The sequence below is a fragment of the Mytilus edulis genome, chromosome 3, assembly GCF_963676685.1.
Source record: "Mytilus edulis chromosome 3, xbMytEdul2.2, whole genome shotgun sequence".
Classification (NCBI taxonomy): Eukaryota; Metazoa; Mollusca; class Bivalvia; order Mytilida; family Mytilidae; genus Mytilus; species Mytilus edulis.
The window spans coordinates 16,530,887-16,602,975 of record NC_092346.1 but is presented as its reverse complement, the minus strand read 5'-3'; the positions used below and the strand labels follow the sequence as shown (position 1 = coordinate 16,602,975).

The window sequence follows — 72,089 nt, the reverse complement described above, 5'->3', positions numbered from 1 at the left end:
ATTGTTAAGTAAATAACTAAAGAACAATCTATGCTTCAATATGAAAATATTTACTAGTGCGTATAAGCAATTAAGTATCTATATACTACACTGTTATATTAGTAAAACGCTTATCATTGAAGGCCACATTATGTTTTATATTAAAGCAGGTTAAAGTTCATGCAACTAAAATTGATCAACATAAGTTGGTCTTTGCCTTAAGGATGATATTTTTTTTATAAATAAAAGGGACCTTTGGGTGAATAAAATAGGTAAATATGGGACCTTTGGGCGAATTCAAAAATAAAAATAGTTTCTTCATCGGAATTATTTCTTTCCAATATTCTATTTAATTATTAGTATTGTATCAAAAAAGGACAATAATATTTTCTTAATTTGTCACTTGTTATTTAAGGTAACTTTGTGTCTTTATTTTTCGAACACCACTTTCATATGAACTTTCTTCTTAAAAGGGTACGGCGTAAGGCAAATATCTAGATTCATTGTTCCGCTTTCAAGATGGTGAGTTTTCCTTTATTAGCAAACTCTGCATGTCTTTCATTAGTGATTGGATATGCCTTCTTATCTAAATAAAAAAAATTTGTGTAAATAACTAAAGAACAATATATGCTTCAATATGAAAACATATGCTAGTGCGTATAAGCAATTAATTATCTGTTTACTACACAATTATATTAGTTAAATGCTTATCATTAATGGCAGCATTATGTTTTATATTTAAGCAGGTTAAAGTTCATGCAACTAAAATTGATAAACATAAGTTGGTCTTTGCCTTAAGGATGATATTTTTTTTATAAATAAAAGGGACCTTTGGGTGAATAAAATAAGTAAATATGGGACCTTTGGGCGAATTCAAAAATTAAAAATAGTTTCTTCATCGGAGTTATTTCTTTCCGATATTCTGTTTAATTATTAATGTTGTATCAAAAAAGGACAATAATATGTTCTTCATTTGTAACTTGTTATTTTAGGTAATTTTGTGTCTTTATTTTCCGAACACCACTTTCATATCAACTTTCTTCTTAAAAGGGTACAGCGTAAGGCAAATATCTTGATTTATTTTTCCGCTTTCAAGATAGTGAGTTTTCCTTTATTAGCAAACTCTGCATGTCTTTTATTACTGATTGGATATGCCTTGTTATTTAAATAAAACATTTTTGAGTAAATAACTAAAGAACAATCTATGCTTCAATATGAAAATATTTTCTAGTGCGTATAAGCAATTAAGTATATATATACTACACTGTTATATTAGTAAAATGCTTATCATTGAAGGCAGCATTATGTTTTATATTAAAGAAGGTTAGTTAAAATTATTGCAACTAAAATTGATCAACATAAGTTGGTCTTTGCCTTAAGGATGATATTTTTTTTATAAATAAAAGGGACCTTTGGGTGAATAAAATAGGTAAATATGGGACCTTTGGGCGAATTCAAAAATAAAAAATAGTTTCTTCATCGGAATTATTTCTTTCCAATATTCTATTTAATTATTAGTATTGTATCAAAAAAGGACAATAATATTTTCTTAATTTGTCACTTGTTATTTAAGGTAACTTTGTGTCTTTATTTTTCGAACACCACTTTCATATGAACTTTCTTCTTAAAAGGGTACGGCGTAAGGCAAATATCTAGATTCATTGTTCCGCTTTCAAGATGGTGAGTTTTGCTTTATTAGCAAACTCTGCATGTCTTTCATTAGTGATTGGATATGCCTTCTTTTTAAATAAAACATTTTTGTGTAAATAACTAAAGAACAATATATGCTTCAATATGAAAACATATGCTAGTGCGTATAAACAATTAATTATCTGTTTACTACACAATTATATTAGTAAAATGCTTATCATTGAAGGCAACATTATGTTTTATATTAAAGCAGGTTAAAGTTCATGCAACTAAAATTGATAAACATAAGTTGGTATTTGCCTTAAGGATGATAATTTGTTGATAAATAAACGGGACCTTTGGGTGAATAAGATAGGTAAATATGGGACCTTTGGGCGAATTCAAAAATAAAAAATAGTTTCTTCATCGGAATTTTTGTTTCCAATATTCTATTTAATTATTAGTATTTTATCAAAAAAGGACAGTAATATATTCTTCATTTGTCACTTGTTATTTAAGGTCACTTTGTGTCTTTATTTTTCGAAAACCACTTTCATATCAACTTTCTTCTTAAAAGGGTTCGGCGTAAGGCAAATATCCAGATTCGTTGTTCCGCTTTCAAGATGGTGAGTTTTCCTTTATTAGCAAACTTTGCATGTCTTTCATTACTGATTGGATATGCCTTCTTATTAAAATAAAACATTTTTGTGTAAATAACTAAAGAACAATCTATGCTTCAATATGAAAATATTTTCTAGTGCGTATAAGCAATTAATTATCTATTTACCACACAATTATATTAGTTAAATGCTAATCAGTAATGGCAGCATTCTGTTTTATATTAAAGAATGTTAAAGTTCATGCAACTAAAATTGATAAACATAAGTTGGTATTTGCCTTAAGGATGATATTTTTTTTTTAAATAAAAGGGACCTTTGGGTGAATAAAATAGGTAAATATGGGACCTTTGGGCGAATTCAAAAATAAAAAAATAGTTTCTTCATCGGAATTATTTCTTTCCAATATTCTATTTAATTATTAGTATTGTATCAAAAAAGGACAATAATATGTTCTACATTTATTACTTGTTATTTAATGTAACTTTGTGTCTTTATTTTCCGAACACCACTTTTATATCAACTTTCTTCTTAAAATGGTACAGCGTAAGGCAAATATCTTGATTCATTTTTCCGCTTTCAAGATAGTGAGTTTTCCTTTATTAGCAAACTCTGCATGTTTTTCATTACTGATTGGATATGCCTTGTTATTTAAATAAAACATTTTTGAGTAAATAACTAAAGAACAATCTATGCTTCAATATGAAAATATTTTCTAGTGCGTATAAGCAATTAAGTATCTATATACTACACTGTTATATTAGTAAAATGCTTATCATTGAAGGCAGCATTATGTTTTATATTAAAGAAGGTTAGTTAAAATTATTGCAACTAAAATTGATCAACATAAGTTGGTATTTGCCTTAAGGTTGATAATGTTTTGATCAATTAAAAGGACCTTTGGGTGAATAAAATAAGTAAATATGGGACCTTTGGGCGAATTCAAAAATAAAAAAAAAGTTTCTTCATCGGAATTATTTCTTTCCAATATTCTATTTAATTATTAGTATTGTATCAAAAAAGGACAATTAATATTTTCTTCATCTGTCACCTGTTATTTAAGGTAACTTTGTGTCTTTATTTTCCGAACACCACTTTCATTTCAACTTTCTTCTTAAAATGATACGGCGTAAGGCAAATATCTTGATTCATTTTTCCGCTTTCAAGATGGTTAGTTTTCCTTTATAAGCAAACTCTGCATGTCTTTCATTACTGATTGGGTATGCCTTTTTATTTAAAAAAAACATTTTTGTGTAAAAATAAAGAACAATCTATGCTTCAATATGAAAATATAATTATTCTAATGCGTATAAGCAAGTAATTATCTATGAACTTCACTACTATATTCGTAAAATGCTTATCATTAATGACAGCATTATGCTTTATATCAAAGAAGGTTAAATGTCATGCTACAAAAATTCATAAACGTAAGTTGGGCATTACCTTAAGGTTTGCAGTTTTTTTTATAAATAAAAGGGACCTTTGGGTGAATAAAATAAGTAAATATGGGACCTTTGGGCGAATTCAAAAATTAAAAATAGTTTCTTCATCGGAGTTATTTCTTTCCGATATTCTGTTTAATTATTAATGTTGTATCAAAAAAGGACAATAATATGTTCTTCATTTGTCACTTGTTATTTAAGGTAACTTTGTGTCTTTATTTTTCGAACACCACCTTCATATGTCCTTTCTTCTTAAAAGGGTAAGGCGTGAGGCAAATGTCTTGATTCATTGTTCCGCTTTCAAGATAGTGAGTTTTCCCTTATTAGCAAACTCCGCTTGTCTTTCATTACTGATTGGATATGCCTTGTTATTTAAATAAAACATTTTTGAGTAAATAACTAAAGAACAATCTATGCTTCAATACGAAAATATTTTCTAGTGCGTATAAGCAATTAAGTATCTATATACTACACTGTTATATTAGTAAAATGCTTATCATTGAAGGCAGCATTATGTTTTATATTAAAGAAGGTTAGTTCAAATTATTGCAACAAAAATTGATCAACATAAGTTGGTCTTTGCCTTAAGGATGATATTTTTTTTATAAATAAAAGGGACCTTTGGGTGAATAAAATAGGTAAATATGGGACCTTTGTGCGAATTCAAAAATAAAAAAAGGTTTCTTCATCGGAATTATTTCTTTCCAATATTCTATTTAATTATTAGTATTGTATCAAAAAAGGACAATAATATTTTCTTAATTTGTCACTTGTTATTTAAGGTAACTTTGTGTCTTTATTTTTCGAACACCACTTTCATATGAACTTTCTTCTTAAAAGGGTACGGCGTAAGGCAAATATCTAGATTCTTTGTTCCGCTTTCAAGATGGTGAGTTTTGCTTTGTTAACAAACTCTGCATGTCTTTCATTAGTGATTGGATATGCCTTCTTATTTAAATAAAACATTTTTGTGTAAATAACTAAAGAACAATATATGCTTCAATTTGAAAACATATGCTAGTGCGTATAAACAATTAATTATCTGTTTACTACACAATTATATTAGTAAAATGCTTATCATTGAAGGCAACATTATGTTTTATATTAAAGCAGGTTAAAGTTCATGCAACTAAAATTGATAAACATAAGTTGGTATTTGCCTTAAGGATGATAATTTGTTGATAAATAAACGGGACCTTTGGGTGAATAAGATAGGTAAATATGGGACCTTTGGGCGAATTCAAAAATAAAAAATAGTTTCTTCATCGGAATTTTTGTTTCCAATATTCTATTTAATTATTAGTATTTTATCAAAAAAGGACAGTAATATATTCTTCATTTGTCACTTGTTATTTAAGGTCACTTTGTGTCTTTATTTTTCGAAAACCACTTTCATATCAACTTTCTTCTTAAAAGGGTTCGGCGTAAGGCAAATATCCAGATTCGTTGTTCCGCTTTCAAGATGGTGAGTTTTCCTTTATTAGCAAACTTTGCATGTCTTTCATTACTGATTGGATATGCCTTCTTATTAAAATAAAACATTTTTGTGTAAATAACTAAAGAACAATCTATGCTTCAATATGAAAATATTTTCTAGTGCGTATAAGCAATTAATTATCTATTTACCACACAATTATATTAGTTAAATGCTAATCAGTAATGGCAGCATTCTGTTTTATATTAAAGAATGTTAAAGTTCATGCAACTAAAATTGATAAACATAAGTTGGTATTTGCCTTAAGGATGATATTTTTTTTTTAAATAAAAGGGACCTTTGGGTGAATAAAATAGGTAAATATGGGACCTTTGGGCGAATTCAAAAATAAAAAAATAGTTTCTTCATCGGAATTATTTCTTTCCAATATTCTATTTAATTATTAGTATTGTATCAAAAAAGGACAATAATATGTTCTACATTTATTACTTGTTATTTAATGTAACTTTGTGTCTTTATTTTCCGAACACCACTTTTATATCAACTTTCTTCTTAAAATGGTACAGCGTAAGGCAAATATCTTGATTCATTTTTCCGCTTTCAAGATAGTGAGTTTTCCTTTATTAGCAAACTCTGCATGTTTTTCATTACTGATTGGATATGCCTTGTTATTTAAATAAAACATTTTTGAGTAAATAACTAAAGAACAATCTATGCTTCAATATGAAAATATTTTCTAGTGCGTATAAGCAATTAAGTATCTATATACTACACTGTTATATTAGTAAAATGCTTATCATTGAAGGCAGCATTATGTTTTATATTAAAGAAGGTTAGTTAAAATTATTGCAACTAAAATTGATCAACATAAGTTGGTATTTGCCTTAAGGTTGATAATGTTTTGATCAATTAAAAGGACCTTTGGGTGAATAAAATAAGTAAATATGGGACCTTTGGGCGAATTCAAAAATAAAAAAAAAGTTTCTTCATCGGAATTATTTCTTTCCAATATTCTATTTAATTATTAGTATTGTATCAAAAAAGGACAATTAATATTTTCTTCATCTGTCACCTGTTATTTAAGGTAACTTTGTGTCTTTATTTTCCGAACACCACTTTCATTTCAACTTTCTTCTTAAAATGATACGGCGTAAGGCAAATATCTTGATTCATTTTTCCGCTTTCAAGATGGTTAGTTTTCCTTTATAAGCAAACTCTGCATGTCTTTCATTACTGATTGGGTATGCCTTTTTATTTAAAAAAAACATTTTTGTGTAAAAATAAAGAACAATCTATGCTTCAATATGAAAATATAATTATTCTAATGCGTATAAGCAAGTAATTATCTATGAACTTCACTACTATATTCGTAAAATGCTTATCATTAATGACAGCATTATGCTTTATATCAAAGAAGGTTAAATGTCATGCTACAAAAATTCATAAACGTAAGTTGGGCATTACCTTAAGGTTTGCAGTTTTTTTATAAATAAAAGGGACCTTTGGGTGAATAAAATAAGTAAATATGGGACCTTTGGGCGAATTCAAAAATTAAAAATAGTTTCTTCATCGGAGTTATTTCTTTCCGATATTCTGTTTAATTATTAATGTTGTATCAAAAAAGGACAATAATATGTTCTTCATTTGTCACTTGTTATTTAAGGTAACTTTGTGTCTTTATTTTTCGAACACCACCTTTATATGACCTTTCTTCTTAAAAGGGTAAGGCGTGAGGCAAATGTCTTGATTCATTGTTCCGCTTTCAAGATGGTGAGTTTTCCGTTATTAGCAAACTCCGCATGTCTTTTAATATGTTCTACATTTGTTACTTGTTATTTAAGGTAACTTTGTGTCTTTATTTTCCGAACACCACTTTCATATCACCTTTCTTCTTAAAAGGGTACAGCGTAAGGCAAATATCTTGATTCATTTTTCCGCTTTCAAGATAGTGAGTTTTCCTTTATTAGCAAACTTTGCATGTCTTTCATTACTGATTGGATATGCCTTCTTATTAAAATAAAACATTTTTGTGTAAATAACTAAAGAACAATCTATGCTTCAATATGAAAATATTTTCTAGTGCGTATAAGCAATTAATTATCTATTTACCACACAATTATATTAGTTAAATGCTAATCAGTAATGGCAGCATTCTGTTTTATATTAAAGAATGTTAAAGTTCATGCAACTAAAATTGATAAACATAAGTTGGTATTTGCCTTAAGGATGATATTTTTTTTTTAAATAAAAGGGACCTTTGGGTGAATAAAATAGGTAAATATGGGACCTTTGGGCGAATTCAAAAATAAAAAAATAGTTTCTTCATCGGAATTATTTCTTTCCAATATTCTATTTAATTATTAGTATTGTATCAAAAAAGGACAATAATATGTTCTACATTTATTACTTGTTATTTAATGTAACTTTGTGTCTTTATTTTCCGAACACCACTTTTATATCAACTTTCTTCTTAAAATGGTACAGCGTAAGGCAAATATCTTGATTCATTTTTCCGCTTTCAAGATAGTGAGTTTTCCTTTATTAGCAAACTCTGCATGTTTTTCATTACTGATTGGATATGCCTTGTTATTTAAATAAAACATTTTTGAGTAAATAACTAAAGAACAATCTATGCTTCAATATGAAAATATTTTCTAGTGCGTATAAGCAATTAAGTATCTATATACTACACTGTTATATTAGTAAAATGCTTATCATTGAAGGCAGCATTATGTTTTATATTAAAGAAGGTTAGTTAAAATTATTGCAACTAAAATTGATCAACATAAGTTGGTATTTGCCTTAAGGTTGATAATGTTTTGATCAATTAAAAGGACCGTTGGGTGAATAAAATAAGTAAATATGGGACCTTTGGGCGAATTCAAAAATAAAAAAAAAGTTTCTTCATCGGAATTATTTCTTTCCAATATTCTATTTAATTATTAGTATTGTATCAAAAAAGGACAATTAATATTTTCTTCATCTGTCACCTGTTATTTAAGGTAACTTTGTGTCTTTATTTTCCGAACACCACTTTCATTTCAACTTTCTTCTTAAAATGATACGGCGTAAGGCAAATATCTTGATTCATTTTTCCGCTTTCAAGATGGTTAGTTTTCCTTTATAAGCAAACTCTGCATGTCTTTCATTACTGATTGGGTATGCCTTTTTATTTAAAAAAAACATTTTTGTGTAAAAATAAAGAACAATCTATGCTTCAATATGAAAATATAATTATTCTAATGCGTATAAGCAAGTAATTATCTATGAACTTCACTACTATATTCGTAAAATGCTTATCATTAATGACAGCATTATGCTTTATATCAAAGAAGGTTAAATGTCATGCTACAAAAATTCATAAACGTAAGTTGGGCATTACCTTAAGGTTTGCAGTTTTTTTATAAATAAAAGGGACCTTTGGGTGAATAAAATAAGTAAATATGGGACCTTTGGGCGAATTCAAAAATTAAAAATAGTTTCTTCATCGGAGTTATTTCTTTCCGATATTCTGTTTAATTATTAATGTTGTATCAAAAAAGGACAATAATATGTTCTTCATTTGTCACTTGTTATTTAAGGTAACTTTGTGTCTTTATTTTTCGAACACCACCTTTATATGACCTTTCTTCTTAAAAGGGTAAGGCGTGAGGCAAATGTCTTGATTCATTGTTCCGCTTTCAAGATGGTGAGTTTTCCGTTATTAGCAAACTCCGCATGTCTTTTAATATGTTCTACATTTGTTACTTGTTATTTAAGGTAACTTTGTGTCTTTATTTTCCGAACACCACTTTCATATCACCTTTCTTCTTAAAAGGGTACAGCGTAAGGCAAATATCTTGATTCATTTTTCCGCTTTCAAGATAGTGAGTTTTCCTTTATTAGCAAACTCTGCATGTCTTTCATTATTGATTGGATACGTCTTGTTATTTAGATAAAACATTTTTGTGTAAATAACTAAAGAACAATTTATGCTTCAATATGAAAATATTTTCTAGTACGTATAAGCAATTAATTATCTATATACTACACTGTTATATTAGTTAAATGCTTACCATTAATGACAGCATTATGTTTTATATTAAAGTAAGTTAAAGTTCATGCAACTAAAATTGATAATCATAAATTGGTATTTGCCTTAAGGTTGATAATGTTTTGATCAATTAAAGGGACCTTTGGGTGAATAAAATAAGTAAAAATGGGACCTTTGGGCGAATTCAAAAATAAAAAAAAGTTTCTTCATCGTAATTATTTCTTTCCAATATTCTATTTAATTATTAGTATTGTATCAAAAAAGGACAATAATATTTTCTTAATTTGTCACTTGTTGTTTAAGGTTACTTTGTGTCTTTATTTTTCGAACACCACTTTCATATGAACTTTCTTCTTACAGTGAGTTGCTTATAGGTGTTACTGTAAAATTTTACCTATAGCTCAACCTGTTTTTAAAATTGTCAACACAATAGGGACATTTGAATTGACCAGTTGGTATTGTTAGATTTAAAATATACCTTGATTCTACCTGTACAGATTTTTATTCACCTAACCTAAAGTTTCAGCATGCTTTTTTCCTGAAAATTTTATTACCTAGGATTATTCTATTAAAAATTGATAGGGAAGAAAATAGTTTTGGTTTTCATTGTTTTAAATCCCTGATATATATGATTTATCTATTTTTTACCTAAAATTCTAAATCAGTAAAAGATTAAAATAAATATGTATTAATTTGTTTGAAAATTTAAACTGTTTTTACACCAAAATGCTTCTTTAAAATTCTAACCCTTATACATGTATAGTATTCTAACCCTTATACATGTATAGTATTGTCCAGCTGCCAGTGAAACAAGAAATAGCTGCTCAGGTGTTTACAGTTTAAATTTTCAGAGGGATATGTTGTTCTTTTCTTCACATGACCCTTCAAGATTCTCATTTTGGATTATTATTTGCAATATTTTAATCTTTTGGTGTCATTGTGTGTACAATATTGGATTTATTTTATTTGAATTCACTACTCAGACTTTTTATAGCAATTTTGCTTCTTAAAATGTGGTGTGTTTCTTTCAAGATTTTATTGTCATGAAGGACATCAAGGAGGAAATAATTCATTCAAACCGTTTTGTGGTGCTTACATATGATGTTGTACATATAAAATTCAAAATAATTTTGGAGTATACCTTGATGTGTTTTTTATTTGAATTCAATTATAATATAAGTGGGAGTTTTGAGCATAAAATGCTGTGATCACTAAAGGAAATTCAATTTTTCATACGATGGGATTTAGTTATGTTAAAGATTTAAAAATTTCAAAACTGGAATTCAAGTAGGAGATATAGTGTGTGTTCATCCAACATGTTTCTGTGGCTTTAAATGTGATTTTTGAAATATTCATTATTAATTTTGGGATCTATTACAAATTTAAGATGATTCCCTATTTAAATGGGATCTTGGAAATGAAATAAAATGTTGAAGTAATGCAGTGGATATAGTCTAATCTAGTGATAAAGTGAAAAATGAAAGTAAAATATTCTAAAATACTCCTAACATGAGTCAATGTTTTAAGTGAATGTGAAATTGTTAATAGTCATTATAAAATTCTGAATCAAATATTGTTTGATTTGGAAATTTATTATAGGAAATGAAATAAAATGTTTACTGTGGATATATTAAAATCAGGTGATATACAGTAAAAATATAAATAAAATTTTACAAAATATAAGTGAGGATAACTATTTGGAATAAAGTAATGGAAATGATTCTGAATTATGTATAAATTCTGCACCTGTTAAATTAGGATGTATATCATTGGAAGTTAATCAGAATTCATACTATGGATTTAGAAAAAAATCTTGTGAAGTAGTGAAAAATGAATAAAATTGGGAATTATTTAAAATCTTTGGAATTCTGGATGAGATGTCAAATATTAGTGTAAAAAAATAAAGGAAATTGTTTATTCAAATATGATTTTGAGGTTTCATTATAGTGAGTGAAATATTACGACTGGATTATTTGGGGTATTAAACACTGCTAGTAGTGGCTATGCAAACATTTAGATGAAATGTAGTGCATTTTAGGTCATGCAATTTTGAATTAACTGCAAGAAAATAAAATATATGATAAAGTCATTCTTGTTTGGCTTGATCACTCATAAGATTTTGAATGACAGTAAAATAAAAATCTCTCAATAGAATAATCCTAGGTAAAAAAAAGTTCAGGAAAAAAGCATGCTGAAACTTTTGGTTAGGTGAATAAATATTTTTACAGGTAGCATCAAGGTAGATTTAAATTTAACAATACCAACTGGTCAATTTAAATGTCCCTATTGTGTTGACAATTTTAAAAACAGGTTGAGCTATAGGTAAAATTTTACAGTAACACCTATAAGCAACTCACTATAAAAGGGTACGGCGTAAGGCAAATATCTAGATTCATTTTTCCGCTTTCAAGATGGTGAGTTTTCCTATATTAGCAAACTCTGCATGTCTTTCATTATTGATTGGGTATGCCTTTTTATTTAAATAAAACATTTTTGTGTAAATAAATAAAGAACAAGCTATGCTTCTATATGAAAATATATTCTAATGCGTATAAGCAAGTAATTATCTATGAACTTCACTATTATATTCGTAAAATGCTTATCATTAATGACAGCATTATGCTTTATATCAAAGAAGGTTAAATGTCATGCTACAAAAATTCATAAACGTAAGTTGGGCATTACCTTAAGGTTTGCATTTTTTTTTTAAATAAAAGGGACCTTTGCGTGAATAAAATAAGTAAATATGGGACCTTTGGGCGAATTCAAAAATAAAAAAAGTTTCTTCATCGGAATTATTTCTTTCCGATATTCTGTTTAATTATTAATGTTGCATCAAAAAAGGACAATAATATGTTCTTCATTTGTCACTTGTTATTTAAGGTAACTTTGTGTCTTTATTTTTCCAACACCACCTTCATATGACCTTTCTTCTTAAAAGGGTAAGGCGTGAGGCAAATGTCTTGATTCATTGTTCCGTTTTCAAGAATGTGAGTTTTCCTTCATTAGCAAACTCTGCATGTCTTTCATTACTGATTGGATATGCCTTGTTATTTAAATAAAACATTTTTGTGTAAATAACTAAAGAACAATTTATGCTTCAATATGAAAATATTTTCTAGTACGGATAAGCAATTAATTATCTATATACTACACTGTTATATTAGTTAAATGCTTACCATTAATGACAGCATTATGTTTTATATTAAAGAAGGTTAAAGTTCATGCAACTAAAATTGATAAACATAAGTTGGTATTTGCCTTAAGGTTGATACTTTTTTGTTCAATTAAAGGGACCGTTGGGTGAATAAAATAAGTAAATATAGGACCTTTGGGCGAATTCAAAAATTAAAAAAAGTTTCTTCATCGGAATTATTTCTTTCCAATATTCTATTCAATTATTAGTTTTGTATCAAAAAAGGACAATAACATGTTCTTCATTTGTCACTTGATATTTAAGGTAACTTTGTGTCTTTATTTTTCGAACACCACCTTCATATGACCCTTCTTCTTGAAAGGGTGTGGCGTGAGGCAAATATTTTGATTCATTGTTCCGCTTTCAAGATGGTCAGTTTTCCTTAATTAGCAAACTCTCCATGTTTTCGATTTCTAATCGGATATGACTTTGTATTTAAATACAACATTTTTGTGTAAATAACTTAAGAACAATCTATGCTTCAATATGAAAACATATTTTAGTGCGTATAAGCAATTAATTATCTTTATACTACACTATTATATTAGAAAAATGCTTATCATAAATGTCAGCATTATGCTTTATATTAAAGAAAGTTAAATGTCATGCTACAAAAATTCATAAACATAAGTTGGTCTTTACCTTAAGGTTTGTAGTTTTTTGATAAATAAAAGGTCTTTCACTACTGATTGGATATGCCTTGTTATTTAAATAAAGCATTTTTGAGTAAATAACTAAAGAACAATATATGCTTCAATATGAAAATATTTTCTAGTGCGTATAAGCAATTAATTATCTATATACTACACTGTTATATTAGTAAAATGATTATCATTGAAGGCAGCATTATGTTTTATATTAAAAAAGGTTTAAGTTATTGCAACTAAAATTGATCAACATAAGTTGGTATTTGCCTTAAGGTTGATAATGTTTTGATCAATTAAAGGGACCTTTGGGTGAATAAAATAAGTAAATGTGGGACCTTTGGGCGAATTCAAAAATAAAAAATAGTTTCTTCATCGGAATTATTTCTTTCCAATATTCTATTTAATTATTAGTATTGTATAAAAAAAGTGACAATAATATGTTCTTCATTTGTCACTTGTTATTCAAGTTAACTTTGTGTCTTTTTTTTCCGAACACCACCTTCATATGACCTTTCTTCTTAAAAGGGTAAGGCGTGAGACAAATGTCTTGATTCATTGTTCCGCTTTTAAGATGGTGAGTTTTTCTTTATTAGCTAACTCTGCATGTCTTTCATTACTGATTGGATATGACTTGTTATTTAAATAAAACATTTTTGTGTAAATAACTAAAGAACAATCTATGCTTCAATATGAAAATATTTTCTAGTGCGTATAATTAATTAACTGTCTATATACTACACTGTTATATTAATAAAATGCTTATCATTGAAGGCAGCATTATGTTTTATATTAAAGATAGTTAAAGTTCATGCAACTAAAATTGATAAACATAAGTTGGTATTTGCCTTAAGGTTGATAATTTTTTGATAAATAAAAGGGACTTTCGGGTGAATAAAATAAATAAATATGGGACCTTTTGGCGAATTAAAAAATTAAAAATAGTTTCTTCATCGGAGTTATTTCTTTCCAATATTCTATTTAATTATTAGTATTGTATCAAAAAAGGGCAATAATATTTTCTTAATTTGTCACTTGTTATTTAAGGTAACTTTGTGTCTTTATTTTTCGAACACCACCTTCATAGGACCTTTCTTCTTAAAATGGTAAGGCGTGAGGCAAATGTCGAGATTCATTGTTCCGCTTTCAAGATGGTGAGTTTCCTTTATAAGCAAACTCTCCATGTTTTCCATTTATAATCGGGTATGCCTTTGTATTTAAATACAACATTTTTATGTAAATAACTTAAGAACAATATATGCTTCAATATGAAAATATATTCTAGTGCGTATAAGCAATTAATTATCTATATACTTCACTACTATATTAGTAAAATGCTTATCATTAATGGCAGCATTATGCTTTATATGAAAGAAGGTTAAAATTCATGCAACTAAGATTGATAAACATAAGTTGGTCTTTGCCTTAAGGTTGATAATTGTTTGATAAATAAAAGGGACCTTTGGGTGAATAAAATAAGTAAATATGGGACCTTTGGGCGAATTCAAAAATAAAAATAGTTTCTTCATCGTAGTTATTTCTTTCCAATATTCTATTCAATAATTAGTATTGTATCAAGAAAGGACAATAATATGTTCTTCATTTGTCACTTGTTATTTAAGGTAACGTTGTGTCTTTTTTTTTTTCGCACACAAACTTTATATGACCTTTCTTCTTAAAAGGGTAAGGCGTAAGACAAATTTCTTGATTAATTGTTCCGCTTTCAAGATGTTGAGTTTTCCTTAATTAGCAAAATGTCCATGTTTTCCATTTCTAATCGGATGTGCCTTTGTATTTAAATGCAACATTTTTGTGTAAATAACTTATGAACAATATATGCTTCAATATGAAAATATATTCTAGTGCGTATAAGCAATTAATTATCTATATAATACACTACTATATTAGATAAATGCTTATCATTAATGACAGCATTATGCTTTATATTAAAGAAGGTTAGATGTCATGCTTCAAAAATTCATAAACATAAGTTGGTCTTTACCTTAAGGTTGAAGTTTTTTTTATAAATAAAAGGTATCTTTGGTTGAAAAAAAATAAGTAAATATGGGACCTTTGGGCGAATTCAAAAAATAAAAAGTAGTTTCTTCATCGGAAATATTTCTTTCCAGTATTCTACTTAATTATTAGTATTGTATAATAAAAAATGACAATAATATGTTCTTCATTTGTCACTTGTTATTTAAGGTAACTTTATGTCTTTTGTGTCAGTTGCATGGATAACAACAATAAATTTGTTCAGAAAGTATATTTTTGTTTTAGATAATTATGTTACTTTTTAACAGCTACTAGTATGAATAATGCATAAGATCATGACCATATTAACATTTCCTTAGTAGTTATTTCCCAATGTTATATGAATATCAATTAACCTGAAGCAGTTAGATATGAATATTCATGAACTGAAAGCAGTTTTTTGTACCTAATTTAAATATTTCGTAAAAAAAAAATGCTAACGAACTGCCTAAAACAGCTAAGGAACTGCTTTGAACTGCCAGAATAACTGTGAAGGTTTAGAAAAACTGCTATTTTTTTATATGAAGTAACTGGTTAATTTTGAAAGGTTAACAACTACCAAGCATCAGAAACTGCTAAATTTCTGAACTGGGAAGGCTAAAAAACTGCCAAGAAACTGCCTTTAACTTTGACTTGGGATATGTTATTAGATTTTAAACATATACATGTAACACTTTGACATACGCTTGGTTCAAATAAGTGCAGCAATTTTGCAATTTCGAAATGAATTTAGTGAGTGGTTTAGTATTTTTTGATTGGAAGTATTTATGTAAATTTCTAATACCCCGTTTACACTTGTAAAAGAGATCAATCTTTCTTGAGATCGATCTTTTTTGAGACCGATTCTTAGTCTAATGTAAACGGGAAAGATCGATCTTTAATCGGACTTAAAAAGATTTGAATCGATCTTTCTTCAAGTGTAAACGCTAAGATCGATCGCAATCGATCGTGATCGAGCTTTCTTCAAGTGAATGTTCTATTTGGATATGAAAATAAATCTGTGCATGTTCGGTGGCAAAAACACACGTGTTTAAAAACGATGAATGGGAAATGATTCCGCCGTTTTTGGATCATTTTTCTGAACCGATAAATTCTAGTTCTTTGCTGCAAATCCTTATCTTCAAAGGCATTGACAGTTTGTTTTTAAGTGATAGTCGTCTCGCATTTCTTTGTTTAATAACTTGTGACTTGTGAACCAAAAAGATAATTGATAACTGCATACCACATTCCAATGATCCAACTATTTTCTCCATAATTTTGCAGTGTGTGATAGTCCGCGCGAAATGCGCTCGTTATTATTCAATTCTATTTTTACGATTATTTGTTTACGAAATGTAAAGTAATCAGATCAGACCGTTTCTGTTTATGATGCAGTGTAAACGCACTAGATTAAATAAGATCGATCTCGATCGATCTTGCTTTTGCAAATGTAAACGCGAACTGGTCTTTTTAAGATCGATTCAAATAAAGATCAGTTCAATTTCGTACAATTGTAAACGGGGTCTAATATTTTAAAGAAGACGTGTTTCGTGTAGTATGTGTTCCGTGACACAAATTCAATGTTGAATCAAATGCTTATTATAAATATTATACTTGTTGCTTTCAAATTTAATCAATACTGAATGGTAATAACTGAGGACAATCAATAACAAGCTTTTATAGCCGACCATATGGTATGGTTTTTTTCTCATTGTTAAAGGCCGTACGGTTGTCTTTAATTGCTACATCCACTTCATTTGAACTTTGATGGATATTTTTTTTCGTTGGCAATCATACCACATCTCCTTATTTTTATTTTGTTTTGTATCCATATTGTTTTAAAATAAAACATGAAGTTGTTAATTCTTTTTTGCTTGTTTTGCTTATTTTCATTTTAATTTTTCGTTTAATCATTTTGACTTTTCTTTTTCGTCTTGTTTTTTTTTTTTACTTTTGGAAAAAGGGGGAATAGTTTATTTTTTCAAATTATTTTTACAAAACGTGGACTGTTTGAATTCAATTATAATAATATATTTTTTCTTTAAAGGAAAGTATTAATTGGTTGAGTAAATAAATTATTTATACTTAACTCTTACTATTGCATTACAGTTTTTATTAAGTTATGTGAATTCAAGTGTACAGAATATTCTGCAAAGTAACCCAAACTATTTTTTATAAACAAAGGGAATTAACCTTTATATGACAATATTTCATGAAGTTAGTTTTCGAGCGTTCTTTGTCGTATTTGTGCATGGAAGTAAATATGTATTCGAATTTATAATCTGATTAATTGACAACAATGGATCGTGAATAACGCAACCATTACGTTCGTCAGTGTATTTTTTTTTTAGCAGAAATTGAAAGTTTAACTAACTGCATGATGATGTGAACAGTGAATAAATCTAACGTTACGGCGCTTTTTGGTTCTTTTAATGCTGGACCTTGCCGCCTTTGACGCACTGGCGCCTCGTCAATTCGTAACACATTTACCTAAACTGGCCATTGTTGTAAAGATGATATGTTGTAGATTGCGTGGAGCGATGGATCTGTAACGTGTAACCAGGCGTTAATATCCCAAACGTCCGTTCCAGTCAATACTTGGATCCAAGTTGTCCACAAACAATACGGTAATGCTAAAAACTACAACTATCTAAATTATGCACAATGAACTAAAATATACACATTGACTCTTTGTCGATATAAAGTAACAATGGACAATTATATATATACAAATATAATACAATAAACCAGCCTGTCCTCAAGATGGGACGATGTGTCACTGATAGACAGTTTGGCTGGTACAGCTTGTCCTCCGGATGGGACAGTCTGTCAATACAAGCAAGCGGTCTGGTACAACTTGTCCTCCCAGTGGGACAACCTGTCACTACCAGACAGTGCGGGCTGGAACAACTTGTCCTCCGAATGGGACAACCTGTCACTACCAGACAGTGCGGGCTGGAACAACCTGTCACTACCAGACAAGGCGGGCTGGTACAGCCTGTCCTCCGAGTTGGACAGTCTGCCTTGTCAATCCTGTCAATGTGTACGTTCACTTTGTACTTGGTACAAAGTGTCCTTTATATATTAAGGCTCTTACTAGCGCTTAATATAATCAACGTACGCTCTGTTGACTTGAGACGGCTCATCGACAGCCAACCGACAGCCTCGAGTGCCGTTTCTCACTCTGTTATATACCCCAGGGCGACTATACTATTTCCTTGATAGGGGTGTTCTCTAAATGTTACCCTTACGGACAGCCAACCGACAGCCTCGAGTGCCGTTTCTCACTCTGTTATATACCCCAGGGCGACTATACTATTTCCTTGATAGGGGTGTTCTCTAAATGTTACCCTTACGGAGCATAGCAAGTCCTTTACGATCACCCCTATAACTTTCGACCCTGCCACTAATTTCCCCGCCAAACGTCTAAATCTGCGTAACTCTTTCTCGAGCGTAAACCATACATTGTTACACTAAGATTCTACTTGATTTATAACCATAACGACCAATAAACATTACATAACCCACGCCTCAATCTACATGCGTCCCGCATGATACATTCAAAATTACAAAATATAATTCAACAAAATTTAGACACAATATGAATTTCACTTATTTACATTATCAGCCATACATGCTGGTCTCTTACTCTCATGACGACCATTACCCTCCTCTAATCTTATTGAGACACGCTTCCTTTTCATTTGGCGTTTTCTCTTATAACACTTAGCACAACTAGCGACATATGCCCTAACGTCGGACTGTATACCAGGCCAATAGTAAGACTGACATATCTTCTCTCGAGTCGTACGCGTACCTAAGTGACCAGCATAGTCTGTGTCATGACAGTATTCTAATACTTGCTTGCGCTCCGACATTGGAATTACCGCTTGTAATTTCACAATGTTCCGCTCCCGATCGTCGTGACGTCTAACTACTACATCACGAAGGACTTCTAAACAACCAAACTGACTCCATAATGACCTTAGAGAATATCCCTTACTTGATACCTCATTGCACTGTGGCCTTTGACCTTCTGTCAGCCACCGCTTAACAAGTGTAAGGTCCGAGTCATTTGATTGCAACTCTATTAAAGTCAAGTCTTTACTTTTGTCGGGCATCTGACTTTTAACTGTATTCACCTGACTTTGTTCTCTCTTAGAACAATCAGAAACCGTTATTGACTGTCTGTCTGATGTTAACCGACATTGTTTTCTCTGAACATCAGCATTTCTATTTTGGGTACCTTGAACACATAGGGGGACCTTGACGTTATCGATGTGTAATACGTTAGCAGACACGTCAATCAAACACTTATTTTTCTTCATAAAGTCTAAACCTTGAATTCCTTCGACTTGTAGGTCAGCTACAACAGCCTCTGAAGTAAGCTTCTCTTGACCAAAATCAAGTGTAAAATTACCTTTTCCCCGAGGGCTTAAATACTTGTCACTGACGGACTTTATCTGTGACCTAGTTTTACTCAAATGTGGCCTACATAAATCAGGAATTGAATCATATACTCTTGTAGAAACTAAAGTAAGTGTAGCTCCGGTATCAACCACAAATTTGACTGGTACACCTTGAATGCTCAGCTCAACAAACATTCCTGCATTCTCTGATGCTGTAACAACAACAGCGCCTTTGTCATTATACTTAACCTCAGACTTCAGTGTCTTGACCGTACCGTCCGTATATGTTCCGTTATTATCTGTTTCCCGAGTACTAAGTATCTGAATATTATTGGGACAATTTCTTGCAAAGTGTCCTATTTCTTCACAACTAAAACAAGGACCACCCATTTTACCTTTACTTTGTAAGTTATTTATCTTTCTCCGTGGTTGGAACTTTCTTTGGGACTTTAAATCTTTAATTTCTTTTGTTAAGGATTGTATACTATTTTCAATTGTCTGCATCCACGTCGTCATTTGTGTCATAGATACAGCCGTATCAGGACTAGTAGGTGCTTCTGTCCGTTCGTCACTAGTAGTCCGTCGTAAGTGACCTATACTTTCTATTGCTCTACTCTCAGGTTTGTTATATGCTTCAAGTTCAACTGCCAACCGTATAGCATCGTTAAGACCTTTTGGACGAGACTGTTTAATTCTCAATCTCATTTCAGAGTCTACTAACGCATCTATAAATTGTTCTTTGGCGAGCGTGTCTCTTAATTCTAACGGAGCAGTCGGGTATGCCAGATTAGAAAGTCTTCGAACTGACTGACCTAACCCCGGCAAAGTGTCACTTGCTTTTTGTCGATATTCCTTGAATTGTACACGATACAGTTCAGTTTGACAAGATGGAGCAAAGCGTTCCTCCAATGCATATACTAGGTCTGAAAATATTTGTCTCTTTTCCTTTGGTAAATCACCAAGGACTGCTTGAGCCTTTCCAACCAGTGACACGGCCAAGTACAAACCTTTCTGGTATTCAGACCACATATTAACAAGTGTACACATCTCAAAGTGTGCTAAGTAATCTATCCAAGGAGTATTGCCATCATATTTTGAAGGTTTGATTTTCAAATCATTCGAACCATAGCAAACAGTATGAGCAGTACTTTGATTTTTCGTTAATTCCTGCTTATGATTGAAATATCTATCTTTATCTTTAACAACCATTGGACGTACACCCTGCTCTTTAGGTGTAGATGATATAAAACCTTGTCCATGTTGTATTGTGCTTTCACTAAGAGACTGTATTTGTCTACTTATTTCTGCAATCTGATCGTCAATATTTGACATATTTATTACAGTACAGTGTAATCAAAATAATACAATTTTTATTAAATAATACACTCGTGTTACAACTCAGCCGTGACTAATAACTATGCCTCACGGTTGATCCGCTTTAATCTTTCAAATCAATACTGAAAACACATTAAATGACGACAAATCAATCCAAAAATTAATTGATAGACAACTTGAATCCCAACCGCTAGCCACCAAATATGTAACGTGTAACCAGGCGTTAATATCCCAAACGTCCGTTCCAGTCAATACTTGGATCCAAGTTGTCCACAAACAATACGGTAATGCTAAAAACTACAACTATCTAAATTATGCACAATGAACTAAAATATACACATTGACTCTTTGTCGATATAAAGTAACAATGGACAATTATATATATACAAATATAATACAATAAACCAGCCTGTCCTCAAGATGGGACGATGTGTCACTGATAGACAATATGGCTGGTACAGCTTGTCCTCCGGATGGGACAGTCTGTCAATACAAGACAGAGCGGCCTGGTACAACTTGTCCTCCCAGTGGGACAACCTGTCACTACCAGACAGTGCGGGCTGGAACAACTTGTCCTCCGAATGGGACAACCTGTCACTACCAGACAGTGCGGGCTGGAACAACCTGTCACTACCAGACAAGGCGGGCTGGTACAGCCTGTCCTCCGAGTTGGACAGTCTGCCTTGTCAATCCTGTCAATGTGTACGTTCACTTTGTACCCGGTACAAAGTGTCCTTTATATATTAAGGCTCTTACTAGCGCTTAATATAATCAACGTACGCTCTGTTGACTTGAGACGGCTCATCGACAGCCAACCGACAGCCTCGAGTGCCGTTTCTCACTCTGTTATATACCCCAGGGCGACTATACTATTTCCTTGATAGGGGTGTTCTCTAAATGTTACCCTTACGGAGCATAGCGAGTCCTTTACGATCACCCCTATAACTTTCGACCCTGCCACTAATTTCCCCGCCAAACGTCTAAATCTGCGTAACTCTTTCTCGAGCGTAAACCATACATTGTTACACTAAGATTCTACTTGATTTATAACCATAACGACCAATAAACATTACAGATCCTTGAAAAATATGTGAACAATGGGTATCTTTTCGGGGGAAAACTCAAAATTTTGTTGATTTTCTTCAAAATTAGACACCTTATTGACAACATTGGATTAGGATACCTACAAAACTTTACTGTTCTCAACTTCAGGATGATGCATGTAAAATTTTGATGTCTGTTTACGATTCTATAAATAGCGCTAGGTCCCGATAGCATATTAAATTGTTGCATATGATAGCGAAAAATAAACGTTGTGGATAATATTACCGATTTTCACATTGTTATGAATTACAGATACAAAAAGGTAAAATCTATAACTTTTAGCCTAGTTTGAAGAGCTAAAATTTAAGTTTCCTGTGATATTTAATTTTTAACGGACATCGAGTGAAAAAGTCTTTTTTTGTAATTTTTTACCAACGTCGATAACACCAATTATGCATTACGGCAGATATGAGTTTATTGACGTGACGTTCCCACAGAGTCCTTACTTATATGCCATTAAAGGTATGCTGATTTTTTTCAGTACATTAAGACACCATAAAGTGTTGCTTTGACATGCAATGATTGTCACTTTATTTGAACTTAAAACAAAAGAGCTGTGTCTGCTTGAAATTGAGGAATTAACATAGCAAGCAATGGGGCCATGAATTAGTGGTGTACTTCCTATTACAGAGAATCATCAGAAATTCAATTTTTAGAAGTTTTACCTATTCCAATGAAAATTGGTCATATTTGATGTCAGTAATCATGATTAATCAACTTTTGTGGATGAACAATTCTGTTTATGCCAAGTTTCAGCTCTTAAATTGACACAATAAGGTATTTTAGCCTTTTATGGTCATACAACATGCATGCAGTTAAGACTTGTCACCCCAAGTTCTTATTTTTGCATTATTTGGGATTTAAATCAATAAAACATGCATATTATGACTTGTTTATTTTTAAAAAAAAATAGCTCTTGGTCAAATAATCCAATGATTTTTCAAGTTTTATTGGTTTTATACACTCATATAAGAATTCCAAAATCTCACTGTACATGCAATTTTGAACCAGTTTTGCATGTTATCCAGCTGAGGGATATATAAATTGCTCTCAATAATCTGTATTGTACCACAGAAGTTTGGTTTGTACCAAAAATGTCCCTTTTCTAATTTGAAGAAAAAAGGGGGGACAATATTCTCAATTATGTCTTAGGTTTGGACTAATATATTTTTATTAAATGAACATCCTCTGACAAAAATATGACTATTGGTAAGCACATTGTTTTCCTAGTTTAAATTAACAAATAGAACCACGATATTGAGAATAAAAAAAATCATACTGGCCATTGGTAATATCCCTATATGCAGGTTTTTTTTGCATAACACATATGTTACTACCAGTCCAATTTGAGCTTAAAATCAGTAAAATAGTGTTTGGACTAAAGCTTTATATGTTTTTTATTGCTTAGAATATATCATAGAATGAAATTAAGAAATGCTGAAGTCAATATGGCAAGTTTGGTTTTGTTATAGGTGTAACAACACTAATTCGGGCCCGGCCGGAAAGCACATACCATTGCCAGAAAGTAGTACGTATTTAACACAAAATAGTTCCTACGCATGGGTGTAACTTTCAAAATATGTAGAATATTTAGGCAATTTTGATATCAAATGAAAGCTGAATGACTGGTGATCATTGTTGAACACTTTTTGACTTATAATTTTTAATAATAAAAAAAATTGCATGAAATTTAAAAAAGAGGGTACATTTTGCCTGTTTGTCAGATCTGAAGTACCTATTTTGGTACATCCGAAGTTTTGGGAACCAGTTCTTTCTTATATGCCATTAAAGGTATGCTGATTTTTTGTCAGTACAAGACACCATGAAGTGTTGCTTTGACATGCAATGATTGTCATTTTATTTGAACTTAAAACAAAAGAGCTGTGCCTGAGTGCTTGAAATTGAGGAATTTAACATAGAAAGCAATGGGGCCATATGAATTAGTGGTGTACTTCCATCATGACATCTATAGTTGTGCACCTTGCCATTTTAATTATTTATCTGGTCAAAATTGTGGTCAACATCCTGAGGATTTAATACCAATGTGGGAAAGTAGTTTTGTCATGGTCTTTACTGTTGTGAATTAAAGTAGTAGAGATAACAAGAAAAATAGTGTTTGGGGAGATAACTCTTACGAAGAAAGGCGTTCAGTTAAACTGGGTCAGTTTCAATAATGTATAATCTGCTTGATATCATATATAAAATAACTTGGAAACATCTTTTTAAAACAAGAAAACCTTGCAATTTAAAGAATAAGACGGGGGAAATTTTTTTTTTAAAAATTGTTCAGAGAATAATTGACTGAGGTCTAATTCCACCAAAATTCACTTAAGATAAAAAAAATAATTGATAAAGTATGACTGGTAGCAGAAGATACCTTATCTCATATTGATTTTAAAAATACAATGTTTAAAGGGTTTTAGCTACAAGAAATATAATAAAGCAAGATATAGTTATTTTTGGCCAAGTTCATTCATAGTCAAACAGTGAAATAATAATACGCTTTTAGTGGCAAGTTTGCTTCAATTTTGACAAAATAAGCTCAGAAACATTGCTGATGAACTATATTCACTTGCAAGTTTAGATACTCTTCATTACAGATTCTTGTGTTATTTGGAGGAAGGTTCAAACCCATTTTTCGGTGATTCAGTGTTGAACTAGTAAATTGGATACGTCTACAAAAAACCCAGAATGAACATTTTTGTCTGTTCTTTGAATAAATGTAGGTGAAAAACTGTTGAAATGGGTGCAATTTGACGTATTTACACTTGTATGCAAATTTGTCCGCCATTACGTAGAATCACACAGGTTCCCGTAAACTTTGACATAACAATTCACAATAAAAAAGTGATTATTGCTTGACGTCAAAGGGTTATTTGGAGGCGATCTAAGGTCATTTGGAGACAACATCCAGCCAAATACCAAAAGTGTAAAAACGTTTAAGATAAAGTACTGATAGTTAATTTCAAATAAAATAATACTTATTTCGTTTATCATACTTTTATCTTTTAGCAGTCCGAGTTTGTGATAGGCTGAGTCTGTTATAGACCAAGTTTGTGAAGCCGACTTTGTAATAGGCCGAGTTTGTTTTGGGCCGAGATATCTGGTAGTCCGAGTTGAGAACAATTATACTCGGCACAACCCACAACATGGCGTCATCCTCGAAACCTAAACGCAAACGGCACCGCTCAAATTCAAAAATTTCTAAACATGACAAGCAGACATCCTTAAAAAGATATATTTGATAAACCGATATATACGCCTCGTTAAAAGTTTTTTTTTCTAGCAATGAATCTCACGTGATGAAATACATCACATGTAATGTGAAGGACATTTGATTTTATGTACAATCTGTAGAAAATGAAAGTTATATATATTTTGAGATTTACACTATATATAATATTACGAGTTTATCAAGGTATGAGACTTCCAAATAGAATTTGGTTTGTCTGGACATCGGTGGACATGCAACTTTGCCAAACCACTCATTTACAAATGAAAATCAACATGTGTTGATGTGTGACGTCAGCGACGTAAGCTTTGTTAATGTAGCAAATCAAGTCACCGTCCCGCAAACCAGCTTTTCCAGCAACGCTCTTGGGAGATACCTATAATTAAAGATCTAATAATATAACGTATACAAGTATTAAACTATAATAGACTTTTGATATTAATACCATTAATACTCATCGTTGAAATTAAAGGGCGTCTCCGTATGGATGAATACATATAGATCAAATAATTTTTTTATTGATTACTGGGTACTTTTTACATAAGAGAAATATTCAGCTACAATAATTATGGGATATGACTATAACAACTATAATATAGGTCACAATTTATTTAAAAAAAGGAGCGACAAACACCTCGTTATCATTTAATCAGACCAAGGAGGTTATATGTCTCATATAACCTCCTTAATCACTGAGACAAACAAACGAAACTGATAATTATAATCTAAGACTACTGTGATTACAATATATATATATAATATATTATATTATGTTGTGTTTATTTGTGGTCATTCAGGTCACAATTGTTTGTCGGTATTTAGCTAACAAGTGCTGCGCATGACTTTTAAATGGTTCTGGGGACGTATTCCGGTGCTGCATTCGAACGGTTCTGTGACCGTACCGGCTGCCGTATACTGATGAGTTGAGAACAATTATCCTCGGCACAACATGGCGTCATCCTCGAAACCTAAACGCAAACGCCAACGGCACAGCTCAAATTCAGAAGATGATCCACTGTGGACAAATAGATTAGATGGCGATTATTATTCCGCATCAAGCGATAAGAAGAAGAAATTAACTGCACTGAGTAGTTACATTCCGCGTGAAACAAGTGATTGGACGATGAGCGAACTAGAAAATCTTCAGATTAATTGGAACTGGATCGACCCATCCACGAAGAGCATTGATGAATTTTTCGACATGTTTTCAAATATAAATGCAGGTTTGCCACCCCTCGATGCAGATTTAATCAAGATGATGGATTATTTGAATGCTAACTTGACATTTGACACAAGTGTCAAAGAACTTGAACAGGAAAATTATGTTAAAGTTAGAGAATATCTTGTTAAAAACTTTCTTCCCAAAGTTGATGCTGATTCAGATGAACACCATGATGATGAAGAGTTGATGAAAACTGTGGGTAGTAGTTCCAGGTAAAATTAAAATTACCATCTTTTCATTCACTACTGCAATGTCAGTCAGGTACTTCTCAAGTTCTTGTAGCTTTCATGTCAATCGGGCCCTTAGTCGATCCGCCCCAATATAAAAAAATATTTATAGGGAATAAAAATTAAGATACGATGCAGTCTTGTAACTCCGCCCATCTAAGGCTTTGATCGTGTATATTTCTTCTTTATTATATAAAAATTGCATCAAATTTGATTTGAATCTATTCACTGAAAACTCAATGTTACGTACATTTTTTACTATCTTATTTCCGCAATCATATATCTGAAAAGATTTGAAAATCAATCAGACAAATGGGTCACCTCTGTTTTCACAGAAGTGTGGTTGTCCGGTAAGTCCGTCCATGCGTAGTAAACATGTATGGATGACAGGTTTATCATCATGATCATATATTAACGAACTAGAACTTAAGGAAATGATGTTTTATCATGTTTATAAATGGACCACTAAGAAAGGAACTTTAGATGAACAAAATAAAAAAATTCAAGCCAATATGATAAAGAAATTGTTGAAATAGAAAAATAAACCAAAAATATAAAAAAAAACAGAAAATAAAGAAAAGTAAAAAATATGATTATAGATAAAGATAAGAATGTCAATAGCATGGTTAAAAGTATTTTCTTTAAAAAAATGCCCTCATTCAACATGTTCGGTATTCTGAATTGCAGTTACTTAGACACCATCATCCTTGTCAATGGGTTTAAAGTCTGTGCAGTATCATGAGTATATAGTGGTTTTAATATATAACCCAAAATTTTAATTTCAGAGTCAATATATTTTATTTTCAGTCTTTAAAATCGAAAAAAAAACCACCAAAAAAACAGAAAGCTTGTGTCAAACTTTTCCATACATCATTGTACATATTTATTAAAGATAATGGATCTTTAAGATTTTTTTTATTATTTTGCCTTATATTAAATGGCATTGTCTCCCTTTTTAGATCACCGGAGCCCAAAGGGCCCCATGTGAGCTTATGCCATCACTTGGCGTCCTTCGTCGTCTGTTGTCATAAAATATTTCAAAAATCTTCTTCTCTGAAACTCCGAAGATTTGATCCATGGTCAAACATGGCCACCATGGCTACAAATAGAACATAGGGGTCAAATGCAGTTTTTAGCTTATATCTTAAAAACTAAAGCTTTTAGAGCAAATCTGACATGGAGTTAAATTGTTCAATTTGTCAAGATCTATCGGCCCTGAAATTATCAGACAAATCGAGCAACCCATTGTTGGGTTTCTGCCACCAAATTGGTAGTTTTAACAAAATTTTGCAGTTTTTTGTTATTATCTTGAATATTATTATAGATAGATATAAGAAGAAGTCTTAAAAGCTGTACATGTATTTCATGCTTATCTTCGAAAAGCAGCAGGAAGAGTTGATATTCCTGCTGAGGTCCTGACAAACGTTATTAGAACTTCTAATAAAAGATCCAACTATAAAGACCTTGAATCAGGGCCGTAACTACAATGAGGCAGACGAGGCAATTGCTGGCAAAAAAAAATAATAAGGGAAAAAAAGAAAATGGAGAAAGTTAGGCATGCATGCAGAGGGTAGAACACATCCTTGCATTTTAACATCAAGAATTAAGTAATGCATACTTCGAATAGTAATTTATGTTGACGTGCAGCTTCTGTACTTTTATTTCAACGTAATATCTCTGTATCTGATTACCATCGCCAGTAAACCGGCATTTGGTTCTGTAATTATTTATTTCCCGTTAAAATGAATTATTGATAATGGATATTTCCAACATTATCAGTTCGCAAAGTAAATCAAAATTAAAATAGTTTGAATTCTTCACCTTGCTCAGTTAATATTATTAAAGAAGCATTCACAGATCACACATGAATACCTAAACACCCCACAATTTGTATGTAGTTCTCTTTCAAATAAAATGAAGATTTGAGGCATTTTCAAATGTTTTGCTACAAACCTGGCTGCTATTCGAAAACAAAACATTTATTTTGGATGGATGGAGGATTTGTTTGGTTTAACGGCAAATACATGAAGTAGGCTTTCTTTTAGCTATATATAGAGAGCAAGTTACAAAATGTATGTGATTATTCCATTCAAATGTTAAAAGGACAGGACAAGACCTTGGCAGAATGACAATTTGATTGCTTGATACTTTGAATTTCCATGGAGTATTGTGGGAATACTTTGGGCTTGTGAAATAAAGACGGTCGCACAATTAACCATGGTAAAGGTGACTAGAGAGTATTTAATTTTTATCATTATTGATTGGGTGTAATAAAATTGAGAATGGAAATGTGGAATGTGTCAAAGAGACAACAACCCGACCAAAGAGCAGAAAACAGCCGAAGGCCACCAATGGGTCTTCAGTACAGCGAGAAAATCCTGAATCCAGAGGTGTGCTTCAGCTGGCCTCTAAACAATAATGTGTACTACAGTACACACAGAGAGGATGTAATGTCATACTCCCTACACTGTAAAAACTTGGTGTCACACCAAGAAATTCCAGCAACTCTCTCCAAATCTTGGGAGGAAACTTGGACTAATTCCTCCCTAAAACTCCTTAATTGTTTATTACCTTGGTGTGGTTTCTCCCAACAACATGATTTTTATTGCTATGATTACCTTTGAAGTGTGCCATTAGTAGATGACTACAATAAACATTTCTTGTGTTTCCTGTCATTAAATGACAGTCACAAAAATGATGAAAAGTGTGAGATTTGTTAAATTTAATCAGAGACATATTATAATCTGATTTTATTAAAGAATCCTGTACAACTTTATTTATTATAATTATATTCAGCATTTGTTCTGACAGTGTTGGTTTTTCATACCTAAGAAACATACAAAAACAAACAAAACATCACCTGTAAGTGGAGTATTATTAATAGAAAATAAAGACATATATATTTTAATTGAATTTATTCAATCGTTTTTTCTAAATTTAAATGATAAGAAATAAAGGAAGATTATATAAATATAATATATATATGTAATTTATCTACATTATTTTATTTTATTCATTATTTTTTTTTTGTATCATTACTATTATTTTTTAAACCATGTATATGGACCATAATTTGCTATTGGGCTCCGTTTCCTATAACTATAGAAAAGTGATAAAATGTGAATTACTGTAAGAAAAGTTGCAACTACATCTAAAGATGCCATTATTTTTATCAACATACAAGTGTATGCTACTCTTCCCTAGAAAAAAAAATAAAATATACGAATATCAAAGATTCTACAACCGTATTTTTGTGTCGTTTCTCGCGACCAATAAGAATAGTGAGAAGAAAATGCCCAGAACTATAAGTATTTATGTAGCAGATGTAAGAACAGTGGCGTGATTTTTGTGTCGGATTTCGTAACGCAATTTTTAGATGATGTAATCTGCTTTGTTGTAATAGCATTCTTAAAAACAATATGCAAATATGAACTCTTGCGAGATGTTCAAACAGATAAATCCAAGATGATTTACATTCTTGTTTTGATCTTCGTAATAATTAAGTAAGAAAATTACTTTATCGTTATGCGTTACATTTCACAGGAAACAGAAGTCCAGTTATATATTAAAATTGTTTTTGTCCTAAAGTTCTAATCATTTCCAGTCATACGTGAAACATGTGACTAACATGTGATAACGCCATTACGGCCGGATGTACGAAATACTAGGTCTAAACATTGTTTTTGTTTCCAACGGGATGTTAGCAAACATAATCTGTAGACTTGTTTCGTCTTGTTTAAAAGAGGAAAATACAATTGTCAAAGAGATTGCGCCGGTGGTCTGTTATTTTTCCTATGTGCATAATGTTAAATACGATCCTGTGTGAAAATAAATGCACAATGACTTGACAAAATCGACTTCATATTTGACAGACGTTAGAACACACTTTGTTTCCCGATATTTTACCGTAAATATGAAACAAAAACAATAAATATGATACAAACAACGGAGGTAACAAGATATATTTCGAACCATAATGTTACAATTTTCGGCCAGGGGGCCTCAATCGGCGGCTCCCATTAAACCCCTGCCTCGTCTGTTCCCAAGGCCTAGTTACAGCCCTGTGAATTGTTTATTTAGAGCTAATTTCCTAATGCATGTAGAGCAAGACTTTCAGGTTAGCTTACTTACTTGCTTTGTTTGTATATTGTACAATTTTATTGGGATAACGTCCAATTAAATGTAAATATAATATATACAGGTTTAACTATGCCTATATATATTGTTTGAAGATGTCAAAGCTTGAGTTAAAAGTTTATACAAACAAAGCAAGCAAGCCACCAAAGTTTTACTCTACAAGAATTAGGAAATTAGCTCTTAGTAAATTTTAATAGCTATGATTTTAATTGAATTAAGTGATTACGACCAGCCTTACTTTGGTTCACGATCATCAGACAATTGTTGAATAAACAAACCAATTACAAATGTATCTATAGACTAATGATCATTATGGTAATTACATTATTATGTGTTCCAGTGGATTGTGAATATCTATTTATCTCTTCTATGTGTCGGAATTGAATATAAACTTTTCCCAATTGTATTCTGAGTTATCATGGAAAATAACTTCATATTCATATAGAGTGGGGTGCTCATTTTCGCCATATCTTTCCATGTTTTCTTCAGTTTATGTTCAGGTCTTTATGTTTTTGAAGTATACTGATATTTCTATATGAAGATAACTTCAAATGCAAAATATTCTTAGCTTGAAAGCGTGTTTGTTTTGAGTAAAATCATCTGCAGAGTTGGATTAAAGGGTGTTTGAAATTTCCTAACATTTTGTCGATGGGAGACACATATTCGCCGTTTTGACATATCTATTTAAAACCAAATAACTGCAGCTTTTAACTTTATTTATCAAATAAATTTCATTATAGACGAATAGCAGACATTTGAAAGATGTAAAAAACTGAAATTTAGGGCAATCAGTCAAACAATTATTTAGGAATGCTTCTTTGAAATCGTTTTTGTCATTCAGGAAATTGGCTGAAAATCGTTGTCCATTTTTCGGTCCTTTGCCGTAGGTGCCGAAGTTTAGTCACATTTTCTAAAATAATCATATTTGTTATAAAAATATGATTTAACAGCATATTTCTTCCATTTCAACCATCCTTTGAAGTTTTTACACCTCAAAATCATAAAACGGCGAAATTGTGTCCACGGCGAATATGAGCGCCCCACTCTACTAATATCGATGCTGCTTAACAAATTGTACAAATCATACTGATTACTCATTTTTGTATCGATTTAAAGTAATTCATCTGAATGTTTCTCTAAACATGCTAAAGGTAATATTAGGCATCCTTCACTTACCTGCTGTCACTATTCATCGATACTTTTTACAAATTCCATTTATACTGATTCAGATATGTCACAAAATCCGCCGAAGTTAATTATTCATTATTATTTTATTATAGGGCCGGATCAACTAAGGGTGGATAATAATAACTTGTACAAGTAGTACCCCTGACTGAATGTGTCAAGTTTGCAGCATTCTAGACACTTCAGCACCGAGACAAATCGTCACCAGCATGGTGACAGACATTATGTTCTCAACAACTTTGCTTTATATTTTAAAAATCACATTTTTCTAATACTGGATGTTGACTTGACAATGGTAAAACATGGACCAGAGACGGATATGTTAAATCTGTGTACGTTTTCAAAGCACGATTGCTTTTAAGAAGTTCTTCACAGTTATTTCTTCAGGAAAATACTCTAAATGAATGTAAGATAAAGGTATCAGTGATAATTTTAGCATTTTGGAAAATTTGTATGCATAATTAAACCTCACAGCTGTAAAACTGTCAGACAACTTCTTATGGGAGTTATTGCCCTTACACATGGAAATGACAAATGTTACCATTTTTTTTCCATTTTTATACGACTGCAAAAAAATTTTTGTGGTCGTATATTGGTATGAAGTCGGCGTCGTTGTCGTTGTCGTCAGAAGACACATTGGTTTTCGCACTCTAACTTTAATTTAAGTGAATAGATCTCTATGAAATTTTACCATAAGGTTCAATACCACAACAGAAAGGTTAAGATTGATTTTAGGGATAATGGTACCAACAGTTAAGGAATAAGGGGTCAAAAAGGGGACAAAAAAAACCTTCCAGACATAACTTGTGTGTTAGTGTATGGATCTCTCTGACATTGTACCACAAGGTTCCATATCACAAAGGGAATGCTGGGATTGATTATGGGGGTAATTGCCTTAAAATTTTAGGAATTAGGGGCCAAAAAAGGGGCAAAAAACAAGCATTTTTCTAGTTTCATGACAATAACTTGTGTGTAAGTGTATGGAATTTTCTGAAATTGTACTACAAGGGTCCATATTACAAAGGGAAAGCTGGAATTGAGTTTGGGGGTAATTGCCCAAAACGTTTAGGAATTTGGGGCCAAAAAGGGGCCTAAAAACAAGCATTTTTCTACTTTCAAGACAATAACTTGTGTGTAAGTGTATTGATCTTTCTGAAATTATACTACAAGGTTCCATATCACAAAGGGAAAGCTTGGTTTGAGGTTGGGGTAATTGCCCTGAACATTTAGGAATTTGGGGCCAAAAAGGGGCCTAAAAACAAGCATTTTTCTACTTTCAAGACAATAACTTGTGTTCAAGTGTATATATGGATCTCTCTGAAATTGTACTGCAATGTACCATACTATAAAGGGAAGGCTGGGATTGAGTTTGGGGGTAATGAATCATAAGGGCCACAGGTTCAAAAAATTTGGGGGAGGGATTTTTTTTTCCTTTTTTTTCCTTTTTTTTCTTTAAAATTTTCCATTTTAAATTGGTTATTTCTGATTTATATATAAAAGCAAATAATAATGATATGGTTTGAATAGGTAAATTAAAAATATCTTTAAGTTCTTAGACCACATTCATTCTGTGTCAGAAACCTATGCTGTGTCAAATATTTAACCACAATCCAAATTCAGTGCTGTATCAAGCTTGAATGTTGTGTCCATACTTGCCCCAACTGTTCAGGTTTCGACCTCTGTGGTCGTATCAAGCTGCACCCAGCGGAGCATTTTATTTACATTTATAAGTTTTCATTATTTACAGGCCCTCATTAAAATTCAAATATCTGTAATTGGGAGATATCTGTATTGTATTTTAAGCTTGGCCTTCGTGAAACGTAGATTTGACTGTCACAAATTGAGTTTACCTATATACTGAGCTAGCAACGAAATACAATACAGATATCTCCATTCTAATGCAACATATTAAAATAAATTCCATTTGATAAATATTTTGGCTTACTTCCCAAAGTTGGTTTCCGTCCTCTAACTTTAGTTTGCCTCAACCAAATGTTATAAAACTTCTACAAAAGGCTTATTACCACAAAACACAGATCAAGTTTAAATTTCAGTGGCGTCACTTAAACCGTTCTAGAGTTATGCCCCTTTACAAATGGAAAAATTGCTGAATTTTTCATTCCCGTTCTCTAGTTTAGGAGGGGCCTCAGTGGCCGAGTGGTCTAAGTAGTTACTACTGTAATCACTAGCCAGTCAACACTGAGGTTGTGAGTTCGAATCCCGCTTGTGCGGGTGCACTAGACTCCAATCTAAATTGACTAGGATTGTCAGTTTTCCTATCACAGGTCGGTGGTTTTCTCCTGGCACTCCGTCTCCCTCCACCAATAAAAATTGGCCCAAAAGCGGTGCTTAAAAGTGGCGTTAAAACACCAAAAATCAAATCAAATCTAGTTCAGGTTGCCTCAACCAAATGTTATGAAACTTATTCACAATGCTTATTACCATAAAACACAGATCAAGTTTGAGTTTTGGTAGTGTCACTTTTACTGTTCTAGAGTTATGCCCCTTTACAAATGGAAAAAATACTAGTTTTCCTTTCCATTCCCTAACTAAAGTTAGCCTCAACCAAATGTTATGAAACTTATACACAATGCTTAATACCACAAAATACAGACATGACAGATCAAGTTTGAATTTTGGTGGTGTCACTTTTACTGTTCTAGAGTTATGCCCCTTTACAAATGGAATAATTGCTGAATTTTTTGTTTCTGTTCTCTACCTTCAGTTTGCCTCAACGAAATGTTATAAAACTTATACACAATACATATAACCACAAAACTCAGATCAAGTACAAATTTGAGTAGCGTCACTTTTACTGTTCTTCAGTTATGTCCCTTTCAAGGTTACCGCTGGCGTTCTCCATTTTCGCATTTTGCAAAAAAATAAAAATTGTGGCCATTAAAATTCATCATTTGCGAAAGAATTTGGCGAAAGAAATATACATAATGATTTGATTTCATCCATCTTATTTATTTTTCGTTTTGGCGACGCACGTGTTTCAAGCATATTTTTACGTCTCAACTTTTTCATTTACGATGGTCCAGAAAAGAAAACTGTTGTTATGAAGAAATATATTCAACAGGTTGGGAACAACTCCTCAAATAAGTAACCCTTCAATGTAATAACTATCCCTTAAATCAGGGATCAATTTCAAGTGATAAAAAAAAAATGTTTTGTTGTAAAAACCACTTCTTAGTACAAAAGGGCACATATTCATATCATTTGAAGAAACTTTTCCCAAAGAACTATACAACTATCTGGTATTATATGGTCAAAACATGTCCAAGAATTTTGTAATATTCCTGGACTTATACATGTATCTTCTTTATTTTTAAAAATAAGTGGACCCCTCTTTAAGAAAAGTTGTTCCAAATATAATGAATTTTTCCCCTTTTAAGTTAAAAAAAAGCTAAATTTTTCTTTTTACTTTTCTACAACAGCAAAATGATCCCTTGTCTGAGGGACAGTCCCTTATTTAAGGGATATCCCACATTTGGAGGGTTGTTCCAAAACCTGTTGAAAAGTAAGAAAAGTCTCTGCCTTTAGTCTTTATCCTTCAACTGGAAGGGAAATGTATATCCGATAAACTTTTGAAGATGAATCTTGTGTCCCAGAAGTCAAAATTATGATGTCTATATTGCTATTTTTATAGTATCTTTTAAAAAGTAAATGGGGGGGGGGGGGGGGGGGGAGTTAGAAAGAAGGAACATTTTAAACGAAAAATATATTTATGTAAGTTGGTGAAAAAAATAATTGACTCGGGGAAAACCCTGCCCTTTATAACTTTATATGATATGCTAGCGGGGGCATCATCTGTGTCCCATAGACATATTCCCCATTTATTTGATTTTGCATATATATATATGTACAGGTACGACTCAAATAGACACCAAGTCTGACTTAATAATAGATTATAGAACAAGTTTCCAAATCGACAGCAGATTCTATGCACCTCTAAGCAGTGTCCAGTTCTTATATAAATAATTAGGATTTTTTTTTCAGAGTTTTGATACATCATATTGAAGCTGGAAGACATGACTTTCAAAATGACCTAAAAGAAATACTTTATGATTTGTTGTTGACTTCTAGAACAGTGGAAGAAATGAGGTTCACAACAATGCTGGAGAAGTTTTGCAGAATGTGTAACCTAAAGGGAAGGTAAATTCTTTAAAAAATATGGTGAAAATAAATTTTGACCATTACTATCATGACTATTGACAAGACTGTTTCTTTAACCACTTTGTGCTTAACCTTAACATACTGCAGAATGAGGACTGACTTTTCAGGGTTTTTTTTCACATTGCTGGACTATTGTGTTACAATACATGTACATACATGTAAAACCAGTAAGATCTTGTTTTTTTTAAATTGAGAATAGCAGTAAGATTCCTTACCAACATCTTGCTACAACAAGAATTGAAACAACATGAGCAAGCTTAATTAGTGGAATGAAAATGTTATTTCTTTATAATTTTGAAATTCAGACAGACATGATACAATGTATATGTAACACTTCCAAAAGTGTCAATCTCCCCAACAATGCCCAAACGTGTCCTCAAAATCCTAAATGATCCAAAGGTGTTCAATTATTATTATTTGCAAAGCGTGTCCACTTTAAAACACCAGAACATCTCAAAACTTTTAGCAATAATATGTCCTCAATAAAGGCAATAACTTTTATGGCAATTTAATTTTTGAAAACATGATTAAAGACGTCTGGTTTTGGTTGCAGGATTCTAAAACAGATCAAACAACATCTGCAGGAAATAAAGGTATTATGTTTGGTAAAGACGAATGCCCAAGACATGGAACATTATCCTGTCTATCCACAGTGAAAGATGATATCAATGACTTCTGCTTTCAAATAGACACCAGATAAGAATTAAAGAATGGCACAATAAAAATGCGTTTTGCTTGCAGTGGTTTTATTGTCGAGCCTGCGACTTTAGTTGCAGAAAGCTCGACTTAGGGATAGTGTTCCGGCGGCGGCTACGGCGGCGGCTACGGCGGCGGCTACGGCGGCGGCGGTGTTAGCTCACTTCTTAAAAGCTATATATTTTAGAAGGTGGAAGACCTAGATGCTTCATACTTTGTATATAGATGCCTCATGTTACGAAGTTTCTGTCAGTCACATGTCCAATGTCCTTGACCTCATTTTTATGGTTCAGTGACTACTTGAAAAAAAAGTTAAAATTTTTTGTATTGTTGAATTCTCTCTTATTCTAAGTAATAGGATAACTATATTTGGAATGTGTGTACCTTGCAAGGTCCTCATGCCAGTCATACAGTTTTCACTTTTAGCCCAAATTGTACCTTGTCCTATAAACATTTAGGAAGATCAAAATCAGTGACAAGAAAAGCATCAACAAAAAACCTCACAAAAATATTTAGCCCTTGACATATTTAAAATCCATGAAATATTGTAACCACCTTAAATAACTGATTAAAACAAGATCGCAATCGATTGACTCGACCTAAATCATCAAATCCTGGTACCCTGTATATGAAAATGATGAAAGGTTAATTTTGAAAATGGTTCTTTTTGTAGTATAGGATTGGTCGAGGAAACCATGATCAAGGATGTACGTGTTGTGGCAGTTCCAGACTTAACTTTCAGAATTTCATCAAATGAAATGCCTGATGTAATACAGATAATGACAGTTGCAGAGGTACTTCTTCATATATAAATAAAGTAAAAAAAATTCAGGCTTGTGTGTCAACAATTAATTTTCATTTCCAATTGTAAAACATATAACTCAAAAACTGTGAAAGTACTTATATTTTCGTGGTACATGTGGTATGAGCAAAAGCTACAATACATGTTCATGGATTTTAGTTTTTTGAAAAAAATCAGTGGAGAAATTTTAAGCCATCTGATATAAACCTTCGATATAAATTCTTTAAATATTTGGCAAAAATAGTACACAGGAGAGCACTTACAAGACTAGACTTAAGAAATCTGCATACAGAACTATGTATCAGATATCAGAATGCAATTTTTAGCTCAACTGGCCCAAAGGGCCAAGTGAGCTTTTCTCATCACTTGGCGTCCATCATCATCGTCGTCCCTTAACTTTTACAAAAATCATATCCTCTGAAACTACTGGTCCAAATTAAAGCAAACTTTGCCTAAATCATCCTTAGGGTATCTAGTTATAAAAAAACTATTCGATGACCCCGCCCATTAACCAAGATGGCCACCATGGCTAAAAATAGAACATGGGTGTAAAATGCAGTTTTTGGCTTATATCTCTGAAACTAAAGCATTTAGAGCAAATCTGACAGGGGTGAATATGTTCATCAGGCCAAGATCTATCTGCCCTGAAATTTTCAGATGCATCAGACAATCCGTTGTTGGGTTGCTGCCTCTGAATTTGTAATTTTAAGGAAATTTTGCAGTTTTTTGTTATTATCTTGAATATTATAATAGATCAGTCAGGGGCATTACTTAAACAAGTAACAATTAAAATTACCTATACAAGTAATGTTGAAAACGAGGCTAATTTAAATATAACTTATACAAGTTATTTTTCTAAATATTATTTTTATAGGTGTTTAAGAATACAGATTTTACTAGCTTTAAATAATTTTCACAGTTATCTGGTTATTTTTCCCTTGATATATAAAAACTAATTCTTCAGAAACACTAATTAACTTTCCCACACACTTATCTTACATACCAACGCTTCTGGGTCAAAGATTGGTCTCTTGGGACTATTAAATTATCATTTTCCTCTAAAATCTTGAAGGTAGACTGATATAAATAGATTGATACTTGTGAATTAATTAAGACCTGAAGTTATTTATAATTTGTAACCTAATTCAATTATGTGCCTTTAATAGGTAAGTGTAATTTCTATTTTTTTTCAAAAATGTTAAAAATAACTTATTCAAGTAATATTTTTGACATTATTTTCAAAGTAACCCTTTATCTCTATACTCCTCTCAAATCTGATAAATTCTTTATTTTATCATATAAAATGGTGTTTAAAATCATGAAAACTACATTTAGTCTATGAAGACCGATTGGTTTTCGCACTCTTAACTTTAGTTTAAGTGAATGGATCTCTATGAAATTTTACCATAAGGTTCGATACCACAAAAGGAAAGTTGGGATTGATTTTGGGGATTATGGTACAAACAGTTAAGGAATTAGGGGCCAAAAATAAGCATTTTTGTAACTTCCTGACATAACTTGTGTGTTAGTGTATGGATCTCTCTGACATTGTACCACAAGGTTCCATATCACAAAGGGAATGTTTGGATTGATTTTGGGGGTAATTGCCTTAAAATTTTAGGAATTAGGGGCTAAAAAAGGGGCAAAAAACAAGCATTTTTCTAGTTTCATGACAATAACTTGTGTGTAAGTGTATGGAATTTTCTGAAATTGTACTACAAGGGTCCATATTACAAAGGGAAAGCTGGAATTGAGTTTTGGGGGTAATTGCCCAAAACGTTTAGGAAAAAGGGGCCAAAAATAAGCATTTTTCTAGTTTCCAGACAATAACTTGTGCAAGTGTATGTATCTCTCTGAAATTGTACTGCAAGGTTCCATATCACAAAGGGAATGTTTGGATTGATTTTGGGGTAATTGCCTCAAAATTGTAGGAATTAGGGGCAAAAAAAGGGGCAAAAAACAAGCATTTTTCTAGAGTCATGACAATAACTTGTGTGTAAGTGTATGGATCTTTATGAAATTGTACTACAAGGTTCCATATCACAAAGGGAAAGCTGGGTTTGAGTTTGGGGGTAATTACTTTAAATGTTTAGGAATATGGGGCCAAAAAGAGGCCAAAAAACAGGCATTTTTATACGACCGCAAAATTTGAAAAAATTTTCGTCGTATATTGCTATCACGTTGGCGTCGTCGTCTGCGTCGTCGTCGTCGTCTGAATACTTTTAGTTTTTGCACTCGAACTTTAGTAAAAGTGAATAGAAATCTATGAAATTTTAACACAAGGTTTATGACCACAAAAGAAAGGTTGGTATTGATTTTGGGAGTTTTGGTCCCAATATTTTAGGAATTAGGGGCCAAAAAAGGCCCAAATAAGCATTTTCTTGGTTTTCGCACTATAACTATAGTTTAAGTTAATATAAATCTATGAAATTTTGACACAAGGTTTATGACGACAAAAGAAATCTTGGGATTGATTTTGGGAGTGTTGGTTTCAACATTTTAGGAATTAGGGTCCAAAAAAGGGCCCAAATAAGCATTGTTCTTGGTTTTCGCACAATAACTTTAGTTTAAGTAAATAGAAATCAATGAAATTTAAACACAATGTTTTTTTCCACAAAAGGAAGGTTGGTATAGATTGTGGGAGTTTAGGTCCCAACAGTTTAGGAATAAGGGGCCAAAAAGGGACCCAAAAAAGCATTTTTCTTGGTTTTTGCACCATAACGTTAGTATAAGTAAATAGAAATCTATGAAATTTAAACACAATGTTTTTTTCCTCAAAAGGAAGGTTGGTATTGATTTTGGGAGTTTAGGTCCCAACAGTTTAGGAATTAGGGGCCAAAAAGGGACCCAAAAAGGTATTTTTCTTGGTTTTTGCACCATAACGTTAGTATAAGTAAATAGAAATCTATGAAATTTAAACACAAGGTCTATGACCATAAAAGGAAGGTTGGTATTGATTTTCGGAGTTTTGGTCCCAACAGTTTAGGAATAAGGGGCCCAAAGGGTCCAAAATTAAACTTTGTTTGATTTTATCAAAATTGAATAATTGGGGTTCTTTGATATGCTGAATCTAACTGTGTATGTAGATTCTTAACTTTTGGTCTCGTTTTCAAATTGGTCTACATTAAGGTCCAAAGGGTCAAAAATTAAACTTAGTTTGATTTTGACAAAAAATGAATCGGTTGGGTTCTTTGATATGCTGAATCTAAAAATGTACTTAGATTCTTGATTATTGGCCCAGTTTTCAAGTTGGTCCAAATCGGGGTCCAAAATTAAACTTTGTTTGATTTCATCACAAATTGAATAAATGGGGTTCTTTGATATGCCAAATCTAACTGTGTATGTAGATTCTTCATTTTTGGTCTTGTTTTCAAATTGGTCTACATTGGTCCAAATCAGGATCTAAAATTTTTATATTAAGTATTGTGCAATAGCAAGTCTTTTCAATTGCACAGTATTGCGCAATGGCAAGAAATATCTAATTACACAATATTGGGAAATAGCAATTTTTTTTTTAATTAGAGTTATCTTTCTTTGTCCAGAATAGTAAGCAAGAAATATCTAATTGCACAATGTTGTGCAATAGCAAGAATTTTTTTTAATTGGAGTTATCTTTCTTTGTCCAGAATCAACTTAAATCTTTGTTATATACAATATACAATGTATATTCACTTTTTACTACCAACTAATAAATTAAAATAATCTTTACCATTCAGTGATAACAAGCAGTTTTGTTTACATCTTAATATTTTATGATGTATTTAAATGAGTAGTTATTGTTGCAAACTCCATTAGAAATTTTAATTGAGATTAGTTTTGGAATAAGGGAAAGGGGGATGTGATTAAAAAAATTAGGTTCCATTTTCTCATTTGAAATTTCATAAATAAAAAGAAAATTTCTTCAAACATTTTTTGAGAGGATTAATATTCAACAGCATAGTGAATTGCTGTAAGAGAAAACAAAAATTTTAAGTTCATTAGAACACATTCATTCTGTGTCAGAAACCTATGCTGTGTCAACTATTTAATCACAATCCAAATTTAGAGCTGAATCCAGCTTGAATGTTGTGTCCATACTTGCCCCAACCGTTCAGGGTTCAACCTCTGCGGTCGTATAAAGCTACGCCCTGTGGAGCATCTGGTTCTAGTTTCCAGACAATAACTTGTGTTCAGGTGTATAGATCTCTATGAAATTGTACTGCAAGGTACCATACCACAAAGGGAAGGCTGGTATTGAGTTTGGGGGTGATGAATCATAAGGGGGTTCACAAAATTAGGGGGGGGGGATTTTTTTTCCCTTTTTTCTTCTTTAAAATTTTCCATTTTAAATTGGTTATTTATGATTTATATATAAAAGCAAATGATAATGATATGGTTTGAATAGGTAAATTAAAAATTTTTTTAGTTCTTAGAGCACATTCATTCTGTGTCAGAAACCTATGCTATGTCAAATATTTAATCACAATCCAAATTCAGTGCTGTATCAAGCTTGAATGTTGTGTCCATACTTGCCCCAACTGTTCAGGGTTCGACCTCTGCGGTCGTATCAAGCTGCACCCAGCGGAGCATTTTATTGTAGTCTTTTACAAAAATCTCCTCTGAAATTACTGTGCCAAATTAAACCAAACTTGGCCTAAATTATGCTTAGGGTATCTTCTTTAAAAAATGTATCCGATGACCACACCCATTGACCAAGATGGCTGCCATGGCTAGAAATAGAACCTTGTGGTCAAATGCAGATTTTGGCTTATATATCTGAAACTAAAGCATTTAGAGCAAATCTGAGAAGGAGTAAAATTGTTTATCAGGTACAAATCTTTCTGCCCTGAAATTTTCAAATGCATCAGACAACCTGTTGTTGGGTTGCTGCCCCTGAATTGTTAATTTTAAGGAAATTTTGCAGTTTTTTTATGCCCGTTTACGGGTCGTATTATGGTATACCGTTGACCGTCTGTCCGTCCGTCCTTCGTCAACATGTCGGACATTAACTCAAAAAAGCTTTAACCAATATGCATGAAACTTTGGTGAATTGTTTATATCTATTGACGTGAGCTCCCTTTCATTTTTTATAAATTTCAGAATTACCGTTTCCAAGTTTTGGGGTTTTATTCATATAACCAATTCCAAGTTCTTTGGCTACATTTATTCAGAAACCTATAATATGTCAAATATTTAATTACAATCCAAATTCAGACCTGTATCAAGCTTGAATATTGTGTCCATTTTTGCCCCAACTGTTCAGGGTTGGACCTCTGGGGGCGTATCCAGCTGCGCTCAGCGAAGCAGTTTATTGGTTATAACCTTGAATATTATAATAGAAAGAGATAAACTGTAAACAGCAAAGTAAGCTCTACAAATAAGTCACCATGATCAAAATTGTCAATTGACCACTTCAGGAGTTAATCTTCTACAAAAATTTTCTGCTCTGAAACTACTGGGCCAAGCTCATTATAGATAGAGATAACTGTAAGCAAGAATGTTCAGTAAAGTAAGTTCTACAAACAAGTCACTGACACAAAAACAGAGAGTTTTGTCATGAATTCTATTCTTGTCTTAAATAATGTAGAGTGTCCTTTGTTTAATATGCACTGCAACACATTGACCAAGGTGAGCAACACCGGCTCTTAAGAGCCTCTAGTTATTATTGCGATATTAAACCAGTCAAATTATTTGTATAAAGAAACCTTGCAATAATTTCTGAATGTACAGTAGTTATTAATTATGAATTAGTGGGTCCTATATGGTTTTCCTTGTTCTTAGGTTAAAGTTTCAACCAATGATTCATTAGTTGATCAAAAGATTCATGTTACTAGACAAAAACCAGAGGCTATTGATAAGGAGACACTTCAAACTATGGATCCATCAAAGATAAGAGGATTTAGCCAACATGTTGGACAGCTGATCATTGGACTAGGCAATTCTTGCTTCAAAAAAGAATGTCTTGGCCTTTTGCTCCATGAGACAAAGGTAATGTTAATATATAGCTAATTGATTAAAATGTTTCGATCAACTCTTAAATGATTAACACTTTCAGTCCAGTAAAATTAATGATCCCTTTTGATAGATAAATGATATTTTCTATAAAATTGCATTACTATCAGTACAAATCAGTTTAGTTATTTGGATGCCCTGTCCCGATGTCATGGTCTAGCGACTTTGTATTAATTGTCAATGCTGCTGTCCCTCAAATTGTCTTTTTCAGAATTTTCTGCTGACAGCAAGACATTTCTCTGTGTCAGCAGTTAATTATACCCCACACAACAAATAAGGACTTACTATGTAGATGTGCATATCGACAGGAAATTACGATTTTTTTTTGTAGGAGTTATGCCCCTTTAACTTAGAATTTTGGCCAAAATATACTACTGCAACAGTTTGTCATCCCAACTTCTCTGAAACCACACAACAGAATTTCATGAAACTTTGTAGATAATAAGGACTTACTATGTACATGTGCATATCGACAGGAAATTACGAATTTTTTTTTGTAGGAGTTATGCCCCTTTTACTTAGAATTTTGGCCAAAATATACTACTGCAACAGTTTGTCATCCCAACTTCTCTGAAACCACACAACAGAATTTCATGAAACTTTGTAGATAATAAGGACTTACTATGTAGATGTGCATATCGACAGGAAATTACGATTTTTTTTTTTGTAGAAGTTATGCCCCTTTAACTTAAAATTTTGGCCAAAATATACTACTGCAACAGTTTGTCATCCCAACTTCTCTGAAACCACACATCAGAATTTCATGAAACTTTGTAGATAATAAGGACTTACTATGTAGATGTGCATATCGACAGGAAATTACGATTTTTTTTTTGTAGGAGTTATGCCCCTGTAACTTAGAACTTTGGCCAAAATATACTACTGCAACAGTTTGTCATCCAAACTTCTCTGAAACCACACAACAGAATTTCATGAAACTTTGTAGATAATAAGGACTTACTATGTAGATGTGCATATCGGCAGGAAATTACGATTCAATTTTTATTGTAGGAGTAATGCCCCTTTAACTTAGAATTTTGGCCAAAATATACTACTGCAACAGTTTGTCATCGCAACTCCTCTGAAACCACACAACAGAATTTCATGAAACTTTGTAGATAATAAGGACATACTATGTAGATGTGCATATCGACAAGAAATTACGATTCAATTTTTTTCTAGAAGTTATGCCCCTTTTACCTAGAATTTTGGCCAAAATATACTACTGCAACAGTTTGTCATTGCAACTTCTCTGAAACCACACAACAAAATTTCATGACACTTTGTAGATAATAAGGACATACTATGTAGATGAACTTATTGCAGGAAATTACGATTCAATTTTTTTTCTAGGAGTTATGCCCCTTAGAACTTAGAATTTTGGCCCAATTATACTACTGCAACAGTTGAAACTTTGTAGTTTATGAGGACATAATATGTTAATTGTGCATATCCACAAGAAAATTTTTATCAGTTGACTTTTGTAGAGTTATGAGTCTTTGAACTTAGGAATCTGGTGAGATTTTGTTTGTCAAGTGACAATGTGGGGGTGTGGGGTATGTGAGGTTCTTTAATTTTTTTATTAAAATTATTTTTAGGGTTTCCCCTTAGCAAATCATGGACTTTGCAAGGGGAAGGGTTTATCATTTTGTGGAGCAAGATCACTGGGTACTTCTACTTTTTTTCCAGTGTGCTATATTCACAAATATCAGTTTAAAGTGTCTTTTATACCATCTCTTGGGCAGGTAACAAGTAACTTTCTAGTGGTATACTAATTAAGTATAACTGATTTTTCTTTTCAGATACTGATAACATGCCTGTCTACATCACCCAGGTATTGTACATATATCAAAGATAAATTAGGTCCAGAAGACAAAGCTACTCTGCATTTTATTGGACCTTATGATATATTAAAGGCAAGGGAGAGGAGCCAGCTGATAAAAGCTTTTCTACGTTTAGGAAACCGACAAAGATTAGGAATACCAAAAGTATAATCTGCCTTTTGTGTTACTAGAATCTGCTCACCCTATCAAAGCTAAAGTGAATACCAAAGTTGATTCATAGTAATGAATATAGAGGTGTAATACCACCAAATCATGGTACGTCACATCTGGTTGCATACGAAAGTAGGTCTTAAAAAATATTCCCTTGAATTTGACCGTTGTAGGTAATTAATCCTACATTTTATTGCAGTAAAACTATTTCTGTGTCATAAACATATGTCTTGGGTATTTCAAAACACCATTATTTTTATTTGTGATTTCTATAGAAAATTTTGTAATCTTGAGGTTACATGGTTACTAAACCTTGTACACAGATAGAATAAGAGGAGAAATTTGATTGGTTAACTTCCAATGATTTTTATTTTCTTATATGCAATGAAATGTTATGTGAAACTTTTTCTATAGAACTGGACAGGATAAAACTTTACTCATGCCAAGTATTTCTTTATTTGAAACAAAGATAAATTCTGCACAATTTTTTGAAAAGTGCAAATTTAACAAAGACTAATAGGGGAAAATCAATGATGGTATTACACCTAGAGGTGGAATCTCTTAAAATACATTTATTTTTTAGTACAAAATCTTAGTGAAATTGTTGCCACAACATTTTGTAATTCAAGAACAAAGCAACAAAAAGTTTATTTATACAGCATCAGAGTTATTTTCAGAGCTAGATATAAAGATATGTATATATATTAACATTATTGTGACATAGGAAATGTACTAGAAAATGCAAGAATGGTGAAATTCATCTATTATCCATTACTTATCATCCCCTGTTTGACACATTGCAAGGGACATAGAAATACCCTGCATCCATCCAGTCTTGTAAGTGCTCTCCTGTGTACTATTCTTGCAAGATATTTATAGAATTTATATTGAAGGTCAGCAATGTCTAGAACAAGTTTGAAAAATCAGTGCAGATCAATTTTTATGCCCCCGCCATAGCGGAGGGGGTATTGCGATTAACCCTTGTCCGTCTGTACGTCCGTCCCAAAATTGGTTTCCCTTCTCTAACTTTAGTTTGCCTCCACCAAATGTTATGAAATTTATACACAATGCTTATTACCACAAAAACACAGATCAAGTTTGAATTTTGGTGGCGTCACTTTTACTGTTCTAAAGTTATGCCCTTCTACAAATGGAAAAATTGTTGACTTTTTGGTATCCCTTCTCTTACTTTAGTTTGCCTCAACCAAATGTTATGAATCTTATGTTGTGTTTTGTGTACTATTGTTTGTCTGTTTGTCTTTATCTTTTGTAGCCATGGCGTTGTCAGTTTATTTTTGATCTAGGAGTTTGAATGTCCCTCTGGTATCTTTCGCCCCTCTTATATGCACAATGCCAATTACCACAAAACACAGATCATGTTTCAATTTTTGGGGCGTCACTTTTACCGTTCTTGTATAAAAATTACCATCATGTAACATCTATCAGCCCAGCCCTGACATATAAAAGTATATTTACAGTAAACATCTTATTTATTTGTAAACCTGTTTTCTCTTAACCATACATACAGATTTTATTACTATTTGCCTTTTTAGTTCACCTGGCACGAGGTCCACTGTGAGCTTTTGACATCACTTATTGTCAACTGTCGTCTTCTGTTAAATTATACATAGATCATCTCCTCTGCAACTACTAAACCAAATTTAACCAAACATGGCAAAAATTATCAACGGGATATCTATTTTAAAAAGTGTGTCATCTCAACCTGCCTGCCGACAAACATGGTTCACATGGCTAAAAATATAAGAGCAATTTTTGTCTATTAACTTGAAAGCGCTATAGATAAAGAAAATTGGGCAGGAACAAATATTTCAGAATGATGAGATCTACATAATATCATTTGACATCAAAACTGTCAGATCACTTCTTATACGAGTTATTGCCCTTAATTGAGTTTAGTAAAAAGTTATGTTTGCCTATTATTTCGAATTATGATAGATAGACAGAAACTTTAAATAGCAAAAATGATCAACAAGACAAGAAAATTAATAAATAAGTCAACATTATTGAAATCCCCAGTCAACCCCTTATTGAAGTTGTTGCCCTTTAATGACGATGTTTCCCTTTTTTTCCAGGATTACCAATTTCTTGAAAACTATGATAAATAAAACTTTAAAATGCAAAAATTATTGGCAAGACAAGATCAACAAATAAGTCAATATTTTGCAGTTTTGTCTATTTCCTTGAAAACTATATAGATAGATAAAAAATTGTAATAGAAAAATGATCACCAGGACAACATCTACAGATAAGCCATAATGGCTGAAATCTTTAGTTGATTTGATTAAATTTTTTGAGTTATTTACCATTTAATGATAATTATTACTATTTTTTTTCTTTTTTGCCTTTTATCTTGAAAACTATAATAGATATATAGAAACTTTAAAAACAAAAAAATATTCAGCTGAATAGAATCTACAAATGTGTTAAAATGACTTAAATTGCAAGTTAACTAATAAAGTTATTCTCCTTTTATGATGATTTTTACTTAAAAGTGGCCATTCTGAAAGATGCAGGTGAGCAACACAGGCTCTTTAAGAGTTCTGTTTATTGACAAAAGCATTAAAAGACAGGTGTTAAATTTTAACTGAATGTATTCGACTTTGTTCTTATATCTATATTGTTATTCTTATTTGTGCATATGCAAAAATGATGGCAGTTATTTATACACATTAATAGATAACTTGTAAAAGAAATATGTGATATTTAAACAAAAAATAATCTACTTGATTGTGTTTTACTTTGAATATAAGTTTGCTTTCTATTATTATGGACAATAAAATCAATTCTTACTTTGTTTCTGTTTAAGATGATGAATTGTGCAGGAACATATATATAAATAGTAACAATATAATGCATTGAACTTTCTTGACCAGATTTTATTTTTACCTGAGCCACAACAAAACTTCAGACTCGCCTATAAAATGCTATATTTTTGAGTAACTACACATTCAAATAATTTATTTAATAAATAGTGTTTTTTTATTTTAATCAGTATATTACGGGTGAAATATTCTATATATTTACTAAATTTTTAAAGAGAGTTTTCAATTGCAAAAATTGTACTTGCTAAACATGTAATTTTAATATGTTGTTACTGATGACAAAATAGAGTTCAAGTTCAATAATGACGATTTTGACTTTTACCGTTCAAGAGTTATGGCTCTTGAAAGATCGTAAAATGGTGTTTCCATTCACGTTGTTGCATTTACTCACAAACCATTCAATCTAAGCTTTTCAAATTTTAATATGCTGATACTGATGACAAAATAGAGGTCAAATTTGATATTGACGATTTTCACTTTCACCAATCATCAGTAATGGTTCTTGTGATATTGCCAGGACACAAATAAATGCTAATAAATCTGGTTTGCTGTCGTTGTGACAGCCTCTTGTTATTGGTTGCAGTCGAAACTCGCTGCATCCAATCAAAAAGCGCCTATAACATGAACACGTGTAAATGTAAGACGTGTTTGTAAACAGTTGCCACATGTTTATTGTGCAACAAGTCTTTACATCCCTAAACATATGAAAATATTAATTGACAACTTGAAGGTTTTTAATCAACTATTAGAAGTTCCTGTGTGTATGTCTCATGCACAAATGCATGAATGTTGACATATATTTTTCGTTTCCGGCTTTACCAAGTGTGTAGAATCTACATGTTTTTACCTCCAAATTGAAGAGTTCAAGTTCTACCATTGGTCAAGAATAATGTATTTGGAATGGGTGTGACTTTAATCTTCCAATAGATGGCGCAACATTGTTATCACAAATCTTGACTCAATCCACCAAGGGTGAAGAGAACGGGTGTTGATGGTAACCTTTGGCTAGCGAAGATAATGAACTAGGCGTTTTCACTAATTAAAAGGAAAATAATGTCAACATTGAAATTGTCATCTTCGTCATCGTCTGAATACTTTTAGTTTTCGCACTCTAACTTTAGTAACAGTGAATAGAAATCTATGAAATTTTAACACAAGGTTTATGACCACAAAAGGAAGGTTGGGAGTGATTTTGGGAGTTTTGGTCCCAAGATTTTAGGAATAAGGGGCCAAAAAAGGGCCCAAATAAGCATTAATCTTCGTTTTCGCACAATAACTTTAGTATAAGTAAATAGAAATCAATGAAATTTAAACACAAGGTTTATGACCACAAAAGGAAGGTTGGGATTGATTTTGGGAGTTTTGGTCCCAAGATTTTAAGAATTAGGGGCCAAAAAAGGCCCAAATAAGCATTTTCTTGGTATTCGCACTATAACTTTAGTTTAAGTAAATAGAAATCCATAGTTGAAAGCAAGCTATGAAAGACCCTAATCTGATAAAAAGTAAAACCAAACAATAACCAGAAACATATGTATTAGACAAGTGCAACCACTGAATTACAGTCTTGTTACCTTGAGACAGTAAAAAAAACATAACCTCGGAATTAAAGTCTCCTGAATTTGAACAGGGTTCAACCCTCCTCTAAGCCAGGACAGTGGTTTAACATCATCACAAAATTAAACTAAAACACTAGAGACATAAAGTACTGATCTATGAGTACTCACAGTTACTGCAAGCTAGTTTCCAATTAATTGCAGCAACAACTAATGAATGAATCATGTTTGCAGACTAAAATATCAATTAGTACTGTGACTACTATTTTAATAATATATGTGAAAAGATGTCAAATGCAGTCTTTTTTTAAATGTATTGGTTAAATTTCACAAGTTAGTCATTGTTTAAAATTATTTGTTCCAATTATTGAAAGAATGCACCCATTTTGTGAAATAAGGATTATATCTTCATGATCTTGTCAATGAAGAACTTGTGTCAAATGCATTCCTGATTACAAAATTAATATTATTACCAATCATATCTGAGTATATAAAAATCCAAAATTTAAAACCTACCACAAACACATTATGTCCACTCTATTTTGTTTATTTGCTTAAGCTATATCAAATGGTGTCTGCCATGTTGGATTGTAGCAGAAAACTATCTGCCTAGATTTTTAAAGAAATGTGCAATTTTTTAAAAGAAGAATGTTTAATTCATTCCTTAAACTTTTTCTAAATGAAGAACATGGTGTCTTCTGTCATGTTTTTTACAAATACAGAAATTTAAGTTAATTATGTATGCACTTTTTGCTTTTAGGTCTATCAACAAGTGCAAACCATCTTGAATAGTGTAAACTCGAAACAAATGTATTGAATTTTACTAATGGAAGTAAAAAATGTTTTAATTTTTTCAATTATATTATCTTACTGGGTTTTACTGTGAGTTTTAAGTTTGCTTGTGAGCAGGACAATGAAATAAATCTACACTACCAAGAAATTGTATCTTAAACTTAATAAAATCAACATGGACTAATCTAGTATCTAGAAGACCAATGTAGATTCGATATCGATACACGACTTTTCGTATGCATGTTGTTTTGTCCACATGGCCTGAATCCTCTTTCTTGAAAATTGATGACTGAAGTTGGCTGTAACCAATTCTCATATAATCTGAAGAATGATTGTAGGTTTAAATTAATAGGCAGCAACTTTTAAAAATCAATGTAAGTGTGTTAGCCATATTAGGTGAGGTCTTATTTTAGCATAAATCAATACTTCAGTCTGTGTTAATACAAAGATGTATTTATATTTTTACATGTGGTATTCCTATCGAATGAATTTTTGAGTTACTTGCATTTGAGATATATTTATTTAAGACTATTGGATCACACATTTTTATGCTTCCTTTGCAGTTCATCTTATACATTGTTATATTAAGTCTTTTGTTTGATTGAACACATGACAAATCTTTATTTAATTTATTATAACTTTTCATGTGGTTTTATTATTTGAGTTTGATTGTCAAGTTATAGAAATTGTGTTTCTCATAAGAAGTCATATGTATATGTGTAATCTGGAGCGTTTTGACAACATAAATGTATTTAGCAGACTTTTAAAACCTGTTTTCTTTCATCCTGATGTCCTTATTCTCAATTTAAACGCACAATTAATGTGTTTATGTGAAAAAAAATCAAATAAGCAACTCGCTCTCACCCTCTTACACAACCTAACAAAGAAATAGAGTTTAGAGCATTTCTGACATAGGATAAAATTGTTTTTCAGGTCAAGATTATCTACAAACGTAACAACACATTGTTTGGTTGCTGCCCCTATAATGTAATTTTAAGGAACACCGATTTTTGCATTTTTTTATGTTGTTTATTGACGACAAACCATTTTCTATATTTGAAAATGCCTGTACCAAGTCAGGAATATGACAGTTCTTGTCCATTCGTTTTTGGTGCGTTTTGTCATTTGATTTTGCCATGTGATTATGGACTTTCTGATTAGATTTTCCTCTTGAGTTCAGTATTTTTGTGATGTTGCTTTTTGGTATGATATATACTTTTTATACTGACAATGTAGACAAAGGTGTATTCCCCTTTACTATTTTTGAATTATTGGCTTCTAAACACTAATTCACTGATATTTTCCAATATCTACCAGGCCTCTTGTTTCAACTTCATCAACCTTGCAGTGCAAATGGAGTGGGAAACAAAAATCAAACATTCACTGATAGGTAAATACTAGTAGAAAAAATGTTTCTTAAAGAATAAATTTAATACAACAAATCATCTGTAAAGTGATCCACATGCTCTGTGTTGATTTTTTTTTTTTATCAAAGTCAAGATTTGGTAAAATTTAGTAACAAACTCATAAGTAAATAAGCCTGCAATTAACAACCACTGAATGATATATTTATTTTTGAAAACACATTATAGAATCATAATCAATTTTAAAATGTAACATACTGGACTTAGATAAGTATATATTAAGTTCAATAATTTTAATAACATTTGAATGACATGAGATATTTTCCTGAATTTAGGTAGATTTTTGTTGTCGGAATATTTGAGATAGCATAAGCTGGCAAGAACTTTTTTGGTGTAGCTGTGATGAAAAATTGTAATTTTCATTTATGTGTTTATTATGTAGATGCATTTCCATTTCATGGACTTATACACTTCAGTCAACATGATAACTTATGCAAATCTATTCTGTTTATACATTGTACAAAAACATTTTACATTTAATTGATGCCAGTTTATTATTATATCATTATTTTTCTTTGAATAAGCTTATACATATAAACTATATTTATTGAAGTTGAATGAACTTATTTATATACACAATGAATTTATGGATTAAGATAAATTTGTAATTTTTGAATAAGCACTTATTTATTATTAATGCAGGCAACGGGTGAAATTACTTTTTATTTTGGAAATATTTTAATAGCAGATATATATATTTATAAACCGATTGAATTATTACTTTTTTTTTTTGCAGAAAATGTAATCAGTTTTTCGTGTTGATATGTAAACATTATAATTATAATTTTTATTCTTTATTATAATATTCCCATTCATGTATATGTTAAAGAAATAAACAATGTATATACTTGTAATTTTTGTTTATCATTTTGATTAATATTCTTAAAAGCAATAAAGATTAATTAAATATGAATCAAATGAATCATTCTAATTGATAATATTTGATTGACACAAGAAAATGTGGTATGATTGTCAAGGCTACCACGCTCCACCAGGGACTACATTATGTAGAAGGTCATTAACTAAAGGTTACAGGACAGTCTTTCCCAATGAGCAAACCAATCTTAGTTTTTAATTGAAAAGGAATAGAATCTGTTGCTGTTATTATTTAAAAAATCCATTTGTCTGACCCAAGTCAGTGTAATTTGTATGTCATGTTCTGATGAAGCCTTTGTTCTTCTTCTTTCATTGTCTTTTGAACTTGGTGTTACGAATAGATTTTCTATGTAATTTTAAGGGCCTGTTTATTTCTGTTACAAAACTATGATAACATGAATAGATATAAGTATAACCTTAATCTTATTCCTTGTGTTCCTTCTTGGTGTACACATTAACTGTACCTTGAAGTACTGACCAATATAATCTACAAACACCCAACCCTTGTGAGTACTAATGTATGCAACCATTAAGACTTTCAAAATGCTTTGTCTTCTTGGCATACACATTAACTGTACCTCAAGTACTGACCAATATAATCTATAAGTATCCAATCGTAGTGAATACTAAGTTGTGCAACCATAAAAATTTTAAAATGCTATGTCTGGTGGACGTACACATAAACTGTACCTCAAGTACTGACCGATATTATCTACAAACATACAACCCTTGTGAGTACTAATGTATGCAACCATTAAAACTTTCAAAATCCCCAGCCTTCTTGACATACACATGAACTGTACCTAAAGCATTGACCAATATGATCTACAAACATCCAACGCTCGTGAGTACTGAATTGTATGCAACCATTAAAACTTTGAAAATGCTTTGTTTTTTTGACGTACACATTAACTGTACCTCAAGTACTGACTGATATTATCTACAAACATGAACCGAAGTTAATATATGAATAGCGGTTTAGGGCGACCAGAGGTAAAAAACGTCAATGAATGTGTTTGGTGACCAGAAGTAACCAAAGTGAACGATTGTGTTATGTGAGCATTATAGTAAGGTGACCAGAGGTCAACATAATGAATATATGTACGAGGTGACCAGAGGTTACCAACATAAATGAGTGTGTTATTTGATCAAAGAATCATTGTAACTGGACCAGAGGTAAACATTGTCAATATGTGTTCAAGGTGAGCAGAGTTAACCTAAGACAACATATGAAGAGTGGTGTCTGATCACCTTAGTCAATATTGCTAGTGTGAACAGTGTGTTACTTGCTATATTTTTATACCCTTCCCAAATTTGTTTCTTCATGTTTTATGACATAAACTACATTTGTAAAAAATTTTGGGTCATGGATTTTGAATTAATGTAATCACTCCTTTTGTAATAGCAACGTTGACAGTTTTGTGAACTTCTGATGAACAGACTCTACAGGCGAAAGGACTCAGTCTAACATGTATCAGGGGAAACGAGTACCAATTAATGTTAACGTTAAGTAGACACAGCCTGTTGGAAAGTTTTATTGTAATTTCTATGATAGAAAAAAAGAAGAATATTGTTCCAATCAAGGGCCCTTAAAGTACACATAAAAAATGCATCATGATTTGTATATGCATTTATCGGTTAGAAAGCAAAATTAAATTTGAAGGTCCCATCCAAAGGGTGAAAATAAAGGAAGCAAAAGGAGGTGTTCCACGCGGAATATTTGTATTTTATGAACTCTTACGTACGGTGACCTATAGTTGATAATGTCTGTGTCATTTTGGTCTTTTGTGAATAGTTGTCTCATTGGCAATCCGTTGAAAGTTTGCAAATATCCTTATGACCAAATTACACGGATGATAAATATTCACCATTTGTTACGTTGCCGTGTTCTAAGCGTATACATGCAGGTCATGAATTAATTTGTTGAATGAAATCAAATTGGAGCTTATAATTCTTCTATACAACAAGTATTGTTGACCTATTGCTTATAGTTTAAGAAAAATTGACCAAAACACAAAAAATTAACCTGAGCAATGAACCGTGAAAATGAGATCAAAGTCAATTAAACCTGCGAGACTTTATTTAGAATATCGTTGATCATCTCAACGAGATTGATTTTCTCGCTTGAACCGGGACGGCGAAATCGAGAAAGGCAATCGAGTTGAGATGACCAATGATAATCTGTTTATAGCTATTCTAGCAACGCCACGTGCCTGCTTAGTTTTTAGCTATAATTTTCCTTCTCAAGCAAGTAGCACGAACTGAAAAATTATCACAAAAAAAGATCAAAGGCAAAATGCACAAAATAGCGATAATGACAAATACATAATGATATATTTGCATACAACAAATAATAATATTAACGGTACCAATTTTCTTGCACCAGATGCGCATTTCGACAAAACATGTCTCTTCAGTGATGCTCGTGGCCAAAATATTTGAAATCAAAAGCTTATATAAAAGATGAAGAGCTATAATCCAAAAGGTCCAAGAAGTATAGCCAAATCCGTTGACCTATTGCATATAGTAATAGAAAAAAAGACCAAAACTCAAAACACTTAACTGTAACCACTGAACCATGAAAATGAGTTCAAGGCCAATTGACACCTGCCAGCTAGACATGTACACCTTACAATCATTCCATACATCAAATATAGTAAACCTATTGCAAACAGATTAAGAAAAACAGACCAAAACACAAAAACTTAATTATAACCATTAAACCAAGAAAATGAGGTCAAGGTCAGATAACACCTGTCAGTTGGGCATGTACACCTGACAGTCCTTCCATACACCGAATATACAAGACCTATTTCTTAGAGTATCTAAGATATGGACTTGACCACCAAAACTTAACCTTGTTCCCTGATCAAAAAATGAGGTTGAGGTCAAGTGAAATCTGTCTGACGGGCATGAGGATCTTGCAAGGTACGCACATACCAAATATAGTTATCATATAACTCATATTACTAGTACTCTTAATAGGAGAGAAATTAACATTAAAAAAAAATCTTAACTATTTTCAAGTCGTCACACAACCATAAAAATGAGGCCAAGGACAATGGACATGTGACAGACGGGAACTTCGTAACATGAGGTATCTATATACAAAGTATGAAGCTTCCAGGTCTTCCACTTTCTAAAATATAAAGCTTTTAGGCAGGTAGATAACGCCGCCACCGAAGTCGCCGCCCTATCCTTGTAGCGAGCTTTCTACGACATGTGTCCCAGGTTCGACAAATACCTGAAACATATCTTCTAGCATACATTAATGTTTAACTACCTTTCGATTGCTGTTCTTCATTCTACAATAGCTATTAAGACATCAAACTTCATTATAAAATGAGAACCCTTTTGTTTCAAATTGTTAGTGTGCATAGTAGAATAAGCCACGAAGCAAGAGCCCCACGTGAGCTGTGGTCTGTTGATGAAGTGGTAGTAGGTTCTTCTCTAAAAAAACGATTACTTTTAGCCGTCGTGAAGAAGCTCAATGGAATTTACATTATATTTTGGAGAAATTGTCTCTTTAATGATGATAATTCAATAAATGGAAATAAACTAAGAACCTACAGAAAATTTAAAGTAAAGTATGAACTAGAAAAGTACCTTATATTGAATTTAGATAAAAATGTTACAAAAAATTATGCTAAAATAGGAATAAGTAATTATAGTATGTTGGCTGTTGATCGCGGTAGATACAACAAAACAGCTTTAGAAAATAGAATATGTCCTTTATGCCATAAAGAGGTGGAAGATGAATTTCATTTTATCATAACATGTTCAGAAATTAATAAAACTAGGATCAAAATGTTAGATGAAATTTCTAATATTGTCCCCTGTTTTAATAAATCAAGATTTTTTAAAATTTTTATACGACCGCAAAATTTGAAAAAAATTTCGTCGTATATTGCTATCACGTTGGCGTCGTCGTCTGCGTCGTCGTCGTCGTCGTCGTCGTCGTCGTCCGAATACTTTTAGTTTTCGCACTCTTACTTTACTAAAAGTAAATAGAAATCTATGAAATTTTAACACAAGGTTTATGACCACAAAAGGAAGGTTGGGATTGATTTTGGCAGTTTTGGTCCCAATATTTTAGGAATTAGGGGCCAAAAAGGGCCCAAATAAGCATTTTCTTGGTTTTCGCACTATAACTTTAGTTTAAGTAAATAGAAATCTATGAAATGTTGATACAAGGTTTATGACCACAAAAGAAAGGTTGGGATTGATTTTGGGAGTTTTGGTACCAACAGTTCAGAAATTAGGGGCCAAAAAAGGGCCCAAATAAGCATTATTCTTGGTTTTCGCACAATAACTTTAGTATAAGTAAATAGAAATCAATGAAATTTAAACACAATGTGTATGACCATAAAAGGAAGGTTGGTATTGATTTTGGGAGTTAAGGTCCCAACAGTTTAGAAATTAGGGGCCAAAAAGGGACCCAAATAAGCATTTTTCTTGGTTTTTGCACCATAACTTTAGTATTTATAAATAGAAATTTATGAAATTTAAACATAAGGTTTATGACCATAAAAAGAAGGTTGGTATTGATTTTGGGAGTTTTGGTCCCAACAGTTTAGGAATAAAGGGCCCAAAGGGTCCAAAATTAAACTTTGTTTGATTTCATCAAAAATTGAATAATTGGGGTTCTTTGATATGCCAAATCTAACTGTGTATGTAGATTCTTAATTTTTGGTCCCGTTTTCAATACTATAAGCAATAGGTCTAGTATATTCGGTGTATGGAAGGACTGTAAGGTGTACATGTCCAACTGGCAGGTGTCATCTGACCTTGACCTCATTTTCATGGTTCAGTGGTTATAGTTAAGTTTTTGTGTTTTGGTCTGTTTTTCTTATACTATATGCAATAGGTCTACTATAATTGGTGTATGGATGATTGTAAGGTGTACATGTCTAGCTGACAGGTGTCATCTGACCTTGACCTCATTTTCATGGTTCAGTGGTTATAGTTAAGTTTTTGTGTTTTGGTCTGTTTTTCTTATACTATATGCAATAGGTCTACTATAATTGGTGTATGGAATGATTGTAAGGTGTACATGTCTAGCTGACAGGTGTCATCTGACCTTGACCTCATTTTTTCATGGTTCAGTGGTTATAGTTAAGTTTTTGTGTTTTGCTCTGTTTTTCTTATACTATATGCAATAGGTCTACTATAATTGGTGTATGGAATGATTGTAAGGTGTAGATGTCTAGCTGACAGGTGTCATCTGACCTTGACCTTTTTTTTAATGGTTCAGTGGTCAAAGTTAAGTTTTTAGTTTTGGTCTATTTTTCTAATACTTTATGCATTAGGTCAACTATATTTGGTGTATGGACATATTTTATGATCTTTATGTTGGTTAGGCTGGTTTAATTTGACTTTGACCTCATTTTCACGGTCCATTGCTAAGTTTTAAGTGTTTGTGTGTTGTGGTCTGTTTTTCTTTATTTATAAGCAATAAGTCAACTATATTTGTTGTATTGAAAAATTGTTAGCTGTACATGTCTGCCTGGCATGGTTCATCTGACCTTGGCCTCATTTTCATGGTTGATTGATAAATGTTTCCTTTTCTTGGTTAATGTTGAGTTTATGTGACAGTTGTAATAAAGCTTTATATTTAGGTCTATCAAGATAGTATCAGGAATTAGTAAAGAAGGCGAGACATTTCAGTGTGTGCACTCTTGTGGTGTAGTAAGATAGTACTTTAATGTTAGATGGGCTATCTATTGAACCATGCTTGATGTAATTGGTTTTTTTTTTGTGTAGCGCGATAGTACTACGATTTTATATGGTATATCTATTGAAACATGCTTGGTATATTTGGATTTTATTGTTTAGTAAGATTGTACTATCATGTAAGATGGTCTATCTATTGAAACATGTTTGGTATATTTGGTTTTTATGGTGTAGTAATATAATTATATGATGTTAGATGGTTTATCTATTGAAACATCCTTGGTATAATTGGTTTTTATTGTGTAGTAAGATAGTACTATAATGTAAGATGGGCTATCTATTGAAACATCCTTGGTATAATTGGTTTTTATGGTGTAGTAAGATAGTACTATGATGTTAGATGGTCTATCTATTAAAACCTGCTTGGTATAATTACTTTTTATTGTGTAGTAAGATAGTACTATGATGTTAGATGGTCTATCTATTGGAACATGCTTGGTATAATTGGTTTTTATTGTTTAGTGAGATAGTACTACGATTTTTTATGGTATATCTATTGAAACATGCTTGGTATAATTGGTTTTTATGGTGTAGTAATATAATTATATGATGTAAGATGGTTTATCTATTGAAACATCCTTGGTATAATTGTTTTTTTATGGTGTAGTAAGATAGTACTATGATGTTAGATGGTTTATCTATTGGAACAGCCTTTGACCAAAGGGTCAAAAATTAAACTTTGTTTGATTTCAACAAAAATTGAATGTATGGGGTTCTTCAATATGCTGAATCTAACCATGTATTTAGATTTTTATACGACCGTATATTGCTATCACGTTGGCGTCGTCGTCCTGCGTCGTCGTCGTCGTCGTCCGAATACTTTTAGTTTTCGCACTCTAACTTTACTAAAAGTGAATAGAAATCTATGAAATTTTAAAACAACGTTTATAACCACAAAAGGAAGGTTGAGATTGATTTTGGGAGTTTTGGTCCCAAAATTTTAGGAATTAGGGGCCAAAAAGGGCCCAAATAAGCATTTTCTTGGTTTTCGCACTATAACTTTAGTTTCAGTAAATAGAAATCTATGAAATTTTGACACAAGGTTTATGACCAAAAAAGGAAGGTTGAGATTGATTTTGGGAGTTTTGGTCCCAAAATTTTAGGAATTAGGGGCCAAAAAAGGGCCCAAATAAGCATTATTCTTGGTTTTCGCACAATAACTTTAGTATAAGTGAATAGAAATCAATGAAATTTAAACACAAGGTTTATGACCACAAAAGAAAGGTTGGGATTGATTTTGGGAGTTGAGGTCTGAACAGATTAGGAATAAGGGGCCAAAAAGGGGCCCAAGTAAGCATTATTCTTGGTTTTCGCACCATAACTTTAGTATAAGTAAATAGAAATCTTTGAAATTTAAACACAAGGTTTATGACCATAAAAGGAAGGTTGGGTTTGATTTTGGGAGTTTTGGTCCCAACAGGTTTTTAGGAATAAGGGGCCCAAAGGGTCCAAAATTGAACTTTGTTTGATTTCATCAAAAATTGAATAATTGGGGTTCTTTGATATGCCTGATCTAACTGTGTATGTAGATTCTTAATTTTTGGTCCCGTTTTCCAATTGGTCTACATTAAGGTCCAAAGGGTCCAAAATTAAACTTAGTTTGATTTTAACAAAAATTGAATCCTTGGGGTTCTTTGATATGCTGAATCTAAAAATGTACTTAGATTTTTGATTATTGGCCCAGTTTTCAAGTTGGTTTAAATCGGGGTCCAAAATAAAACTTTGTTTGATTTCATCAAAAATTGAATAATTGGGGTTCTTTGATATGCCAAATCTAACTGTGTATGTAGATTCTTAATTTTTAGTCCCGTTTTCAAATTGGTCTACATTAAATACCAAAGGGTCCAAAATTAAACTAAGTTTGATTTTAATAAAAATTGAATTCTTTGGCTTTTTTGATATGCTGAATTTAATCATGTACATAGATTTTTGATTATGGGCCCAGTTTACAAGTTGGTTCAAATCAGGATCCAAAATTATTATATTAAGTATTGTGCAATAGCAAGAAATTTTCAATTGCACAGTATTCAGCAATAGCAAGAAATCTTCAATTGCACAGTATTGTGCAATAGCAAAAAATGTTCAATTGCACAGTATTGTGCAATAGCAAGAAATCTTCAATTGCACAGTATTGTGCAATAGCAAATATTTTCAATTGCACAGTATTGCGCAATAGCAAGAAATATCTAATTGCACAATATTGTGCAATAGCAAGAAATTTTCAATTGATTGGAGTTATCTTTCTTTGTCCAGAATAGTAGTTGAATCAACTTAAATCATTGTTTTATACAATGCACAATGTATATTCACTTTTACTACCAACTGATAAATTAAAACACTCTTTACCATTCAGTGATAACAAGCACTTTTTGTTACATTTTAATATTTTATGATGTATTTAAATGAGTAGTTATTGTTTCAAACTCCATTAGAAATTTGAATTGAGATCAGTTTTGAAAAAAGGGAAAGGGGGATGTGAAAAAAAAATGGTGGTGGGGGGGGGGGGGGGGGGGGGGGTTAATTTTTCTCATTTCAGATTTCATAAATAAAAAGAAAATTTCTTCAACCATTTTTTTGAGAGGATTAATATTCAACAGCATAGTGATTGCTCAAAGACAAAAAAATTATTTTAAGTTCATTAGACTACATTCATTCTGTGTCCAAAACCTATGCTGTGTCAACTATTTAATCACAATCCAAATTTAGAGCTGAATCCAGCTTAAATGTTGTGTCCATACTTACCCCGACCGTTCAGGGTTCAACCTATGCGGTCGTATAAAGCTGCGCCCTGCGGAGCATCTGGTTAATATTTGGACCTGGTTATCAAATTGGTCCACATTGAGGTCTAATTAAAGGGATCTAAAATTGAACATGATTTGGTTTCATCAAAGATTTAATTCTTGGGGTTTTATGATATGCTGAATCTAACCATATATTTAGATTTTGGATATTGGACCATAATAGGTTTTTAAATGTCCAATTTGAAATTTTTAAGTTTTTATGTTTGAGTTGTTAGACCACATTCATTCTGTGTCAGAAACCTATATTGTGTCAACTATTTATATTTATTTAATCACAATCCAAATTCAGAGCTGTATCAAGCTTTTATGTTGTGTCCATACTTGCCCCAACCGTTCAGGGTTCAACCTCTGCTGTCGTATAAAGCTGCCCCCTTCGGAGCATCTGGTTGATTGAGGTGCCAATTTGGGCATAATTGGTTTTTAAATGTCCAATTTGAAATTTTTAAGTTTTTATGTTTAAGTTCATAGACCACATTCATTCGTGTCAGAAACCTATATTGTGTCAACTATTTAATCACAATCCAAATTCAGAGCTGTACCAAGCTTTTATGTTGTGTCCATACTTGCGCCAACTTTTCAAGGTTTGACTCTGCGGTAGTATACAGCTGCGCCCTGCGGGGCATCTGGTTTGTTATTTTTTTGACTACTATAGAGCACTCTGCCACCAATACCCCAAAAGACATCAATCAGGTCTTCATAGGTGTGTGCATGACCTGATTTCAGTTTTTTTTAAGCCCCCCCCCCCCTCCCAATGTTCTTTGGATGAAATTATTTTAATATATTAAAAGTCGCTTTTTTTTTATTTCATTATAAACTAGGGATCATTCTGATTTCAGTGATATCTAGTTTTATACAAGTATCTTTATTAATCCTTCCACCACTAAGGGTCACTCATGCATAGTCCCTAAAATATGATGTCATAGAGAAAAAAAATGTTGATTGCACCCTTGTGTAGGTGCACTCAACTCCAATCTTAATTAACTAGGGAAAAGTGCCATTATTGGATATTAATAAAAACATAAAAAAGAGAACTGTTTTGAACAGAGGATTTTATTTTATAGCTTAAAATACTGAAAGATTTGAACAAACAGTAAAATGATTCCATATTCTATAAAGAATTTGTGTTAGCATTTATAAGAAACATGATGTAGATGTTCTGGAAATTAAGTCTTACGAAAACAAAGGTCAAAAGACTGCTACTATAGTTTAATTCAACTTGTTTCATATTGTACTGTACAATGCACGCAAGTGACAAAATCCTCGTGTGTAAACTGTTAAAAAAGCGTGTATTACACGCGAATATCATGTCACTTGACATGTATGCCTGTATATCATCTTAAGATGGTACCTAACACTACAGGGAGATAACTCTGTAAAATCAGCAGAACGTTTTAATGACGTTGTGTTCATAAGGGAGGGCCCTCATGGGGTTTTTGATTATGTGATTACTTGGCCGTTTTTTTAATGATTATTTGATTATTAAGCCAAATATTTCATGATTATTTGATTACCTAGGACTGTATTTTTAGTTTATGATTATTTGATTACTAACGATAAGCAAATATTTAATGATTATGTGATTATATTGGCAAAAAAATGGTGATTATGTGATTACTAGGACCCCCCCATGAGGGGCATCATAAGGGAGTATTAAGCTTCTCAATGATCAAAATAAGTGTTTGTCAAACTGCTATATAACCAGTGTAATTTTTTCTGATCAAACGGTTGGTTCAAACTTTTTGAAATTTTTATATTTTTGTCAAAGGGTCAAAGTAAATACTTTGTCAACATTTTAAGAAAATTAAAGGAGCCAAATTAATTTGAGTTAAAGTGTTGGGTACCACCTTAACGAATTTATATCACAGGTTCTACAGCAGTAATATTTTCCCCCAAAAAAGGCCTTACAGATACTTTATGATGACTGATTTTTGTAGGACCTTGCTTCAAGTAAAAATAAATTGCAAAGATGGTTGAAATAAAAGCATATTTTGATTCACTAAGTAATTTAAATTTATTCATAAATATATTAATCCTTGTTCTTTACAATTTTAATCTTTTTTTCATAGTTGGTCCTATGGAGTATTGTTGTGGGAGATATTTACACTCGGAGGGAATCCTTATCCATCTGTACCTGTGGAAAGATTATTTGAACTTTTAAAAGAAGGTCATAGAATGGGCAGACCTCCATATGCTTCAGAAATAATTAATAAAACGATGCAGTCCTGTTGGCATGAGAATCCATCAGGGCGACCATCTTTCAATAACCTTGTTATTGATTTTAATAAAATGTTGACCTCTATGGACAACAGAAGTGAAGTAAGTATTTATTCTATAATTATGGAATTATCAGAAAAAATAAATAGTCAAAATGGTTTTTTTTATAAATTCATTTAAAGTTTGATATTTACTTTATAAATCTTGTTCTCAAATATATGTCTATATTATACAAATGTCAGTGTAATTTTGTATGTATTTTCTGTTAGGCCAGGGTTTTTCAATTTTGCTGGTTTACATATTTTTCACATTAAAAAGTCAGGTTGGTCGGTAGGAAAAAAAAGTAAAAAATATCTTTCAAGACCACAAATATGTAAAAAAAAATATCTTTCACATTTCTAACAATATGAGTGGTATGCTATTTTGTCATCATTTCTTAAATTTGTTATCCTTGAAATTTAATTACTCAACGGTTATAAACAAAAAATGTATGGTATCCTCATCCAAGTTTTGTCTACAGACAAAGACAACATTATATTGTCATTTCACAAACAGATCCTCATAGTTGTCTTCCTGGAATTCATCAGTTGTCATGCATTCCTGTTTGAATATCAATAATGGAATTTTGGATCCTCAATGCTATTCAACTTTGTACTTGTTTGGCTTTATAAATATTTTAATATGAGCATCACTGATGAGTGTTATGTAGACGAAACGCGCGTCTGGCGTACTTAATTATAATCCTGGTACCTTTGATAACTATTTGTTATCCAAAAGGAAGATTTTTGTTTTTTTTATTATTTATGAAACAAGAAAATTCCAAATTATTTTAACTTTAACTTGACGACTTCCACGTTTTGACAGGTTCATTTAATCTTTGAGGTGATACATCTTATTGAATTATGACAAAAAAGTGAAACAAACTTATTGTTATGGGTTTTGAACACAGGTTTCTCTCATCAAAATTATTTGGCTATTTTTAGCTCACCTAGCCTGAACTTTTACAAAAATCTCTGAAACTACTGGGCCAAACTTAACCAAACTTGGCCACAATCATCATTGGAGTAAAGTGTTTAAAAGATATAACCAAAATGGCCTCCATAGCTAAAAATAGAACATAAGGGTAAAATGTAGATTTGGCTTATATCTCTGAAACCAAAGCATTTACATCAAATCTGACATGGAGTAATATTGTTAATCAGGACAAGATCTGTCTGCCCTGACATTTTCAAATGAATCAGACAACCTGCTTATTAATTAGTAGTTTTAAGTAAACTTTGCCATTTTTAGCTATAACTAAAGTTGCAATACTTCTTCAAATATATTTTTTTTTCATTTCAGGAATATCCAAATCTAGATGATTGTAACAGTATACATCCCATCATATCATCATGATCATAGTCTCTCTCATGTACGAGGCATTCACTGACAACTGTGTTTTATACTAATAGGCAGTGGTTGTTTCATTATCTCAATCATCTAGATCGTCTTCCACATATTGAATTATACTTGACTTAATTGTTCAAAGAAGACAACCATGCATCTTATTCAATCTCATGTTTTTACAACAAGTGCTATAGTGAACAAAAAAAAAGTTTTTGTTGCTCTAATGTTCAACCTGTGCAACCTCATTGACACCAAAGACAAAGAAATACTATTAGAAATCCAGTGTCTGTGATTTTTTTTTTTGTGATTTGTGTTGACAAGGATAAATATGTTTAATCATGTAAAGTACAGGAACTTATTTCAAGTCATTTTTTAAATGGAAATGTCCAAAGTTTTTTGATGACAATTTATATTAATTGTGACGAAAATGCGTTCAAATGACGACGAACGAACTTCAAATTGTGATCTTTTGAGAAATAATGAAATTCAAATCAGCGAACTGTCCGGGAGTATTAAACAAATTATTTCGATCAAATGACGAAACTATACTCCTGGTTGTTGAAATGCCAACTGACTAATTTTACAGCAAAAATGTTCTTTTATAGTTATGATCTGTAAAATTTGCATCATTTTTCCACATTTTCTATATTAAATTTTACAACAAAATTAAGCTAACAATACACAGGATTGTCAATATAGTTTTTTCTGTTTTATCATTCTGAAAGTAGAAATTGTGCAGGCACAATACTGTTTTTTATTGGCTCATGCTTTGCAACATTATACACTATTTTATATATGATTTTGGTTATACTGTTGAATTACTTTAGTATACATTTCAATGAATACAAATGTACAAATTTTGATTATTTAGAAGAATGAAAATAAGTGAATTAAATTTTCATTTAAATTCATACATGTGTACATATTAAAGAAGCATAGCAGATGCAGTTTAGCAAGAGGAAATGAGAAGTTTTTGGTAAATGAAATGTGTTTAAGACAACCTTATGCTAAGCTTTTATCCACACACGGTACCAATAATAGCCAATTGCCTAAGGTTGCTTTGACCCGAATCCTTAGGTGGTAAAAGGTGGGACTATTTTAGTTGAGTTCCAAAGTTATGGTAGGGTGAAACAACCTCCTTTATTCTGCAATGCATAAAAAAAAATCCCATCGGGAAAGGTTTTGTCCACACTTAGTTCAAATGATGGGACCAAGGTGGGTAAGGTTTTATAAGGTTTAAAGTTTGGGTAGTGTTACCACCTTCCAACTTTAATTTATCAAAAATTCCCTACGGCACAGCTTTGTCAACAATAAGTACAAATGATAGGGAATTACCTAAGGTTGTTTGGACCCAACGACCAAGATGGGTAAAGTGCTTTAACTTTTTTATACGACCGCAAAAATTTTAATTTTTTGGTCGTATATTGGTATCAGGTTGGCGTTGTCGTCGTCGTCGTCCGAATACTTTTGGTTTTCGCACTATAACTTTAGTTTAAGTAAATAGAAATCTATGCAATTTAAACACTAGGTTTATGACCATAAAAGAAAGGTTTGGATTGTTTTTGTAAGTTTTGGTCCCAACAGTTTAGGAATTAGGGGCCAAAAAGGGCCCAAATAAGCATTTTCTTGGTTTTCGCAAGTTAAAAGAATACATGTCAGTTTTCAAATCCCATGTACAGAATAAGGATAAATCATGGATATCTAAAAAAGAGGGACGAAAGATACCAGAGGGACAGTCAAAATGCCAACGAGGTTCAGGTTTTGCTTTTCTTATTTTAAATGCTTCATGGGAATATAATATACAGCATTTTTATATTTAGAGAGCTTATATTCTTCTGCATTTTTTAATCTCGTCTATAAATAAAACTAACCTTTGGAGTACATTATCATATAAAGATTAAAATAAATTGCAAAAAATACCAAGTAGTCCAAGATCAAGATATTTATAAATATCTTCGAAGTTGTGATTGAGAACTTTGTTTTCCTAAAACATATCTTTTTTGCAGTTTAGCAAGGTTCTTAAATTGAAGAAAATACAGTTCTAAAATTAACATTGTTGATCTCAAGTAAAAATTGAATGTATAGTAAAAAAAAAGGCAGTGGCTATTTGACTGGCAGCGGCAAAATAGCAAATTTGCTATTTAGCCGGCTCTAATTAAATTATATTTCACTGGAATTAAAATATGTAAAAACAATAATCAAATATGAGATTGCTCATATAGAGAATAGATAAGCAACAATAGAGCTGAAAAACGCTCAGTGGTCAATTGTGTGATTGAACAGTATTGAACATTTATTGAACATTTAAACATTTTGAGATGAACAGTTTTCGAATGATTTAATGTATTGTTATTCTTATCTGTTATTGATTATAGTATCTAATAAAAAAAATATAAATCTTTTGCAATTTTCTTTATACATATGCATGTGCTTTATGGTTTCAAAAGGGTTAGAAATGCGTTCATTATATATATTCCGGACCATATGAGTATTTTGACCATACGTGTATGGTCATGACCATATGCGTATACTCATATGGTCCGACCATACGCGTATGGTCGGACCATATGAGTATAATACTCATTTGGTTTTTAACGGGCCGGACCATATGAGGTATATTTTTTTTCAAATTACATTATAAAAGAGGGACGAAAGACACCAAAGGGACAATCAAACTCATAAATCTAAAACAAACTGACAACGCCATGGCTAAAAATGAAAAAGACAAACAGAAAAACAATAGTACACATGACACAACATAGAAAACTAAAGAATAAACAACACGAACCCCAACAAAAACTAGGGGTGATCTCAGGTGCTCCGGAAGGGTATATAATGTTTCAATAATACAAAAACTTTATCTAAAAACATGACAATTTTTTAATTTTATAATCCAAAAACTTCGTAAAAATTGAATATTGATGACATAGTTAGTTTTCATCGCTAGTTACATTCGTGCATGTAGGCTTGGTTGACATTCACTTCCACATGGTATCATAGCTTTTTTGCATTTGCAAGAAATTTGTGCACGATCGTTTTCATTTACACATTTTGTTTGCGAGTGAAAACAAGCCTTTCTTGCAGCTGCATACAGTGATACCGAGCTCTTTGGCCATTCCGATGTCTACGGTGTTTTTAAGAAGCTCTACATCTCAAATATCGTAACATGACTGCAATACACCATCTTCACAACACAACTTAAATAAACTAATTGAATGTTACTTTCCAGTGCAGTGACTTCTTATATAAATGTAACAGTTCATTAAGAAGTTTTTGGTATTTAATTTTTTAGTCGACCTATTGCCATTTACTCGAAATAACAAATCGGTAATGACCATCGGTAATGACCATCGGTATAAAATGTGTTTACTATAAATTTGACAATTAAGTAAAATAACTATGTGAAACTTCTTATTTTTATTTAGCTTATCTTTTTATTATAATATAATAATAAAATTACCTACATGATAGCGTCTTTTTAATGAACGGTCATACCATATGCAGAGTTTAGAAGTATTTAAAAAAAGTAAACTGTAACAGAGTGTTAATTACCCCGACCATACGCGTACGGTCGGACCATATCAGTATATACCCATATGGTCATGACCATACGCGTATGGTCCAAATACTCATATGGTCCGGAACATATACATAAAATATACATAATAAGACATATAAAAATGTGAAGATGTGGTATGATTGCTTAAGAGACAACTCTCCACAAGAGACCAAAATGACACAGAACACATAAACAAGCAACGTGTCCACCGCAATATTCAATAAAAATAATAGCGCTAATAGGGGTATTTCATCTATAAGAAAACATTATTACCACCAGAGATATGAACTTAATTGAAAGTCCTTTTCTAAGAGGTGCAACGTACAACAAACGTATTATAAGTGAATAGGTAACAAATAGGTAACAGGGTATTTACCGAGTGCTGGAACGGGTACATGCGCTCTAATAGGGTAATTTCATCTCTAAGAACACATTGTTACCACCAGAGACATGAACACAATTAAAAAACGATTTATTTTAAAGTGCAACGTATACCCTGCGCATTAAAAGCGAATAAGGAACGAATAAGTAACCGGGTATTATCCGAGCGCTGGAACGGGAACATACGCGCTAATAAGGATATTTCATCTATAAGAACACATTATTACCACCAGAGATATGAACACAATTGCAAAATCCTTTTCTAAAAGGTGCAACGTACAACAAACGTAAAAAAGCGAATAGGTAACGAATAGGTAACAGGGTATTAACAGAGCTCTGGAACGGGTACATGCGCGCAAATAGGGTCATTTCATCTCTAAGAACACATTGTTACCACCAGAGACATGAACACAATTGAAAATCCTTTTCTAAAAGGTGCAACGTACAACAAACGTATTATAAGAACGTATACCCTGCGCATTAAAAGCGAATAAGGAACGAATAAGTAACAGGGTATCACTTTAGCGCTGAAACGGGTACATATATTCTATTAGGGTAATTTCACCTCTAAGAACCAATACTGTTACCACCAGAGACACAAAACTATTTCTTTTTTAAAGTGTAACGCATAACACACATTTTAAAAGCGAATAAGGAACGAATAAGTAACAGGGTACCAGTCGAGCGCTGAAACGGGTACATATGTTCTTTTAGGGTTATTTCACCTCTAAGAACCGACAGTTACCACCAGAGACACAAAATCATTTCTTTTTTAAAGTGCAAAGCATAACACACGTTTTAAAAGCGAATAAGGGTCGAATAAGTAACAGGGTATCACTGAATCGAGCGCTGAAACGGGAAGATATGTTCTATTAAGGTTATTTCACCTTTTAGAACCGACAATTACAACCAGAGACACAAAAATATTTCTTTTGTTAAAGTGAAACGCATAACACACGTTTTATAAGCGAATAAGGAACGAATAATTAACAGGATATCAGTGTAGCGGTGAAACGGGTACATAGGCGCTAATAGGGGTTTTTCAACTCAGAGAACACATAATTACCACCAGTGACATGAACACAATTAAAAAACGATTTATTTCAAGGTGCAACGTAAATCACGCGTATTAAAAGCGATTAAGGAACGAATAAGTAACAGGATATAAACCGAGCGGGTCATTTCATCTATAAGAACACATTTCATCTCTAAGAACACATTGTTATCACCAGAGACATGGACACAATTGAAAATCCTTTTCTAAAAGGTGCAACGTACAACAAACCAAGGTGTATCTCTAGTAATATTTTCAAAGACCAGGGACCCTATATGACATACACAAGACCCCATGGTCTTATCCTAAGTAATATTTACAAAGACCAAGGACCCCATATGACATACACAAGACACCATGGTCTTATCTCTAGTAATATTTTCATAAGACCAGGGACCCAATATGACATACACAAGACCCCATGGTCTTATCTCTAGTAATAATTTCATAAGACCAGGGACCCAATATGACATACACAAGACCCCATGGTCTTATCTCTAGTAATAATTTCATAAGACCAGGGACCCCATATGACATACACAAGACACCAAGGTCGTATCTCTAGTAATATTTACAAAGACCAAGGACCCCATATGACATACACAAGACACCATGGTCTTATCTCTAGTAATATTTTCATAAGACCAGGGACCCAATATGACATACACAAGACCCCATGGTCTTATCTCTAGTAATATTTTCATAAGACCAGGGACCCCATATGACATACACAAGACGCCATGGTCTTATCTCTAGTAATATTTTCAAAGACCAGGGACCCCATATAACATACACAAGACCCCATGGTCTTATCTCTAGTAATAATTTCATAAGACCAGGGAACCAATATGACATACACAAGACCCCATGGTCTTATCTCTAGTAATAATTTCATAAGACCAGGGACCCCATATGACATACACAAGACACCAAGGTCGTATCTCTAGTAATATTTACAAAGACCAAGGACCCCATATGACATACACAAGACACCATGGTCTTATCTCTAGTAATATTTTCATAAGACCAGGGACCCAATATGACATACACAAGACCCCATGGTCTTATCTCTAGTAATATTTTCATAAGACCAGGGACCCCATATGACATACACAAGACACCAATGTCGTATCTCTAGTAATATTTTCAAAGACCAGGGACCCCATATAACATACACAAGACCCCATGGTCTTATCTCTAGTAATAATTTCATAAGACCAGGGACCCCATATGACATACACAAGACACCAAGGTCGTATCTCTAGTAATATTTTCAAAGACCATGGACCCCATATGACATACACAAGACCCCATGGTCTTATCTCTAGTAATATTTTCAAAGACCAGGGACCTTATATGACATACACAAGACACCATGGTCTTATCTCTAGTAATATTTTCATAAGACCAGGGACCCTATATGACATGCACAAGACACCACGATCTTATCTTTAGTAATATTTTCAAAGACCAGGGACCTTATATGTCATACACAAGACACCATGGTCTTATCTCTAGTAATATTTTCAAAGACCAGGGACCCTATATAACATACACAAGACACCACGGTCTTATCTCTAGTAATAATTTCATAAGACCAGGGACCCCATATGACATACACAAGACGCCATGGTCTTAGCTCTAGTAATATTTTCATAAGACCATGGACCATATATTACATATACAAGACACCACGGTCTTATCTCTAGTAATATTTTCATAAGACCAAGGACAATATGACATACATAAGGTGCAAATTGAACATACCTTGTGCAATGTGACGATATGCACGGCATGACATTTCAAGGCGCTTGTGTGCATAAAATGCTTCTAATATGCGTGGCTGCACTATTTCCCGTGCATAGTCTATTCAACTTCACAGGACAGAATTTAATGCATTTCTGTTTTGTTGTGTACGCTACTGACGACCACCTAGGACAGTTTGTTAAAAATAAAACACGTTGAGACTTTG

General features: G+C 32.1%; 2 protein-coding genes across 3 annotated transcripts; both read left to right on the top strand.

The window, feature by feature from the left end:
* The first annotated feature begins 25,468 nt into the window (after positions 1-25,468).
* LOC139515907 (uncharacterized) lies at positions 25,469-47,504 on the top strand. 2 transcript variants are annotated; one of them, XR_011662871.1, is made up of 6 exons: positions 25,922-26,502; positions 35,842-35,997; positions 37,388-37,508; positions 43,277-43,483; positions 45,310-45,585; positions 46,053-47,504. XR_011662871.1 is itself a non-coding variant. In XM_071305665.1 (5 exons), exons 1-5 carry the CDS (start codon positions 26,018-26,020, stop codon positions 45,499-45,501), a joined length of 1,161 nt encoding a protein of 386 aa, XP_071161766.1. In that variant the 5' UTR covers positions 25,469-26,017; the 3' UTR covers positions 45,502-47,504. The 2 variants fall into 2 exon arrangements, 1 of the variants encoding a protein (XP_071161766.1); XM_071305665.1 differs by having other exon boundaries at positions 25,469-26,502; positions 45,310-47,504.
* Positions 47,505-53,084: 5,580 nt separating this feature from the next.
* LOC139515910 (fibroblast growth factor receptor 4-like) lies at positions 53,085-67,525 on the top strand. Its single transcript, XM_071305669.1, has 3 exons — positions 53,085-56,086; positions 63,590-63,839; positions 65,079-67,525. The coding sequence occupies exons 1-3, from the start codon at positions 56,082-56,084 to the stop codon at positions 65,130-65,132; spliced, it is 309 nt and encodes a 102-aa protein (XP_071161770.1). The 5' UTR covers positions 53,085-56,081; the 3' UTR covers positions 65,133-67,525.
* The last annotated feature ends 4,564 nt before the right edge of the window (positions 67,526-72,089 follow it).

Excerpts from the sequence above, each read along its gene's own strand:
- LOC139515907 (XM_071305665.1), top strand. The coding sequence starts at position 26,018 with ATGGCGTCATCCTCGAAACCTAAACGCAAACGCCAACGGCACAGCTCA. Across the intron at positions 26,503-35,841 it reads ACTGTGGGTAGTAGTTCCAG|AGTTTTGATACATCATATTG; the intron begins GTAAAATTAAAA and ends TTTTTTTTTCAG. Across the intron at positions 43,484-45,309 it reads TTTTGCTCCATGAGACAAAG|ATACTGATAACATGCCTGTC; the intron begins GTAATGTTAATA and ends TTTTCTTTTCAG.
- LOC139515910 (XM_071305669.1), top strand. Across the intron at positions 63,840-65,078 it reads CTATGGACAACAGAAGTGAA|GAATATCCAAATCTAGATGA; the intron begins GTAAGTATTTAT and ends TTTTCATTTCAG.